This window comes from Neltuma alba, unplaced genomic scaffold, assembly GCF_004799145.2.
Source record: "Neltuma alba isolate B1F8T4 unplaced genomic scaffold, ASM479914v2 tig00013105_pilon, whole genome shotgun sequence".
In the NCBI taxonomy this organism is placed as follows: domain Eukaryota; kingdom Viridiplantae; phylum Streptophyta; class Magnoliopsida; order Fabales; family Fabaceae; genus Neltuma; species Neltuma alba.
In genome coordinates this window covers 105,809-177,897 of record NW_021637429.1, presented here as the reverse complement: position 1 = coordinate 177,897, position 72,089 = coordinate 105,809, and the positions used below count along the sequence as shown (strand labels likewise).

Genomic DNA, 72,089 nt, shown 5'->3' with positions numbered 1-72,089 from the left:
CATAACTGCAAATAACGAACATCCAGCCATTGGTACACTTAGCCCTAGCACAGCCAAGATGATGAGAATCTCTCCAAATGATCTGAGTATAATGAAGGCACTCATCATTGACGCAAGTGTTGGAGTAGTAGTCGTAGTCGGGCCTCTCGGTGAGCCAGAACTTGACAGCGTCGGAGCCCTTCATGTCGCCGTAGCCCTCGGCGATGTTCTCCCCGAATGGCCCGCCGGAGTGCTCCAAGTTGCAGTCGTAGCTTCTCTCGTTGGCATAGTTCTGAGCATACGACTCCAAGGTCTCGTTCCAATACAGAGGACCCACACCAACTTCTTCACGAGCTTCATTGTGCACTTGAAGGAAGTCTTGTGGAGTGTTCTGGGCAAGGCAAGTGAAGAAGGACAAGGTTGAGAAGATGATGAAGAAAATGGCCAAGAGATTGAGATTTGAGGACCTCATTTTGTCCTGTTTGATAAGACGCATGGGAATTAATGAAGGATATGTGATCTGAGTGCGTGTCTATAAATAGAGGAAGAGGATAGAGAAAGCCTGGACGAAAAAATTAAATATATAGAGCAGAAAACTATAGAAGGATGGGAAATAATGAAGGATATATCATTGGAGTATATATCTATAGATCAGAGGAAGAGGATAGAGAAATAAGCTTGGACAAAAAATATAGAAGCAGAAAAATACAGAAATTTTTTGAGGGGACAGCTTGTGTCAGTTAGAGAAAGCCTTTTGTTCTGCTTCTAAGTAAATCATAAGATTCTATGACGACGAAAAAAACAAAATTCAGCAGAAAAATGGTTAATAATGTCAAATGTGGAGAGGTGCGTCTGTCGTTTGTGAAATCAACAATGAGTTAATGTAAGAATTAAATAAGGTTAAATACGCATTTTGGTCATTTGAATTTATATAAGGTTTAAAAAATATATATTTTTAGTTTTTTAACCCTAGAATTATTATTATTAAACGATTTTTTTATGATATTTTTTCTGTGACAATCATAATTATTTTGAAAATTGAACTTAAATGACTAAAAATATACTTTAGTTATTAAATAAAGTTAAGGTTGATCCTAAATATAATATCTTAACTTATTTTGTATTTGTTGGCAAATAAATTGATTTTTTTTTATCTTATATCATTTTCCGCTAAAACTAATTTAATCAACTTATATGTTGATATATAATTCAATGGAAGAGCTTTACACTCATCTAGTCTAACTTAACTCAATTTAAATTAGTCTAAGCAAGCTACCAACAGGGATTAGATCTAGTACAAAAGGCTAGTCCTCCATGACTTAGTGAACCAATGTTTGAATTTTTCTGGGAGAGATACCCATATTTAATGTCTGACAGTGTCTTGAATAGGATTGTCTCTAATAAAAGAATACCTGGTCCTAGCCAAAAAAAAAAACAAAGAAGTCTAAGCTAAATGTGATTTCTGAAAACTAATTGGTGTTTTAAAAAAAAATATGGTTCTTAATTACTTAGCCTCATATTGTGAATCAATCATTAAGGGGCTTCAAATGTCATTTTCAAGTATTGTCATACATTTCATTGAGAACATGTGGATAATATATAATCGAATATTGGCAAAACAAACTGAGGGGCCCAGTCCTTCACATGCACCTTTATGACACTAGAAATCAAATTTCACGAGTGACCAGCCCACAGATTTTGCAAGCTAATATATATATATACATATACATATACACACACATATTTGGTTCAACTCAAAGTATTCACAACCAGTGACAGTGATTAGTCCTCTAATACTATAGACTTTTTGAGAGGGTTTTAGTAATAGCCACCAGACTCTCTTCATAGACTCTCTTCATACACATCGTTAGGAATCAAGCCCAACTACATGTTTAAGGGACTCAACCAAGTACTAACTATGCTAGGTCTTATGATTTATGTATATTAATTTGAAAAAATGTGAAGCCTAAGAGACCTAGCTAAGTGCTAACTATGCTAGGCCTTATGGTTTTATATATATATATATATATATATATTAATTTTAAAAAATGTGAAGCCTAATTTTCTTCCGTTAATTTTGCTTTCGATACAGAAAATGATGGCTTATTATTGGAAGATTAGGCGTGCAAGTTCCTCAATTGGAGCTTATTTATTTAACCAACTTTGTTTTTCATGTTCACGGATCATTCCACTTACGTACAAATTAAATTTGCTTACGTTTTTCTTAGCATCCCAACAAAGATTTTATTATCACTTAAACTGGATTAATGCAACTGCAATGTCCTACTTCTCAAATATAATTAATTTATTGTTTGATTGATATTATTCTCACCAGTTAATTAAATAAATAGTGCCAAAATAATTGTGATTCTGTACAAAGGATAACAAACAGTAATGTTGACAAGTTTGGTAAGTATTCTATTCACCTTGGAGATGTGCCAAGTGTCGATATCTCCAATGATAAATCATTATTCTAATTTAATTTGAATAATTCAGATTTTATTATTATTTTCACTTTTTTATAAAATATTTTTTACTTATTTTTAAAAAGACCTGCCTTGATTATTGTGGATTTGTTAATAAAATCATTTTCATAACATATGAATTACCAATAAATTAGCCCCTGATGTTCCACATATGATTAATTAATTGAATGAATTAAGAATATATCTATCTAATTTATATTTGTATATATCATAAAAATTTTATTTTTATTAAATAAATACAAAAGATTAACAATTGAAAATTAATAATATGGATAGCTTAAGATGTTTTCATATTACGGATACTATATGATGATTTGATCATTTATCTTTCCCTTCCTTTTTTTTTTGGCCAAAAATTTGTCCGTGCTTTCTGATATTGTTCTTTTTCAAACCAAATAAAGAAAGGGAATCAGAAATTGAATGCTCCTTCCTTTAATTTTCATCCTATACCCAAAAAACGATAATTTTTACTCTGGTCACCAACCTGAGTCTTCTTTATTTCAAGAAATAAGCTCCTAGCTAGCTAGTAGAGGGATCTGATCTGATTGAAATATAAGATCTCAAATAGTTTTGTGTGCCTATGTCTTTTGAAAAATACACTTTTAATAGTAAAATTGCACCAAAAAAATTACTTTAGAATAGTATTACTAGGAACCAAGCTATTATTTTCTTCTCTGAAACTTGTCATTACTAATTGTTCTGTTGTCATTAAGATTTTTCTATAATTATGTTTCTTTCTTAAAACTTCATAGCAATTCTCCTAGGAAAAGACTGAAGCATGGGAAATTACATCCATCACCCAATCAAACTTTGCCCAAACAGTAGCAACGCAAGGTGACTTGATAATCCAGTCCAAAGGAAAATGCAAAAGCCTTTGCCCAAAAAAAAAAAACGGTTACGTAATTTTTTTTGGCCAAAAAACGGTTACGTTGTTCAAACAAGCTCAACTACTTAATATAAAAGATGAAATTTCTCTCACATATTTAATATAAAAATTTAACTGACGTAAAGAGATTAAAAAAATCAAATAAATAAATTATTATTATTAATGTAACATGATTTTTCTAAATACCTACGTATAAAATTATATCACATGTCAATTTATAAGTTAGTTAAATTAGTTCAAGTGAAATTGATAAATAGGTTAGGCAAAAAGATTAAGATCCTATATTGAGGATCAAACTCAACCTTTCAGCGTAACTAACTTTTATATTAAAAATCAAATGGAGTATCTTTTTCATATGGGTATGGTTAATTATAAAATTAATTATTTTTCTCTTATTCATTTAAATATATGGAGAGAGAATATTTTTCCCCTTCACTTTTGTCTCCGCATAATTTTCTCTCCCTTTGTCATGGCTCTATTTTCACTTCGCATCCAAATAAATCAGAAGAGAACTAAATAATCTAATGGCGAAAGTGTATCTTTGTCCTCTAACTTGTATAATAGTACCCCTAGATTCCAGTTCTAAATATAAAATTTAGCTTGTATTTAGAACCAAAGGTAATATATCAATTTGATCCCTTAATTTTATAAAGTATTTTTTCCAACTCTCTAAAATGATAATTTTTTTTGTCTTAGTCATCTTTATTTTTTAAAATTGAACGTAACACATCAACATCTAAAAAATGTTAAGGATTTTAATGTTAGAAAATTGGAAGGACATCTTGTAAATTAAAATTAGAAGACTAAAACAAAACTTTGTGTAAAGTTAAAGTGGGACGAACTGGTCAATATGGAGAAGCACATGGAAGTTAAAGAACAAAGAATTAGGCGTCGATTATGATTAAATGAGTGGGCAGAAAGTAGAGGGAGGAGGGTTACAATATTCAAACGGATGAACAAACCTCAAGAAAGTTTTTTGTCCATTACTGAGTTTTTTCCTTGGACTGAATGTCCATTACTGAGTTGAAAAGAGAAAAAAGGTTGTCGTATAGTTGAAGCTGTGAACTAACGATATTAACGGATGATTTTAAGCCGCAAAGTTTGACCACAAAGCTATTATTGGACATTGGGTAATAATTATTGAATTTTAAAGATAAAAAAGAAAATTAGAAAAACACCTGTGATTAAGGGCCGTGTCCCATGGGAATGTAGGATGTCTGGCATCAAAGCAGATCAAAATACTACCTTCTTTGATGAAAAAATTAAGATAATCAAATAAATTAATTATAACAAATATGACATGATGGTAAGTGGTCTTACCACCATAGAAGAAGAACAAAAGTTCAAATTTCAAGAAGCGCACTTATTAAGAGAATTTTAACTTTAATGCTTTGACCTAATAGAGATTAATCTCAAGTCCAAAGTAATTTGAAGACAATCTGGGTTAAGCAAAAGAAAAAAAAAAGTTAGATGTCAATGTATAAGTTAGGTAAATTAGTTTGAAGAAAAATAATAAATATGAAAGATAAAATGATTTGAAGTCTTATGTTCAGAACTAAATTAAACTCTCAAATAGTTTTCATATTAGGGACAGGAGGTGGCATGACAAAGTACAAATTTAAGTTTAAATACATGGAACTCTAAGATCAAAACGCAAAAGAAAGTTATATATGGTTATCTGATAATAAAACGTAGCTAATAAATAAGTATTTTTCATTTAGAAATAAAAAATTTTGAACAATGGTGAGACTCCAAATCGAAAGGAAAAAAAAAAGACTAGTAGGTATAAACATATATACTAAAGTACGTCTATATATTTCAAGAGATTATAATGTATTTCATAAAACAAAATAACTAATCATTTTTATAGAATATTTAATATATATTACGTTTATAATTATAAATATTCAACTGGATAAAACATAATGATAATTTCTTCCCAAAAAACGGAGGGGCCAGAGATGCGGGACGCTATAAACCCCTTGTCTGCGCATTTGTTCCTAGCTCTAACTAGCTTGAGATTAGGAAATGATTAAAATATAAAATATTATGAGGAATTATAATTTATTTTGAAAAAAGTTATATTCATCTGTGTTAATCTTTGCATAAAAAAATTAATAAAACTATTAGTTTTATAAAATGAGTAATTGCAGCCTTGTGTCCCTCTGTTCTTAGAATTAACTTCACTTGTAATTAAATCTAATTACGCAACATTGACTCTATACATTGAATTAAAGATATCAAACTAACTGAACACCACCAATATCTTTCAAATTAGAGCTATAAATAGTATGAGTTATCTTAGAACTTCATGAACAAACTGCAAATTTATATTTCATATTCCACATTGTGCATCAATTAATATTTGTCAGTAGACAAGCGAAACGAAACTTGAGATTTTTTTTTAAAAAAACTAATAGGAATTAACATTTATAAGTACACCTCATCATTGAATCACACCTAATGGCATGATTTAATATAATTAATTCTCCAGCAATAAAGCTGAGAATGAGGTATGTAATAAACTATAAATATATAGAAGTTGTCCACATTACAAACAATGAGCATGCTCATTCAACTTCTCAGTCTATATATTATATGTGAATCAATATGGTCGTTGGCCTTCAACGTTGCCCGGTGGATCATAACTGCAAATAACGAACATCCAGCCATTGGTACACTTAGCCCTAGCACAGCCAAGATGGTGAGAATCTCTCCAAATGATCTGAGTATAATGAAGGCACTCATCATTGACGCAAGTGTTGGAGTGGTAGTCGTAGTTGGTCCTCTCGGTGAGCCAGAACTTGACGGCGTCGGAGCCCTTCATGTCGCCGTAACCCTCAGCGATGTTCTCACCAAACGGCCCGCCGGAGTGCTCAAGGTTGCAGTCATGGCTCCTCTCATTGGCGTAGTTCTGAGCGTAGGAAGCGAGGGTGTGGTTCCAGTAGAGAGGACCCACACCGACATGCGCTCGAGCCTCATTGTGCACTTCAAGGAAATCTTGAGGAGTGTTCTGGCCAAGGCAAATGAAGAAGGACAAAGTTGAGAAGATGAGGAAAATGGCTAAGAGATTGAGACTCGAAGAACTCATTTTGTTTTGTTTGAGAAGAGGCCAAGAGGGAGATGGGAATGAAGGGTTTAGTGTTAAGGTATTTATAGAAGGAGGATGAACTAATCTGTTGAGATCTCTCATATTAAAATAGATTAATCTGTTGAGACAAACTGCCTGTGGATCAATGATATAATTTATATAAATAAATAAATAAATCAAAAGGGGATGCATATATTAACGTAAATTATTAAGCACAAAATTCTTGAGAGAATAGTAGAATTATAATATTTTACTACAACTGGCTGGCTGATGGTCCAGTGTATTTGTATGTAATATTTTGGGGTTAATATAATCTTTGCTTTCCAAGTTTGCTCTCATTTTGATTTTGATCTCCCAAGTTTCAACAACAAGTTTTGGTCCTTCAAATAACAAAATAGTTCAACTTTTTATTAGATTATAAGGACCAATATTTTAAATGAAAAAAAACTTAAAAGACCAAATCCTATGGTTTGAAACCTAAGAACTAAAATCAAAATAAGGACAAATTTAAAGGATCTAACTTTGTATTAACCCAATATTTTATTTACCCCAGAGAATCTCAACTAGAAAATTGATAGGTTCTATGTATAAGAAATAAAAAATATTCAATTAAATAAAAAGTGAATAAGGTAGTGGGTTAACTGAGTGGTAAAGTCATTGGGTTAAATTACACAAATGCCCTACATCAATTCATATTATGTCATATAATATGCGCAAATAACTTTTTTAATTTTTGAAATTTTACAATAAACTTTCCTGAACTTTTACATATATTTAGATAACTTTCATACGGTTGGTTTTGTCTTATTATTTTGCAAATGGTTTAAAGTTTAAAGGATTTGTCTGCATAAAATTCAAAGTTTGATGGGTTATATATATCAATATCCATATGAAAATAAAGTTTAAGGGGGTATAAAATTTATAATTTAGGGGTACCTAGATAAACTCGAAAATTTGGAGAGTTTTCTCATTAAGTTTTGAAAGTTAAGGAGATTAAGTGTACATGGTTCTAGATCAAGGAAAGTTTTATATAGTTTAGCCAAGTAATTATTATTAGCATCAAGTTGTTAAAAGTAACTAAAGGATCATCTCTTAAGATTGAAATTTTAAATTCGAGAATTGAATTAGTATTTATCTTTCAAAATGTGTGGATGAAATATAATATAAGCCAAACAAAGGCAAACAATAATTTAACGCCAAGTATGTTAATAGATTATTTAACTAATAAGGCGCGTGATGGTCGGAACAAATTAAAGAAGCAATTGATTAAATATAGAGAGAGTACAATCAAAGCGTGAAAATGATTCTGTATGGGCAAATGCAAGTGGAAGAATAATTAACTATTAAACTGCTAATTTTAATATTTACCGTTATCCCACTTAACTTTCTTGTCTGGATCCCTCTATTCAAATACTTCCCCCAATACTTAATACTACTATAAAAGCTAGTTTGACTTTTAATTTGGTCTTAAATATAAGATCCTGATTCACTTTATTTCTAATATTTGTTCATTTTTTTCAATTTAGTCCTTGTAGTAGTTGCACATATTAAATGTTTCATCAATAGTTCTAGCTAACACAGGTGATTAGTAAGGGTATTTTAGAAAAATAATACATATTTATTACAAGTAATTAACTCAACAAACTTTTTTTAATTTACTCAAATTAGTCAATTAGCTCTTATAGTAAAGACAGGAGATAGCATAAGATTTTGTTTGTTTTCTTTTGCATAATATTTTAGAATTAAGATGGCTAATTATATCCCAGTTAATTTTATCTCGATTGAGCTTGCTAATTAGATCCCAGTTAATTTTGTCTCGATTGAGCTTGATTAGCCGCTTTTCATTCTCTAAGTTTGTTTATTTTTCATTTTGATCCATAATTTTTCTCGAGTCTCCGCTTTCGTGATCCACAATCTGTTTTGGCTTTTATTATCTTAATCTATTAAGTTAATATTTGAAAGATAAGTATTAAAAACATAGAAGATCATTACTAAACAAAACGAAAAAAAGATAAATATTGAAAATGCTAAAAATAACTCCTAAACTTAAAAAATATTTATAATTCCAATACAAAAACAATGGTTTTTCTTTTGAATTTTTGAAATTTCAAAATAATTAATGGTCTTAGATTATCAAGTAAAAGAAGCACATCATTTTTTCAATGTCAAAAATTATATATATCTATATAACTTATGAAAAACCACATTATTCTTTTTTCTTTTGCCAGCAAATCACATTATTCATAATTAGTAATTACACCAAATAATGTGAATATTGTATAGAAAAACTATATCCAATTTTCTTAAGTCAAATACAAGATGATATACCAGTAAAATTATTTAGATGGAACACTGGCCACAAAAGAAAAATCATTTTGATATCCCTTTATAAATTTTTTATGAAAGTAGGTATAGTGCAAGACATTGGCAAATTTTATGGTGATTATTTCTCCATTTCAGAATTTGAGCAATTTCTTAAGGACTTAGGGGCATCACTATATCTCACCTTTCATAAACACATAAAAGATTATTTAATTTAGCACATATATTTGCCAACGATTTAATCTGGCATATATAATCTGTAGTTGACATTGAATATAATTGTGATGGACCCAATATTTCACATGCATCCTCATGGCCTCTGGGTTCAAATTTCACGAGCCTAATAATGTTGCATCATTAAGGTAGTTTCTAAATATAAAATAATGTGAATCTAAATGTCACAAGATGTATTTAACGTTGATTATATTTCTTTAATTTGTCCCCTTAAATTAAGCTTACGAAAAATGAGGATTCATACGAAGATGAGACGTATAAGTTTCTCGTGATTCGAGTTTATTAATTAATTAATTTATTTTAAGCGATCACATACAGATGATCAGTCCACTTAGAAATTTGCTTACGTTGTTCTGACATCACAAAAATGATCATACATAACTAAAACTAGAATAATAGTATTATGTAATGTTTTAGTTCAAAAAGAATTTAATTCTTTTGGCTTGATCCCTTATTTTCAACTCTCTAAACAGGGGTTTTAATTTATTTTTATTATTAATTAATCTAGTCATTTTATTTAAGCGAACCATATGTTTTGAGCTGATTATCAAAAAGTACAATATTTAAATAATATAAAAAAATTTTAACATGTGATTAGACACAAATATGGCTTTACGTTTTTTCTTTTGACATATTTATAGTTTTATAGCCTAAAAATTAATCACGAATAATGAATATATGTATTTTAACGTATAAAGAGAAATTGTTAGCAAAAAAAAAACTATAAAATCTATGATCTAATTATTAGTGTGAAATAATCCAAACCAAAAAAGGTAAAGGGACAAACGCACATGGAAGGAACAGGGAATTTGGTCTCCAACATATTTAAAAAGTTACATATAATAATATCATTATATTCAAAGGAATGATGTGGGAAGGTAGACAAAAGATTAACGATATTAACGGATGATTTTGTGCCGCAAAGACTGACCCCCAATCCACGGAAACAGATAAACCTGAAAAAGAGCTACGCATGTTGTGAATCACATTCACTACAGTATTTCATGTCTTGCATACAATTATATAATTATATTATTCCATACGGTGGTAAAGTTGTATACAGCCGTGTAGGTATAACTACATATGCTTGTTTATTAATAGAGATTAGGTCTAGTGAAAAAGTTAGTCCCTCATAATATAAAAAAACTAATGTTCAGATCCTCATTAGGAGAACTACCTACATTTAGTGCCCAACGGTGTTTCGAACAAAATTGCATCCAATAGTTTACACACATGCCTAAAACAAAAAAGTACAGTGATTTGTTTTGATCCTAAATATGCAAATGATTACAATGTGTATTTTAGGAAAACCAATACATATTTTTTTACAAATAGATATTTTGACTAGTTTTCTTAATTTCTATAAAATTAGTTATCTAACTCCTATTTTTCTTAATTTCTATAAAATTAGTTATCTAACTCCTATTTTTCTTAATTTCTATAAAATTAGTTATCTAACTCCTATGTTTAGGAGTAGAGAGATTTGTTTTTGAAATGAAATCTTTTGTGCCACAATATAAGACCTTTTTTTTTTAAATTTCATAAACCTAAATTCAAACTAAACTAAATGAGAAACATGATAAATGAAGCAAAATCTACCAAAGCAATTTCCCACAAAGAAGAATTGAATTAGATGAATTATATCAATATCCAAACCTTATTAAAAAAAAGAAGTTCTTTTCTTGATTTGTTCTATAGAAATCTATCTCCCTCAATTTAAATTCATTTGGAAGTTCCTAGGGCAGGGAACTATTGGATAAAGAAAGGGGGAAAAACTTTTTCAATATTTTTATTTCACAAATTATCCAGTCAAATTTAAGCTTATTGTCAAGCATATTTTAAGTAACTCTTCTGATATGATCCAATTTATCTATAAAGTTTGAATCATTTTGCTTTGTTTAAAGGGAAGGAAGTCTTTTTCATTGGACCCAATTACTATTCACCTTTTTATCATGGCGTCGCATCATTTAATCTAAACTTCATCACACCGTCAGATGTAAACTTTTAACATTTTTATTTCACTTAAAGCAATAGATGAAATCGTTTTCGTTGCAAGCAACAACTAAAAACAGATAGTTGAGATGTTTTTTATTAGATAAGATTGAAAATTTAAGCAATAGATGAGAATATGGATCATTTGGTGCTCATCTGTAGATTTCAATTATTCATAATAAAATTTATAAAAAAATTGTACTATTTATAAGTTGTGGATAATAGGGACCTTCTTTAGGCTCCAAAGCACATATAGGCCTGATGAGCATCATGGGAGCCCAATGTTTGGTTTTCTTACAAGGTTGAAATTTGAAATGGGAAATACTCCATTTTATAAGCTCTAATTTGAGTTTATCTTAACATTTAATGTATTTTTTCAATTTTGCTCATAATTTTTTATTTTCTCTCATTTGGCATACTGTCACATCACATTTTGACATATATTTTCTTTCATCCTTTTTCTCTTTCATTATTAGGGCATATTTGAAAACAAAACTAAAATTTTAACCTATTTATTGTTTTTAACTAATTTTAACTGATTGTTTATTATCCGCAAATTAGTTATTTGAAACTTATAATAAGGACAAGATGGAGTATATCCCCGACATATTTGTACGGGAAAAATCTTTGAGGTATTTCATTAAAATACAATTAATATGTCTTTTTTTCTTCCAATTGAATATTATGCTAATATAGAAACGAAATACACTTTTTAATATTTTCTCAAACTATATTAGGAAAGTAGGTTGATTAATTCATCAATTTCCTTAACTTGTTTTACCATTCTTTATGAAATGACCAAGGAAAATGGGCTAAAATCATGAATTTCTTGGAGTTAACAATTGCAAAGCCTAACAGAAGCTAGTTTGTAACGGGTGGTCGTAATTAGACAATGCTTGTATCAGTTCTGCACTATATCAAGACAAAAAGTCAGCTAGAACAAGACTAAAAAGTCAGCTAGAACAAGACTAAGATATTCTTTTCTCTAGGAATGTTAATCATAACAAAGCAGTGCAAACAAGTGAGAAACTTGATTCTGCCTAAACGAGTAAGCTTGGAAAATATCTAGGAGTGTCTTCGCACCAAAAGCAATTCACTACAAAGACCTGTTAGCTCGTTATTGATAAAGTCAAAAGTCGTCTTAGCAACAAAAATAAATAATCTCTCTTCGGCTAATGCTATGCCTGTTTATACTATGGAATCAGATAATACTTGTGACTCTATTGAAAAGAAAGCTCAAGACTTTCTCTAGGGCTCATCAGAAAACCATTGCAGGATGCACCTCCTCTCTTGAGACAAAGTTTGCCTAACAAAGCAGAGAGGGGGACTTAGCTTATGACGAAGCTTGGATGGAGTCTGGTAAAAGAGTGCAACTCTCTCTAGCTAGCACTACTACAAAAGGGTCTATTTTTTTCCCAAATTTTATCTGTTTTGAAAACCAGAGGAAAAGGGCCTTGATACTCCTCTATTACCTTGTAACAGATGAGTATGAGTTGTCTATTATGAGAGCTTATACTCGTCTTTCATGCTGTAACAAATAAGTATTACAAGTAATAGACGAAAAGCTTCTTTTCTTTAAATTTAATCAGCAATTAATTAGAATGTTATTGTTGTCATTTGTTTTGACCCTTAAAGTTGTGGATTGTAGATCGTTTGTGTATGTAAAGTGTGACATGACTTGGTTCAACTGAATTGCTTTTATTGTTGCTGCAATCTATTTTGGTTCTGCTTAAATTGCAGGTTCTAAGAAAGTTGCCATGCAAATAATTCCACCCAAGTTTCTTTAAAAAAAAATTATTTTCATCTGTTCTGCAGAATATATGAATATGATGACCTTTTTTGTCTGTTTAGAATATAAAACAGATGAATACATAAATACTATCTATATCTCATTTATCAACGTGTCTCTGCCTAAACAGACCAAAAATGCCTCCACAATAGACGAAAATAGCATTGTTTGTAATAGTGAGGTTGAAGATAATCAAGAGGAAAATATGGATGTGGTGATGATCTTCTCCCAACTATTAACCCTAGAAAGGCAAGGTCAAATGCATGGAGAAAAATTGAAGACACAATTGGAACCATGTAAAGTGTAGGAATCCAAGAAGTCAGGGATAGAGAAGGGAATATTAATATATTTGATGGAAGTGGGATAAGAGTGGCTCTTTCACTACAAAATCAGCCTACATGGCACTTCACTCGCTCAAAGGGGAGAGTTGTGGCTTGTGAGTGCCAAAAAGGAACTCACATCTTTCAAACATTTAAATTTGAGTCTTGCGAGTGCCATAAAGAAATTATATATGCTTTGAGAGATTTGTGCCTTCAATCAAAACTCTACTCAACTTGAATCTAGATTAATAGGGCAGTGTTGGATATCATATCATATCATATCCGGTTGCCAAAAAAAAAACAGAGAAATGTTGAAATTTGACAATAAACTGAACTTTTGACTGAGAAAAATGTATTGAAAATCTAAATAACTCAGAGTTTCAGTAGAAAAAGTAGTTGAAGTTGATGAGGTTTTTCGCACTGGAACTGCCGTTGGAATCTCCCGTCAAGAGTATAACCTATACATACCAACACAAAAGGTGGATAACGTTCATTTCTTATTTAACAGATATATATAAAATAAAATTCTAACAAGCAACCATGCAAGTTTTTTAAAGCCATATTAATAAAATGACTTTATAAATGATCTTTTTATTTTGTTTTGTAATCTACTTTTGATTTTCATTTTTTTTTCAACTAGTCTACACATCCACTATGATGAAATTGAAAAAGCAAGATTGAGGCTTTATTTATTTGGAACTACGTCCTAATAAATAGTGGTTCCTACAAAAGAGAATGTGTGGAAACCCAAACAGGCGCTAATATAATTGAATTGAAATGATAGTAATAAAGTTTAGTTAAAAGAATGATAATTTATAATGTAATTACACGCAGGATTGAATTTAAATTTATGATATGATAATATATGCATGTTTTCTGATGATGGCAAAAAAATATATATATATTTTTTATGATGTGTATATCATATCATATGTAAGAACCCAGGCTAAAAAGAATTATCATGTGTAAAAGTTGAGAAGTTTTTGGTTGTAAACTGAGTATAAGAAATGACTGTGACCTTGTAGTCTTAGATTGTTAGTGTTTGCCTCTCCAATTAAAAAGAAGAAGAAGAAAATCCAATATATCTATGTTGTTAATAATTATTGTAACACAGGTTTTAGTTACAATTAATAACAAATTATAGCATACTACAGTGTGTTAAAGCATATGGATTGCACAAATTATACAGTGAAGCTTAAGATTGAAAATTTTTATGAGGATTGATTTACGACCAAAGTACTTCCTCTCGTTTTCATCATAAAAATATGTTAACTAATTTATAACCTATAAGTATTAAAAAATAATTAAAAAATAATTCTTAAAGTTTTTAAAGTTTTTTAATTGCCTTTTTACAATGAAAGAAATTCAGAACACTTTTTAGAGTAAATGATAAATATGTCATTAAATTTTGTAATAAGTTTTGTACTAAAATCCAGGAAAAGAAGTCTTATAAATAGAACCTAGAGAATAGTTGCTAAACACCTTTTTCCCCCTCCAATTCGTGCAATATAAAATCTATAGTAAATCACAATATTCACAAGCTATAACTGATGGAACTCGTTGGAATTGGCTTGGTGACAGAATTTTAAGGCAAAGCCAAGCCTTAATAGACGAAATTGCAATCCTCCTATCTGTCAGATTGTTTTGTAAACATAAAATCGAATATAAAAATCTATGATAAAACTCATCACATGGTTCTTAAACCTCCTAGAACACCTTGTTTGTTTTTTAATTCAGGTATCCCCAAGTCACTGTGGACCTGAGGCCGAGAGTATTTAAGCTAGTTAAAAGTTTAAAACTTTCCCAATATAAAAGTTAAAAGTTTAAAACGCTCTTTCCAGAATTCAAACTTATATTTTCTTCCTTATGAGGTAAAGCCACTTATTACCTCAACTAATAATTTGTTGTTAATACATTTTGGTCTTCTTTTATAAATAGCTAGCTTCAATTGCGGAAATATCTTAAAATTTTTTTCCTTCCTTGTTAACCATAGAATAATACGTCTGTTAATAAAGTTAATTATAACAGAATTTGTTATGTATTAGCATAAGTTTGTTGTGTAAATACTATGTCTTTCTCTTGTATAAATACTCAGCTATTTCATTAATGAGAATCAAGAAACTCATTTCCCATAATTTTTGTCATTCTTTTCCTTCTCCTGCCTTTACTTTTCTTTCTTTCCCTGAGCTTCCATAGCCGCGGATTCTCCCTTTTTCCCAGCTATACCAAGAACTGATTTTGTGCATTCTTTTAACCAAGATTTGTTGGGGCCTCGGGACTTGACTATAATGAGGTAAAATCCACCCAATGACTCTTACAAACTTTCTCCCTTTTGTTCTCATGAAACGAATTAATGTTTTCAAAGCCGGGATGGATTAGGCCAGTTTTAATTACATTAATATATTTATAACTTTATATTAATTATTTTAAATAAAAAAATTGAAGAAATGTAAAATTTAAAAATCTTTTTCGCCATGAAAACTATAATAAAATAATTATAAAAATAAATATATTTTTTATTTGGCAATTAATTATAGGGATTGGAGGCAATAATATCTGATGATAGACTTTTTGAGAAACACAGAAACTTTAGTCAAAGTGAATGTTTTTTTTTTCCCTTTTTATTGAAAATTGTGTAAGTTAATTAACAATAGGTTTCCTAAGCTTCCTATGATATATACCATCCACATCTACTAATTTCTAATCTGTGAAGCTTTAGAAGCGTTCATAGTTCCTCCCAGTCTTCACTTTCCTCTTTGGTGTGATGTGAGTATGCACAAAAACTCTCATATGAAATGCTTCCTTTGAAAAGCTATCTTACTCTTTCAAATCAGTACTTTCTGTATCGTCTTCTCAACTTTTTCTTCGCATCTGTATGTTCTTGCTCTGCAATCCGTGTGCATGTTGATCTGTTTTTTTTATTATTATTATTAAGCCTCTGATCTGAACCGTTTTGGCACTAAGATAAGGCTGGTTTAACAGAATTTGTACCGGCCGATTTGGTTTTTTGCCGGTTAAGCCATTGCACCGGATCAGACCATTTGGTCCAATCTGATTCTAATAATATGACCTAAAATATCGAGGTCTCATCTAGTGTTTGTTAATATTGGAATTTTCATTGTTTTCCTCCAGAACTTTTTTAACAATTTGATTCTTTGTATACTAGTTCAATTCAATCAGAATAAGGATTCATTTGGTATGCAAGTAGTAAAATATAATGAAAGTATATGCAATCAATCATGCTATGCTTTTAATTGTACTCGTAATTCATATGAACTATATAACTGTAATTAGATATAGGCCCGTGTAGAATATATATGAAGTAGAAAAATAAGTTGCATATATATTGCTTGTCATTATATATGAATAATATAATTTATTGCAGGTCTTATATTACCCTTTTTATTGATTTTGATTTTGAACTTCTTCTTTTTTATGAATAATAGGGATAGGGAAGAGACATGCATGAACATGGATTGGGACAAAATTCAATATGAAGTGATTTCAACTGATCAAATTTATATAATGAAAAGCTCTTCAGATGGTATGTTCACTGAAGGGAAATTGATCCCTTTTGGGACTATTGAGATCAATCCCAATTCTTCTGTCTTAAATTATGGACAAGTAAGTTGTTAATTACTTTGTAATAGTATATTGATTTCTAGTTTAATCCAGACGAATAAATTAGTTAGAAATTATAATAAGAGGTTTTTTTTTTAAAAAAAAAAAGCATTGCTTTGGTGTTTTCTTGCATCATTTTTCCGTTATTGCATGCCCCCCCCCAGTTTATACCATCTTCATTACTCATGCAATACTTACTAATTATAGAACAATTACTAAATAACTTCTTTAGATATTAATTAGTTACCCATTTCTTAATCCAAATTCAGTAAAAATCTCAAAGATGAAGAAATCATATATTTATTTGTTCTACATATGAGGCTTTATTCTTGTTATAATCTATAGTAATTAATTTCAACAAACTAAATATGATCAGATCAACCTAATTAAACACAACCAATTGGGAAATCACAAATCAAAACCTGGGAGTGATTCTTTAAATTCAGTTACCCGATAATTCATAACCCATGTCCAATGCAACTTTTCCACAGGCTTTTATTTTACAAGGGTCTTAACTTCTTTTATTTATTTATTTTCTGGACTGATAAAGGAAAATATGATTTATGATAATATAAATGTTAAATAGGGATTATTTGAAGGGCTAAAAGCACACAGAAGAAAAGATGGTGGGATTCAAACATTTCGACCCCAAGAAAATGCATTGCGAATGCAAAAGGGAGCTGAGAGATTGTTGTTGGTTGCACCTTCTGTTGAACAATTTATTCATGCGGTCAAACAAGTCGTTCTTGCAAATCAACGTTGGGTAATATAAGATACTATAATATTAATGCTTAATTAACTCTACTTTCTTTTACTTTCCTCATATACATAACTTCTTAAAAGTTTGATGATTTTTTTTTCCAAAAAAAGTCACACACACACACACACACACAGTTTCACTTCATCTTTCATTTAGTCTCTACTTTTAGAATGCTGCTACATTTTGTTCAAATTTATTGATGTAACTATTCATATCTTGTTTTGGACTTTTGGTATTCTAATTATCGTTTTCTAATCTCTACTTGTTTTTCCTTTTTTCAGTAACACAATAGCTTTTGTTTTTATTTTTCTTTTTAAATGTTTATATGTTAAAAGGAACACGAATATACAATCACATTGGTAGTACTGCCATCTTAAACGCAACAATACTCGAATTTGACCGGATCAGTAGCATCATATATCAAATAATTATGTCAACATATGTTTCTTATATGTAGATTTATGTCTTACATTAATTTCAGCTACCTCCTTATGGAAAAGGATCATTGTACATTAGGCCTCTGTTATTTGGAAGTGGACCAGTTATGGGTATTTCACCTGCACCAGAAGCCACCTTCTTAATATACACTAATCCAATTGGCAATAAATATAAGGTGAGATTTATTATCTCCAATAATGATTCGATAAGCTTTAATTTGATTTAATTAATTATGAACATTGGTTTCATTTGTTAAGATGATGAAGCTCTAATAAGAACATTGTTACTTATATTTTTTTTCTTTTCATTTGGCATATGAACTAATATTTATAATTGAGTAAACTGCATTAAAAACTGCAGAGAAATGGTTAAAAATTAGGTAAAATTATAAAGACTGACAAATTAATTTTCTTTTAAATTTTTTTAGTGTGGATTACTTCCTTTATGTTAATGTATTTTCGTATATGGAACAGGGACTCGCTGGTGATATGCATTTGTTAATTGAAGATAAATTTTCTCGTGCTATTCCTGGGGGAACTGGTGGAATCAAAAATATAAGCAACTATTCACCTGTAAGCATATAATTATTTCTTAAAACCACATAATATCATCACAGAACTATAAGTAGCTGAGATTAGATCTAGAATTAAATTAATCTAATTTAAATTAAAAAAATAAAGTTATTTTTTGTTAAGCACAAGTAAAAACACACATATCCCACATGTTTGTACTTGCGACCTCAACTAGACGTTGCTACTCCTTTATGTCTTGTCATCTAGTCAAATTTTTTGTTATGAGTTCACATCCGGAAATCTCATAACAAAATTGGGCTTTCTAAGTTTAGGGAGTTTTATTACCTAACAAGTTAATCTTTTAAGACTGAGTTCTTTATTTAGACTTGTGCTTGTAACACTAGTTTCTTTGAGGTTTGGCTATCTGTCTTTCACTCTTAGAGGAGCACTTAACTGTGGAAACTAAAACTTGATGTTTTATGATCAGCATGATTTTTCAACAGATTTAATATATTATATTAAATATTGGTGTTGATAATAAATGAATTAAAGTGTAAATTTTTTCTAAAAGTTTTCACTTAGAAACATTGGGCATCTAATTTTTTTTTTGTAAAGATGCCTGGTAAGTTTAAAATTGTAACAATAATACTTTATACCATTAAAAATATTAATGGTCAATATCACTATTTAAATGGTCAATATTAGTTTTTTAATGATAGGCATAATATTACTATGATATTAAACTTTTAGAGCAAATTTGCATCTAAAAAAATTTTCAAATGTCCAGCACTCTTAAGTAAAAACTTTCAGGACAAATTTATACCCTAGCCCATGATAACTTGGTATTAATGGATGTTTCCAACTCAATGCAGGTTTTTCAGGTGACAAAAGAAGCAAAAGCTAAAGGATTTTCTGATGTCCTCTTTCTAGACTCACAGGAACACAAGTACATCGAGGAGGTATCATCGTGTAATGTTTTCATTGTAAAGGTAAATATTAATGAATCAATTAATTATTTGTGCTTTATGTGTTATGTGGAAAAAAATCCATTGTCACTAGTTTATATACTAATAATAAATAATTAATTATTTCATTCATTCGATGTTTAAGGGTAACGTAATTTCAACCCCACCAGCAACTGGAACTATTTTACCAGGAATTACAAGAAAAAGCATCATTTCCATAGCTTTTGACTTGGGTTACCAGGTAATTGTTATTTCTGTATATGAAATAATGAGAAATTATTTAATAATGGTGACCCTATTTTTTATCTTTTAAAAAAATAGAACACTATATATATTATGAACGATTGAAATTAGGAAGGGCCAATAAAAATAAACAAACAATTACCGGCGATGTCTGGGTCAAGAAAAAAGAACTTGCCATGTTTTAAAATTTTGGAACTTAAATCTTGTGACTAAAAAAATAATTAGAAGAATTCCTTTAATTGAGACTCTGCTTAAATTGAATTGAAATTAAAAGGGTAATATTGGATTAAAAAATGTTGAAATTTGACAGTGAACTGAACTTTTGACTTAGAAAAATTTATTGAAAATCTGATTAGGCTAAAGAAGACAGAGTTTCAGTAGAAGAAATTTTTGAAGCTGATGAGGTTTTCTGCACTGGAACTGCTGTTAGCATCTCCCCTGTTAAGAGTATAACCTACCAAGACAAAAGGTACATGAACATTCATTTCTTGCTTTATATATATATATATATATATATATATATTATAGGATTGAGATGACTTGTGCCTCATGGTTTGATTTGTACCTGCTTGCGGTTCTTGCTGTGCTATGATGTTGAGTTTCTGATTAAATTTGCCATTGGAGAAACTAAGGATGATGTGCAATGAGTTCCTCCTTTGGTACGAGGAAAAAGGAGGGAATGGCAAGGAAGGAAAAATTTTAATATGTTAGATTTAAAAAAATTTAAAAAGTGGGATTGTAAAATTTTAATAAAATTAGGATGTAAGATAAAAGAGTAAGAAAAATTAATTAAAACTTTTTAATCCCAATTTTTTAATTTTTCAAATCAAACTCATTAAAATTTTTCCTCCCCTCCCCCTGTGTTTCCCCTGGACCAAACAAATTAGAGTAAGTAGTTTACTGCTAGTTGTATGAGAGAAAAAATTGGATTTAGTGGCATTTTGACGTACAAAGCTAAAAAAATTTGATAACTTCAACATACCAAGAGAGTATAGGTCATGCTTGTTTAGCGACTGTCTGATCTGATATGCCCTATTTTCGACCCTAATATAGATTAGAGTTGAAATACTTAATATTAAGAAAAAGAACATTAGCCAAAAAATATAGTGCTTATTGTTATTGTTAATTACTTACGTGCAGGGTTGAATTTAAAACTGGAGATGGAACAACATCAATGAAGCTGTTTGATATGATTAGAGGCATCCAATTAGGTGATGTGGAGGACAAGAATGGCTGGACTGTTCAAATTGATTGAGCTTCAATCTTATTGTATTTTAATATTTTATGGTTCGGGGAAATATCATAACTTTGTGCTATGCCTACTTAATTGTACGAAGGTACTAGGCAGTTGTGGGGGCCAAAAAAAAAAAAGAGTACAAAGAAGGAAAGATAGAAAGACAATATAGTCATAGATATTATTTATATATATCATATCAATATATAAAAATAAATTTTAAAACTCAGCCAATAATATATGTATAGCTACATATTCGGGGTAATATGCCTCCGCTGTTAATACTGTAATACATTTTGGTTACAATAAATAGCAAATTAATAATTATATATACTGTGATTGAATATACATGTACATTGCCTTTGGTGGAAGTGATTGGTTTATAAATATTAATTACTTTCATTGATGTTGTATGGGGTGTTTAGCTGAAGGGGACCCAATAAGAGTTGAGATTCTAATCAATGATGATGAATAGATTACCATGTAAAACAACCCCCATTTAATTATCATTCCATAATACCAAATCTTTACTCTAGTTTATAGTGCAAATTGCACTACAAACAAGATTCTATATTTAGAACCAGAAGTAGTAATTGCTAAATACCTTTTTCATCCAGACTTCATGCAAGAAAAACTCCTCGAATCACAGAAAAGCAGAGATCTTGAACAGATCACAGCAATTTGAAGTAGAAAGTTTTATTTGCTTCTATATGTCATGTCTACTGTGTTTACTTGAAGTCAACAACTCAATATCAATTTCATATACGAAATTATAACAAATCATGATATTCACATACCATATTCACACACCATAAATAGTGTGAATTCATTTCCCAAATTTCATACAATGTATAGGGAACCCACAAAGTGTGATTTTTATTAGTTATCTATCTCTTATATTAAATCTTAAGAACCGAAAACAGAAAGAAGTAACATATAGCAATAGTCATAGGTTATAACCAGTGTGATTCATTCATCAGATTTGATGCAAAGCAGAGAGCCCACAAAGTGTTTTTTTGAAACAACCTCCATTGGAATTAATTGGCTTGGTGACAGCAAAGGCTCGGGGGACAAAATTGCAATCCTCCAGTGTGTCAGGTTGTGCATCGAGGTTGATATATTTGTAAACACAACATCAAACGCAAAATCTATAACAAATCACAACATTCACAAGCAATACACAATGTGATTCATATATCAAATTTTGTACAATACAAAAAAAAAAAAAAAAGCCCAGCAATTTTTAATGAAAAAACCTCCATTGGAGTCGGCTTGGTGAAAGATTGAGCAAAGCCTCAAGACACAAAATTTCTTTCGTCCGGTGTCTGGTTGTGCATAAAGCTTGACATTTTTAAACATTAACATCAAAACATATAGCTACATATAATCAATAGGGTTTCATAATTACTTCTTCTAAACACTATCCAAATCAATAATGATACAAAGGTATTAACCATTAACCAATGAACTTGAAACCCACATCACAATGAAATACATCTATTGTCTCAATATAATCCAAATTTGGAATGTAAAATCTATAACTTCCATATAATGTATTGAACTTACCCTTCGGGCCCTTAATTGAGTGAAAAATGTAACACTAAAATTCTCAGGGGTATGCTTTGAGATGAAATACTTGGCAAGATGGCTTGTATGATTTCTTAGCTGCAGCTTGCTCAAACTTCTTTCCTGCAGCCTCATTCTCTTCTAAACTACTCTGAACGAAAAACCTTATCCACCAAGACGAGCTTCGTAATTTGGCCTTCACAGATGGAAAATCCATTAACACATTATTCTTCAATGATCAAATCTACATAATTTATTCTTTAGGCATCTGCTAAGTTAAAAAAGACCGACAGGAGATAAAGTCTAAAAAGGAGAAAAATGATGAATAACAAAAAGGAAAGATTTATGGGCATGAGATTTTACCAGCAAATACACAATGAGGGAAATTTTAGTGACAGAGAAAATCGAATCCAACAATGCTGCTCATTGCCTTTAGAGACTTCCAATTGTCAATGGTAACTACAGTATGTGGCTTACTTCAACATTGTGAATATTTGCTAAATATTTAGTAGTAACAGGTTATTTTACAATCTTAACCAACATAAAGTCACTTTTTAACAACAAATTGTTTGCTTCCAAATCATTAACAAAGGTAATAAAACATCTGTCAACAAGAAGGAAATGCCAAGGAAATTCTATTCTTCCAAAACGAGTTTGATCCACAATAAATCCATCCAGATTCTGGTATGCTAAAATAAATTATACTGTCCTTGCAATCCCTCTATCCACAATCGACTCTAGTCTCTTTTTTCAGTGCCTACTTTGTCTAATTTTTAACTACTAACATCAAAGCCGAATGCAACCACAGTTAATGCGTACTCTGTTAAACATAAATTGGCATCCAATAAAGAAGAGTCACTTACTGGACGGCCAAATTTTGCCACTTCTCCGTCTTTAGCTCTTTGCTGACCTGGATAACCTATGCATAAAGATGATAAATCAGGCAAAGAAAAGCAGATGTACTTCTGAATATCATTTGCTATCACACCCAACATGAACTGTTAAACATGCATCCAAAAAGGATGGAGATCAAATGAAGTTTTTTCTTTAAAAAAAGAAATGTAAGGAAATTTATAGACAACCCATGATTATCATGAATTAAAATTCAAACCAATTACTTGAAAATGGATTGTTCCAGTACAGAAAGTTAATTCAGGATAGAACAAGAACCACAACGCACTGAAATATTGCACCATGCTATGGCAAAATGCATTACAGCTAATATTTAATGACTAAATTTCTTCTAGGTATTCACTCCGGTAAAAACATAAAATGTCATGTCATGTCATTTAGGTGGATGAAACACTCAATTGTCAAATAAATATAGCTTACATAAACCCAATTCTAGACTAGGTCCTATAAGATTTCAATAAGAAAAATGCTTAGTCTGAAATAATCTTGAATAATGGAAATTCATGAGGATGTACCAGAAAAGATGACAACACCATCAGCAGCAACTCTTGCCAACTCTGGCAAAGTTTTATTCAGATATTTTGGAGATAAGTAATCCAGTGCATCTGAGACAATGACAAGAGAAAATGATTTTGCACGATATGGTAAAGGAAACTTTATGTCAGCTGTACGCACAATGCCCTTGCGTACAAGATTCTTGCAGTTTGCACTAACATCATCTAACTCATACGGCTCAACTCCCCAGGCCTCGGTTTCCTCTTCTTTCAGTAAACCAGATACCACATAACAAGTGTCAGGGCCAACATGCAAAACCTTACGCGAGCTGTCTCCATATGCTTTCTTCAATACAGGCAATGCTTGTAGAACCTCTGATGTGCATGAAGCACCACCTACATGTACACACCGGAGATTATTGAACTGAATCCTTAAGTAGGGTAATCAACAGTTTTACATTAGAAGCTGACAAAATAGTTCACACTTATAGTAACAAGACACATCATTATTATTGTTTCTTGTACAGACTAAGATAAGAGAGCTGCTAATTATAGTAAGAAGACGGCGTTATTAAAGTCTATCACACACATTAAGACGCACGCTTGCCAGGTTTCATATACAATAACCACAGTTCAGGACATGTAACTCATATTATTCAGCAAAATGAGGTTTCATGCTCACTCCAAATATCAGAACCATCAGAGAATACATTTATGCATTCCTTTCATTTTTGTTGAAAATAAAAACTGAGTTTGGGCATGAGTATAGAGATTGAAACAAGGTGAAGAAACTACAAGACAATTCTTTTTCCTGTTTCAAAATTATTTGTACGATCTAAATTGAAATTCCATTCAGAATCCTTTCCATTCTGAGTGCATGTGGTACTTAAAATCTGAACACCAAGCAATCAGTTCAAAATATAAGCTGTAGGGCTGGAATGGAATATCGTATGTAGTGCAGAATCGGATCTGAAGCTCTTTATTAGGATCGGAACAAGCAAGGAACGAGTTACTTAAGCCCTCGACATGCAGTTAGCTTAAAACATGTTCATCATGGCCAGAATAGCATTTGATCTAAATAAGCTTCAGGCATTTCAACACAGAACAATATCAAAGAAAGCATAGAAATACCAGTTACCACTCTCACTCCTGAAGAAAAGGTAAATAAGGCTTAAATAAGATATATCCGAATTAAAAAATTTACATAATGCTATCTATATGAAAAAAACGAATCAAGCTAACCGCTTTCATGTTATTCAATACAGCATTCACATTTTGAGACAAGAAACCAGGTGATATCACATTTTCTAGAAGCTAACTCGGTCCATATGAGCGGATGGTTACCAAATTAACAATAAATTATGCATCAAGATAACCCATGTGCGAGATAAATTTAGAGAAAACAGGAAATCTAATTAATTTAGCATTTCCCTACTTCTGCTACAATGACAATCAAGTGCTTGACTGTTCGCCTATATAAAATTGCTATGGAAGCTTGAATTTCAATAACACAACAAAAGAACAAAAATGGTACAAGTATTACCTTCAAGTCTACTTAAACCCTTAATATCAACACTTGCTCCACCTGCCAAGTGAGCAAATAAAGTTAGCAAAATCAGCTTCGTTATGGAGTTTACAAACAAACTAATAATTTTTAGGCCTTCTTCATTAATGACGCAAGTGGTATTTTTTTCTGCATGTTTTTTCTTTTATCTATTAAATATTTTGTTAAAAATAAGGATTTAACAAGATATGTGATTTTCATGGCAGAATGTGACAAGATTCATTTTCTTCCGTATATTAATTTATTATTCTCTGCTTCTGGCTTGTATAACGTCACAATTCGAAGTTAAATTACTCAATTACTTATTAAATTTAGGAAGGTTTAAAAGGAATTGGAAGGTTCATTGATAAAGGAGTGGCATTAATTTGGTATGATTCCAAGACACAGACAGGAGGGCGCTAAAAGAGAAGGAAAGAAAGAAACTTAACTGATCTTGGAAAGGTTCAAATTGGACTGCTGCTAATCTTCCTCGTAGGGAAAAGTGTTACTCAATGAATTATTCCATGTTTATGGCTTAAGCTGAGGTTGCTATCTATGTTATTTATAGCCTCTTATTTTACTTTAACCCACTGAGGGTATGAAAATTTGAATACTTCTCTGTGCGCTTCTTGTGGCCTTATGAGATTGTGAGAGCATCTTATTGACAAAACAAATCCATCCCTAAAGAGAGTTCAGAAAATTCAAGCTCAAAAAGACTAGATCCCGGAAGTGAGTCACTGTGTCAATTAGTATTTGAAGCGTGATGTTGAATAGTTGGGGACATATTCAAGATGCTTCCCTTTTGCATTAAAAATGATATGTTCTTAATTTAAGGTGATTCTAGTCAACAGATTATTTACAAACCTGAATTGCTATAAACGTAACCAACGATGAGGATCGCACCCTGAAAGTCGCAAAACTCAAATTCAGTATACAGCCAACTCAATATGCGATGAATGCAATGGAATATACAAGTTGAAATAACCATAATGGGAAGGGGCAGGGAAAGGGCCACTGTAGGAGTAATTTGATGCATCGATGTTGCAACAAACATGTGCATAAAAGTATTGCACACTAAACTTTAAGGATGCTAAATTTTCTTTCACTAATATAAAATCAACAGAAATGCATAGGGAAGCACCACAACAACGAGACCAATGGACAGTAAAGGGGAGCTGTTAGATTTAGACTGAATTGAGCCCACAAATGGAATGCTCCCACCATCAGCTAAGCGCCGGGAAACATTTACTGGCCTCCTTGACATGATCGTAGCAATGAGCCTCTCAAACCTAGCACAATGCACAAGTGTTAGACATTAGCTTGATTATAGTAATTCCAGAAAAGGAAGTTACTTCCTTTTATGTTATCATGCTTTTTACACTTACTTCTTTCAATTCAGAAGTGCATAGTATCTCTGCTTCCTAAACTACTAAAATGTCTCAAATACCATATAAGCATACTACTTATCTTTAAATCTTAGAGCATTATATTTATCTACAAGTAAATTGAAATAGCAAAATGAATGCCAAACATCTGCATGTAGAACAACATAGTACGCTATCAAATGACTCAAGGTATCACAGGAAACTCACAGATGATATACATGCCAGAGCACTTACAGTGACAATCTCATATCAATGTACAGCCACATGTTCCAAAAATGTACATTATTGGGATGATATACATTGGAATGGTTTTGAGTATAAATTTCAAAAGAACCAAGTGTTTAGAAGACAGGGAACATTAAATACCCACAGTTGTCTAAGTCCTAGGCTATATTCTAAAGGAAACTAATGACATCCCGAAACATTTGATAAGATTATGTTCAATACACGGTATGGAGTACATGCTATTGAAGTACAATCTGAACTGAACTAAATTTTTCATAGGCCATTAAAAGCTATTAACCTTAGTTTTTTTATGTTTCTATTTCTAACATCTCATGTTTTTTTGCTTTGCATGATCTATTACATTTAAGCCATTTATGAGTTCTAGCTAGCATATTTGAAGTTTGGAGCGCGATTTCACTATACCTCTACAAAAGGATGAAAAAACTGCTCTCCCCACAGCTCCCAATCGAACCTCAAAGGTTTACCGTTTAACATTTGAGTGAAAAGCAGGAAAGCATAGCATCAATCAAATCTCGGCAGCACCAAGCTAATGACGCACAGCGAATATAAGTATCTCCAGCTAATTTAGTCAGACCCCATAAATTGTAATTCTTTCCATATCTCTTTCTATAGCTTGGTGAGTCCGTTCTAATTGCAGTTAGTTTACACGACAATATGACAACCATACCACAATTAACAAAGAAGTTCCGACAAATTAAGCTTATCTTATCCGCTAGCTCCTCCAGATATTAGCAAATAATCAAATGTCAATTGAAATGGCAAATCGTTACCAAAGCAAACAAAAAACAAGCTGCAACCCGCTACAACGAAGTAAAGAAAACAGATCAACATAAACGAAACTCAAGCAACAAAGATAGCATTAGACGGAGCAGACAGACCTGAAAGATAAAACTTGAGATGAAAGAAACAGAAAGAGATAGCTTGAATTATTTGGGCAAGTAGAAAAGGACCGCCTGAAATGAAATCAAAGAAAGTAGATCTCTGCCGTCGCGATCCAGATCTGTCGTGCTCTTACTCTGAGCAGAAACTAGAGCGTAAAATACAGTGGGAATTAAAAGCTCGAAGGCATTTCATTTTTTATATATATAAGATTTTCTCTTTTTCTTGCAAATGGGATTTCCTGTTGGATCCAGAGCACCGCTTTGATTTGGAAGATTCCCCTTTTATAATGAGGAGCCCAAAGACACTCACCAGAAACAGCGGAGCCGGGGGAGCGTGTTGGTAAAGCAGCGGCGCACCCACGTACATGATAACAAACGGGCGGTACTCTTGCTATCCTGTGCAGAATTAATGAGAAAATTAGTAAAAAAAAAATCCCTGATTGAAATTTAATTGGCTGAAGGAACATAAATTTGAACGAGTGTAATTATGATATGTAAGTACAACATATCTTCTATTGTGTGTAACATGTTATCAATGATATGCAATAATTATCAATACGAAAGTCATTTGCACATAACAAAAGATATATTGTATTCAGGGATCATACTTGCACCTGCTCAAATTCAAGTCCTCTTAGCTAATTAAATTTTCAAACAGAAAATCATTATCAATTTTTCCCAGAATTAATGTAATATGCCCTAAAATTTCTTTTATTATTTATGGTATACTCTTTTAATTTTTTTATATAATTATCTGATATTGAGTAAACATTGTTGGATTTCGTTGAAGGTGATTCTTCCAAAACTCCTTTTATTTATTAGAGTAATTATTATAAAAAATTTAATTAAACTACAAATTTTGCAAGTGTATTTGTAGAAGGACATCTAAATTTGTTTTTTTTATAAAAAAAAATCTTGACTTGTATAAGAATATGCATGATAAAAAGGTGACGTTTGTGTCAATGAATAATAAAAAATTATATGAGATATTTTTAATCATTTTTAATGAAAATGTTGGATGTTATTTTGATTCTCTTAATTATGAAGTAATTATTGTTTAATCTTACATGCATAAATTAAAAAGCAGTAAAAACTTATATGCTTAGCTTTATATCGTAAAATAACTGTTTCTAATCAAATCATATTCTTAAGTACTTTATAATTCACTTAACTTGATTGGACAAAAATATATTAGATATTTAAGATTAAGTATTGAAGTCTTTTTCTTAAAAAATTGTCAAATAATCTAGTTTATAACGAAATTTAACTTAATACTATTTGACTAAAATACCTTAATATAAAAAAAATTATAGGACTTGGGCTTCATCTATTAATACTTTCATTATTTTGATTTCTGCAATCCTTCTATACCTATTTCAACAATGTTTCCATAATTTTTAAATTATTAAAAAATTAAAAACTATGTAAATTGTGAGTGAAAATGACAGGAAGAAGTACAATTTGGTTCCAAGCAAGGGATTTAATTATTATAAAATTTGTATCTGAAATAGTACAAATAGAAAGAAACATTTTTCGATATAAGAATCAGTATCTAAAAAATTCAACAGTTCCGGCATAATTCTCATAATTTAAATGAAAAGTAAAAACATCCTAATGAGATTCTAATATCAAAGAAAAAAAGATTGACAAGTGAAAAAAAAATAACAAGTTTTAAAGTAAGGAATGGCAACGCGTTCAAGTTGAGCACTTGATATTAGGACTTTTTTATAATTAAATTTTAAAAAAAATTGATAATTGCCCCAAAAGGATATATGTGTGTATTACAAGAGGGGAAAAATCTAAATAAGTTGCCATCTAACCTTTGGCAGGAGAATTGGAGAACAATTATAATGTATTACATGAAAAACATATTACATTCTAAAATTATAAATTATTTTTATGTTCATTTTCAATTTTCATTTTATTTTACGCGTCAGTTGAATCCAGTTGCGCATAAGAGGGACGGGCCACAGGCTTGTCAACGTCGAAGAAGTTAGATGAAATTCCATCGGGAAACCACAAGGATATCACTTTAATAATGATGAGGCATGTCGTTTGAGAATCTTAGTTTGCTCATTAATTAAAGACTAAAAAATACATTTAATCTTTTAATTTTATATAAAATTTTAATTTGGTCTCTTAACTTTAAAAATTATACTTTTAATCCTTTAACTCTAAATTTTTTTTAAAAAATAATAACATTAAAATCTTAAATATTGATAAAACATTTCCAAATGCTAACATATTATGTTTAATTCTCAAAAAATTTATGATTGTTACAAAAAGTATTATTAAAACCTAATGATTTTAGGGTGAAAGAACTAAATATATGTTTTTTAAAGTTAAAGGATCAAATTGAAACATTATACGAAGTTAAAAAACTAAATATATACTTTAACCTTAATTAAATTATATACCACCGTGCTCTCTGGTACTTTTTAATTATCATTTATAATAGTTTTCCACATATTAAGAAAATTATTAAATACATAAAATCTTTTATTTTTATGTTTATTAAATAATTAGTATATTTTTCTTACTCATTGTCTTTCTTTTCATCTTTACTTTTGGCTCCCTTAATTGATAGGGATTGAATTGAAAATGAAGCATTAAATAGGATAAAAGTAACAAATAAAAAGGACCAAAATTTCCTCCTTCAAGTGATAATTAAAAAAGACTAGACTGGTATAAATTAGTCATTTTAAATATTTTTAATCATCTTGTATAAAAAAGTTATTTTTAAGCATCAATTTATTTAACTTTAGGACACTTAGCTACAATAGTGGACTAGTGGCTTCTTTCTTACATTTTTAGTATTAAATTATGGAAGGTAATTCTAAATTACGGATTAAGACTCAAAAAGACAAAAACTATAATTTTACAATTTATTAATCCTAAAATGAAATTAAATTCATTTATATTGATCCCAATAGCTAGGCATGTTTGGTAAGCTGAAAATGTTGTGATCGGAATGGAAAAAAAAAAATTAGAGGCTTGTTTGTTCCTTATTTTGAAAATAATTTTTAGTTTTTAAAAACAGAAAAACACAAAAAGTTGTTTGATAATTTGTTTTTAGTTGATTGTTTTTAAAAACAAAAAACAGTAATATGTTTTTAAAAACTAAAAAACCAAAACAATTTTTATATGTTTTCTTTTTTTTTGTTTTTTATTTTCTATTCTGAAAAATTCTAAGAAATCTTCTTATTTTCTTACTTACTATCCACTACCTATCACTACTAACAACAACTATTACCTACCAAGTATGATTTTTTATTAATTTTTTTCAAAAGTGATTTTTTTAAAAATTATTATCCAGACATTTTTTTTATTTTTTCTTTTTAAAACTTGTTCTGAAAAATAATTTTATAAAATTGTTTTGAAAACAAGAAAACAAAAAACAAAACAAACAAGCCCCTAGATTTTCTAGGAAATAAAATTCATATAGAAAGAAATTTTTTTTCTTACACATGGAAAGGCGGCTTCCCACCTTTTTGGGGGAACCAATTTTTCAGCATGATAAAAAAAATTTAAAAAACAAATAACAGAGTCTTATAATTAAGATAAAAAATAATTATATTTCTAAAAATGTAGAAGAGTGTACTGCTCGCGTCCCCACTACTATAGCATCATTATTGTTGTCCTCTCCATCACCCGGCGGTGAGAAGTTCGGGTTGAACTTGGCAGCGAAGCATTGTCCCCACTGTATGTTATGGTATTCTCGTTTATGCTTGTCGTTGCCCGATGGTTTTTCTTCTCCTCTCTATAATTGTAGTCGGCAGTCGTGTGCAAAAAAATGAAGACGACAAAAAAGTAGGAAGAAAGGAAGAAATCTAGAGCTTGTTTGTTTTCTTATTTTGAAAATAATTTTTTATTTTTAAAAATAGAAAAGTAAAAAAAAACTTTGTTTGATAATTTGTTTTTAGTAATATGTTTTTAAGAACTAAAAAACCAAAATAACTTTTACATGTTTTTTTTTTTTTTTTGTATTTTTCATTTTTTTGAAATATTTTGAGAAATTTTTTTTCTCTTCTTACCTATTATCCACTACTTGTCACTATCGGCAACAACTATTGCTTTTCAAGTGTGATTTTCTTTAATTTTTTTTTTCAAACGTGTTTTTTTATAATTATTATCCAAACAAAGTTTTTTGTTTTTTGTAATCTGAACTTGTTGCAAAAAATAACTTTATAAAATTATTTTGAAAACAAAAAAATAACCAACTTTCTTGAAAGTTTTTTCTTTTCTTTTTATATCCATACTCATGAAGAACAAAACTCACAATCTAAGCCAGAAACTCAAAAGAGTGAAAATCAAATTGAGTCAAAATTAGCATGGGAGCATGCCACATCAGTAGCACACTAATAATAATGTGCTCCAACGGTATGCATAGATATTTGATTAAAAGTTTTACAAAAATTATGAGGATTAACTTAGATAATAAAAGTTAAAATTATTTACGAACTTTGGGGATCAACTACTTTATTGGTGTGAACTTTGGGACCGAATTCTTAATTTTCACTTGTTTATTTTTGGCAAACAAGAACAGGGCGAGGAAGAGCAAAAATGAAAATGCCAATAAAAAAACAGAGAGAGAGAGGGACAGGCACCTAAATTGGAGACTCCTCTCTTTAATTGAGGGCGGATTGTAAATTTCTTTTCTTAATTGCACAAATTAATAGAAACAGAGACAAGTCTATCCAAATGTACAAGTGGTCCCAGAAACTAGTCGATCGGTTGTATATGCCATTTCCTTTTCATGAACTCTTGCCAATTTGATACTCATGCTATTTATCTAATTTTCTATCTAATTTTCTTTATCAATAGTTCTGTTCATTATTTATCTGCTCATATATTAAAGTTTAGGAGCTCATAAGCATATAATTCAAGCCATCATATACATACAAAAATATATTACCTCTATTTCTTAATATAAAAGCTAGTTAACTAATTTGAGTAGATTAAAAAAATTAGTTTAGTTATTTGTAATAAATATGCATTATTTTTCCTAAAATATCCTTACTAATCAAATGTATTAATTAAGACTATCATTATTATAAGGATTGTCTTGAAAAAAATCGATAAATATGAGAGACAAATTAGACTAGAATTTTATATTTAGGATCAAAATAAAAATTAAATAAAGTCTTGTATTAAAAACCTGGGGGTAATAATTTAAAGGGAATATAAAATTGATTGTTGGAGTTTATCTATAAAGCGTTCAAAAGTGTAGCTGTGTTCGTACTAAGTTTTTTTTTTTATCTGAGTTCGTACTAAGTTTTAAAGTTTAATAATTTTTTTTTTTTTACATGATTCAAAGTTAAAGAAAGTTTTGTATAATTTAGCTTAAAGAGTATTTCAAGTGTTATGCTCATGCCTAAGAAGTTGAATGTAGTTCTAATAAATATAATACTCCAATATATTTTTCCATAACTAAATGTTGTTACAAATATAGAAGCTAATTAGGAGGTAAATGTAGTTCTAAATTAATATACCTAACTTATAAGTTGATACATAATCTAATGTTATATATGAGTATATTAGAAAGACTAAGTTACATTTGTTATAATTAACTTATGTGACATTTGTCATAATTAACTGATTTATTTGACTCTTTTAATTTATCCAAATTAATTAAATAGTTTTTATATTTAAAAGCGGAAGAGGTGATATTTTATCATATCAATTACTCCCATTGCTTTTAAATGTAAAAACTAGTAGATGGGCTGGTTTTAATTTTAAATATAAAATTTAAATTCGTTTTGTATGTTGCTTTTATAATTTTTTTCTCTGTTCTTCCTATGCTATTAATTGCACATATAAAAAGTTTTCCATGAAAAGGTAATTTTCAATACAAATGATTAAAATAGATGATGAGGAAGCTGACACATATTTTATAAATAATTAACTTACTAATAATTTTAATATTTACAAATTAATTATTGAACTTATATAAATATATAATGGGATAAAATTATAGAATGCATTCAAGGAAAATGAAAATTTAATAAAATAAAGAAAATAAGCAGTTTTACAAAGCATAAAATTGCAAGAAATAATTTAATAGGAAAATGCCCAAACACTAGACGCGTCCAACGATAAGGGCTCAGCTTATAATATCTCTTGAGTTGATTTTGTGTAATTATAATGATAGTTACTTACAAGGCATTTTGAACTCCTCCCTCTTTATTAGTTCTTATTTTTCTTTGATAAAAAGCCAATTTGTTTAACTAATAAAAAGATAAAACAATACATATAAAACAACCAATTACTTCTGAATCAGGACTAAATCAGGGGTTTAAAGTCTAAAAACAGAAGTATATTATAACAGCATAACAGAGACTACCAACCCAACAACAATTAGTTCTTACTTACAGTTATTGTTGAATTTATTTATGTACTGGATTTACAATCCAATAATATCAAATGTATTTTTTTAAAGTTTTTTTGGATGTGAAGTTGTAGGTTCAAGCTCTTTGCAAATAATTTAATGAACGTGTGAGTTTTTTTTTTTAACATGAAGTTGTAAGTTTAAACATTTCTATTATAAAAAGTATATGGACATGTGGGTTATGAAAATAAATAAAAAATATTGAATTTACTCAAAATTTGGCCCGATAATAGTGGAATTTGGAAAAACTCAAAGCATTGAAATTTATTTGTTATCTGGTTAGTGATCCAATAGTTGCATAGAAATTAAATATATACACTATAATTATACAATCCTGGGAATAAAGAACAATGAAATTTGTTTCTTGATCTTGTCAACGTCAATAATATTAAAAAAACATGAGATACTTAACGTTTCATGAGTTTGAAATAATTAAACTTGCTGGTAAAAGAAAAAGAAATAATTAAACCACAGAAACAAAAAATAAATATTATGCTGATCTCATATAAAAATATTCAGAACAAATATTATATAACAAAAAACTGAATTCCGTAGTTTAATAGTAATTAGAATTTGAAATGATTTCTTTAAAATTTAATATTAATTGATTTAATTTTATTTAAAACACCAAAATCTAATGACAATAATAATTAATTCACAATTGATAATAGATAGATTGATAGAATATAAATATAATTAATCGATTTATTTAAAAAAATTTCAATTGCAATACGTGATTTTTTCAATTAACAAATAACTATAATTTCCTTGCACCTTTTCGCTGCCGCCAAGGTTTTGTGCCGGCTTGGGAGCACCGTAAAGAGCCAACTATCTATCAATCATATTTATCTCTATAAATTTTAAGTACATTTAGATTATTGTTCAATAAAACAAAGTTTAGTCAGCGTCTTATATTAGTCATCAAGATTAAATAATCATGATTTTTGGTTAATAATTGATACATATTACTCGTATATATATAATATTACTTCCAGTATATAAGATCTAGTTAATTAATTTGAAGAGATTAAAGAAGTTACTAAATTATTTTAAAATATTTATATTTATCATTTTTCTCCTAGCTAATTTGTCCAATTTATAAATTGATATATTACCTCAAGTCCTTAATATAAGAACTAGTTGACTAATTTGAGTAAATTAAGGAAAATAATTAAATTAGTTATTAATAATAAATAAGTATTGTCTTCTCTAAAATACCTTTGATAATCATGTGTATTAGCTAGGACTACTATTTTACGTAACTTTTAACATTTGCAACTACTGAAAGGATTATTTTGAAAAAAATAGATAAATATGAGGGACAAAATAGATTGAGGTCTTATATTTCTAACCAAATTAAAAATCAAACTAACTTTTATATTAAGGAATAGAGGTAATATAATCTAATGATACACTCATACACAAAAATATTTTAAACAAATCATGTAACATACTACCGGTTCTTAATATAAGAGCTAGTTTAACTTTTAATTTGATCGTAAATATAAAACCCCAATCTACTTTGTTTTTTATATTTATCCATTTTTTCCAAAGTAGTCCTTTGTAGTAGTTACACATGTTAAAGGTTCCATCAAATGGTAATTCTAATTAATACACATAGTTATCAAGAGTATTCTAGAGAAAACAATACCTATCAATTATCAACTATATTCTTGAAAACTTGCAATACTCAATTCGTTTAAAAAAGTGGGTGGGGTATAATAATATGCGATGTGAACATATTTAATTAATGAGATTTGAATAATACTTTGATTAGAATTTAGGTATATTGAATTAAATGAGAAAAATCATTATCAAATAGAATTTCATTGGAGGTTCAAATGAAGAAACTAATAATTAATTTTGAATTCAAATAATATCTTAATTGAAATTTGAATATATTGAATTAAATAGAAAGTATCATAATTAAATAGTACTCCTATGTTAATTGGGGGCCTAAATGGATGAATAAATAAATAATTTTAAATTTCCACATGTTTTCCCAAAATTTCTCATATCTACTTCAAATCTCATTTGAATGAATAAAAAAACATACTCCTATAAGAAGTGAACATTGAATAGAATTTAAAATCTAATCAAATATTCTAATCCCTGTATGGCAGGGGAGAAATTTTTAGTTTACTACTAATAACTAACTTAGCAGATTTTTTTAATCTATTTAAATCAGTGAACTAGTTTTTATATCAAATGGAGACAGTATACTATCACTATGATCAAGTAAAACTTTTTTAATCTCCTTAATTTAAATTAGTTAATTGTATGTTATGTTCATGGATTATTGCGGCTGGCGCTCAGAGACAATAAACACCAGTTACTCCTAGAGTAACAGGTCACTTGAACACTGACCAATCAAAAGGCTCCATGGCAGATCCATTTAATCCTACCTGGCACATGCTCTCTCTCCAACTTGCAACATGTTTGGGAGACGGAAAATGGTTACGGCAGCCAGAAGTGATTTGCAAAAGCCCCATACCTTGCCGATGGAGGATGAGCGAGGAGACGCTAGGTCAGTACTCCGAGTCGACTGCAAGTCCTCGCTTCACCCCCTCAAGGACCCCTCGTTGCACTCCGTCTTCAACCTTGAGATGTGCTTCGATTCCTTTGTTGAGTTGGCTCGCGGTGGACCGTGAGTTCAAGATGAAGATCAATTCCATGCTTCGATCATTCAACGGCTGGACTTCTCCTTGGAAATTGCACTGATCGGTCGCCTGCTCTGGTCGCTGGAAGGTAAAATCCTGATTGCAAATTTCAACGGCCGTTCGTTTCATTTGGGTTGTGAAAGTTAAAATCGAAGAAGCAAAATTTGTTTCACTGAAAAAGAAAACAAGAAGCAAAATCGGTTAAATCACAAAATCTAAATTGGTTTTCTTTTGCCTACTTGAATTTGGTTTCTATTTTTTTTGCGTTCAATTGTTCTGCGTACTTGAAATTGGCTTCTAATTTTTCTGAGGCTGCAGCTGTTGCAAATTCTGTGCCACGTCTGGAGTGCCTTGAGATTAGGTTTTCCAAATTATTAGCTAAAGGCTTTGATGCGTTGTGTCAGGAGTGTAAGAAGCTCAGGTTTTTGGAGTTGACCGGGTGTACTAAATTAACTGGCCGTGACACTGCAAGTGCAACTTCCAATTTGGAGTGTCTGGAAAAGATTAATCAGGGATACATTTATGACCTTCATCTACAATTTATTCTGTACTTCATAGCGTGTGTGCGTATCCTTTTTCTTTGGCTTGCATATTCTCTTGATGAAGTTCCTGGAATTATATCACGTCTAACTTCCAACAGATGCATACCCTACTTTGCATTATATGTTGAAGATCTTTACTAGGTTTAAAGATTCATATATTCATTAGATAGAAGGAGGTTGACTCCGAGATATTTTACATGAGTACTTTTATTTCCAACTAGTATTCAGTATTTAGATTAGAACATATATCTCTGGAAATGAATAATGGGTATTATATGTTGTAGTTTGAATGCTTAATCTTGTGAAATCTGCGCATGCATGCCCAGCAGATGAGAAAGTCCCTCGGCCATAGATGCTAAAGCAAATAGGGGGCATGGTTGGCTCATAGAATTTGAAGCAGTAGATGGGTTCTTCTAAAGACATGAATGTTTGGTGGTACTAATAGGCAGGTTTAAGGTGATTATGAGCTTAGGTATGTCGCTGACTGCAACTATACATGGCGATGCCTAAGAGCAAGGCACGTCATTGGACAGGCAAATGCAGCTACATTTTGGCCAAAACAAGTGCAATTACGTTGGCCGTGGATTTATTGGATATATTGTCTACCATTTTGCAGAGGGGTATCTTGAATGGGCAGAGGAGTTTATTGCAATTTTACCTTGGTAGCTTTTCCCTTTGTAACATTAAAATTATTTTCCCTTTCCTTTGTAGTCTGTACACTTGAGATACGATAGAGATGTCCCAGTCAAAGCAAATACTGTTGCTATATATATATTGAGACGATTAACATTAAGAATATGCTATAAATTGCTTCTCCCAGTGGTGAGATAGTAAAACTAGCTTATGCGGCCAATGTATGACATTCTTTTTGGTCAATGTAAATAATAAGCCAAATACATGCCCTCTGTCTTATTCATCACTTGAGATGGGTAATATATTTCATGGCTGATAAATAGTATTTTCATAGAAATTTTATAAAAATACATAGAATATAAATGTTATATAAAAGATATATAGATAACTTAAGCCTTTCTCATATGTGCTGATTCAAATAAAATGCAACTTGTTGTCAGGACTAGGGCCATGAGAAGTTAGCTAAATGAAAAGGCTATTGTGGTAGTGAAGAATGGCTTTGCGATAATTGATTACCATGCCAATCTGGATTTTTTTTCCTAGAATGTATACAAAGGATAGTCCAAAAAAAATGGAAAAAGGAATTTATACAAGGATCTACTACGAAAAACAATAAATAATAAAGAACTCACCAATTGATTCCCATTTTGAATGATAAAGCACACATGTAGAATCAACTATGTCATTTCTCTAAGAACCGGCTTAAAACAATTTTTCTCAAATTAATTTCCTTTTCCTCATTATCCTCCTTGTCGTCAGATTTGGCAGTTGCATTCATACAGAGAAGCATCAACAATCAGTTTATCCTCCTCCTCAACAAGGAAGTTAATGCTACACTCTTGAAACCTCTGTTGAAAAATTCTCGAGTCACGCAGCAACTTTGCATTGGCTTCATATGAAAGTCTCAATCTTTGGTTTTCTTTATGGAGAGTCCTCAAAATTAGAAGTAAACAACAGTATGAATTAGCTGGATTTTTTTTTTTTGAGTACAAGGACAAGCTACGCTTGATAAGGGGAGTTATATATTTATATTTCCTTCCCTATTATCTATGTCTATCAAAACTAATCTCCTGCAGCAGTTAGTAACATCAGGATAAACTTCCATCTGATCCACAATTGAGTGAGCATGCTTTGCTAACGCATCAGCACATTGTAGTGATTCTCGGGCAGCATATGCAAGCTTCATATTCCACTCTTCATAGATGAGTTTCCTTGTCTCTTCAATCTCTTGTCTGAATGGATGGTTTATGCCACTATCTCTCATCAGGGTGGAAATGGCTTCCAGTGAGTCTGAGTGTATCTGAAAGTCTCTTATATTGAGGCTCTTGCACACCTCCATCCCAGTTTTGATAGCTAAAATTTCAGCAGCCACAACTGGGTAGTTTCCAAGCTTCCTTGCGAAACCTATGATCCACTTTCCTCGATGGTCACGGACTACACCACCACAGGTTGCTTGTTGATTCTCTCGGACTGATGCATCTACATCCACTCTGAGTTCACCCATCGGTGGTCCAATCCAGTGTCTAGGTAGGCTTTGATGATCCTTGAGGATTTGATGGCGTAGTTGTGTTCCAGATATATCCTCCATGATGTGAAACAAAGTTTGGTGGTAGATTTTGGAATCTGTGCTGTTGTCTCTTCCAAATAATTGGTTGCACCGTGCTTTCCAGATGAGCTAGCATACATGGCCAAAGATCTTCGTCCATGTCCATCGTTGGAATCTTTCTCTTGCTGGATTGTTCTTCATATTCCACGTGAGCTAGTCCTGCAAATTTTGAGAAAAAAAGACAGCAGAATAGTTAGGTTGAATAAATTTCTTCCACACTTGTGTCGCTCTATTACAGTCCCTCAATATGTGTATGATACTCTCCTCACATAGACAGCCTAAGGGGCATAGGCTAGAATCCGTTATCCCTCTTTTAGATCTAAGTGAGTTGGTCATTAATCTCTCATGAGCTGTTTGCTAAAGGAAGTACTTTATTTTTTCAGGCACTTGCCAACGCCATATGTTCTTCCACATCGATCCTTCAGCATTGGTAGTCGACTCAGATAAGAACTTATATGCTGCTTTAACTGTAAACTGGCCATCCGGGGCATTATGCCAGCATACCCCATCTTCCTCATCAGCACTTGGTGGTCTAATTTGTTGGAGGATTCTTGTTATATTTTCTGGAAAAAACTCATTCCATTGCCCGACATCCCATTGACCACTTGGCAAGACAAAATTTACAACCAGGCTATGAGGATCAATTCTATCTAAGTTTTTTGAAGCATATTGAATCAGAGGTCCTTCAAGCGGTGTCCATAAGTCCAGCCAGAATTTGGTCTGTCTTCCACTATTTAGCTTCCTACCTAGTCCTTGGGTGAATTTCTCCCATACCACAGAAATGGCTTTCCAAGTCAATGAGCATTGCTTATGTTTGACAACTGCAGGAATGGTCTCTTTTCCACAATCATACCGGGCTCTCAGGCATTGCACCCATAGGGCTTCAGGTTTCGTTACCAGACCCCAACACAACTTCATTACAAAAGCTTGATTTTGTTTCTCAAGATTTTTAATGCCAAGCCCACCCATGCCTTTGTTCTGCATAATTCTTTCCCACGAGATAAGGTGCATTTTCTGTGCATGCTCATCTTGACTCCAAAGAAAGTTTCGGCTAATCTTCTCAATTTCTTTCAAAACTCCTTTAGGTATAAGAGTAGATTGCATCTGGTAAGATGGAAGAGCTGCTATGACTGCTTTGATAAGTACAGTGCGTCCTGCCATATTAAGAAACTTTCCTTTCCAGCATGAAAGCTTGGCTCTGACTTTTCTTGTGATATGCCCAAATGTCTCCTTGGTCACCTTCTTGTGAATGAGAGGTACTCCGAGATATTTACCAAGATCAGGTGTTATTCCGATGCCAAGCTTTTGGCATAAACTAGCAGCTCGATGGAAATTGACATTCCTAGAGAAAAAAGCTTTGGATTTGCTTAGATTAATCCTATGTCCTGAGTCTATGCAAAATTTTTCCATGACCTGTTTAATGACTCTGATTTGGTTCTGTGAGGCTTCAGCAAACAAGATAAGATCATCCGCAAAAAGAGATGGGATAAGTAGGGTCCCTCACTGTAGAATCGGAGAGGTTTCCATCTTTGGTTAGCACATTTAGCCTTTATAAGTTGCCCCAGTCTTTCCATGCACAGAACAAACAGATATGGACTTAGAGGATCTCCCTGGCGTACTCCTCTTGAGGGGGTGAAGGTAGGCCCTTCTTCACCATTCCATAGGACTCTCATTTTAGCTGATCTTGTGCATTCTATAATTACCCTTACGATGTTCTCATTAATGCTAATACTTCTGAGTGTATCCTCAAGAAATGACCATTCTAGTCTATCATAGGCCTTCTCCATATCCACCTTGATTGCAACATATGCTTTCCTTCCAGGCTTAGTTCTCATTAGGTGGATGGCTTCTTGTGCAACCACAATGTTATCACAACTGGATCTACCCCTGATAAAACTGCATTGTTCTGCTCCTATTAGGTAATCCATCACTGGCTGCAGCCTTGTCGCAATGATCTTGGTCACAATCTTAAAGCTCACATTGCACAATGAGATTGGTTTCATGTCTTTTAAGGTCGTTGGGTGTTCCACCTTGGGTATGAGGACTATATTTGTTGAATTAATTTCCTTGATTTTCGATGGGTCCCTGAAAATTTCTTTCACCAGCCTGCAAATTCGGTCCCCAATTCTGTCCCACTGTGTTTGGAAGAAGTGTGCCGGAAGTCCATCTGGTCCTGGGGCTTTAAAAGCTCCCATCGCAAAAGCTGCATTTTTTATTTCAATGTTGCTCACTTCCTTATGTATCAGGTCTAAGTGCTATGGTTGGATTGCTGGAAAGGCATTGGGCCAGCTTATCACTCTATTTGGATCTGCTTCACTCGTATACAGGGTTTTGAAGTAATCGCTTGCCATTTGCTTCAACTATTCATTGTCTCTGATCCATTCCCCTGCATCATTTTGCAGCTCTGCGATCACACTCCTCTTTTTCTTTATCATAGCAGTAGCATGGAAATATTTTGTGTTTTTATCCCCCCACTGAAGCCATTGACATCTAGCTCTTTGGAACCACATTAGTTCTTCTTGCATGATCAGCTTATTATAGTCATTCCATAATCTTTCTTCCAGACGGCTAAGCCCAGTATGCCATTGTGTAAGTTTTCTCTTTTCAATCCCACTGAGTCGTTGAAGAACTTTCCTTTTTCGGCCTGGGATGCTGCCAATCTTTTCCATATTCCATTTAGCAGCTTCAGTCTGGAATTTTTTTGCTCCATGAACCCAATCCTCATCTTGCCAAACTTGACTTACTAGCTCCTAAAATCCTTCTTCTAATAACCAAGCAGCTTGGTAATGGAAGCGTGGCTTAGACCTTCTATGAGGGCTGTGTTTAGACCAATTGACCTCTCCTTCCAAGCCAGGTTGCACAGGGACCAATCTATTTTTTCCCGCAAGTCTCCTCTTTCCCAAGTGAAATCAGATTGATTATTGTCTACCACCATGAGTCCTGCTTGAGTTATGCAATCATTAAAGTCCACCATTGCTTGCATATTCGGCCTTGCCCCTCCCATTTTGTTGGATGGGAACCTGTAAGCGTTGAAGTCACCAATTAATAGCCAGGGCTCCTCTATGATGTCTGCAATTGCTTGTATAGCCTGCCAGAGGGGAGCTCTCTTTCGATAGTCAGGTTCTCCATAGACAAAAGAAGCATAAAAGCTATCGGCTAAGTGAGCTTTCTTAATGAGGCAGTGAAGGATCTGTTCATTTGAGTAAATATAATGTACATTCACATCTTTCTGGTTCCAGAGTACCCAGATTCCTCCTGCAAAACCAGATGCTTCAACTCGGATCCAATTTGTGAAATTAAGCTTTCTAATTACTCTTTCAGCTCTTTCCCCGCTTACTCGTGGTTCAATTAGGCACAAAACATCAATTTTATTTTTGTGAACAATATCACGAATCAAGATAGGAAAAGCACGCCCTCCGGCACCCCTACAGTTCCAACTAGCAATAATCATAACAAAAATTAAAGATGAGATGAGTGAGATACAAGGGTACTTAACTACTGCCATATGTACTTGGCACGACTTCTGCTTCCTCTGTTTCTTCTTCTATTGACCCAGTTGTTGACTTTATCATCTCTACTGATTCCCCACCACTGTCTTCCCTCTTCAGATCCGGGGGCTTTGGGTTGTCCAGCAAATGTGGTTCTGTCATTTTACACAGTGTGAGTCCTGGTTCAATTCGTTGTTCCCTCGACATGAGTTCCCCACTGTTCGTTTGCTTTCCACGTTCTTGGTCTGTATGAGAGGTTTGCCCAGCCCCTTTTGTCTCCACTAGCCGGTCCATTTGGCCTTGAACTACTCTATGCACTCTCTTGTTGGCCATTTTGGACTTCTCTTTCGGTAAGGGCTCTATTTGGGCCTCCCCTTTTTTTCCTTTCCCAGCTTCTTGACCTCCATTTTTTGTTTTTTCATTGCCCTCTGACTTTGATGTTTCATTCTCTTTTCCTTGGTTTTGATTATTTCCTTTCCCTCTGTTTCTGGCCTTAACCGGCCCACCTTTTTGCTCTGCTAGTAAAGGACCTTGAGTTAAGGTCAGGACTTGTTTCCTTTGCCCTGTCATGTTTCTGATTCCTTCGATGTCAGCACTATCTTTCTCCTTACCCCCGCACGCCACCCAGATTTGATTATCTGTTTCTTCTTCTTCGAGGTTACTGAGCGCCGCGTACCTCGATTGGGAGGTCTGTAGCTCTCTTTGTCTGACCGGTTTAGGTGAGGTGCCTGACCCGTTATGTCCTTCCTTTTGATATACTCGACTTGATATTCGAGCTTTCCTTGGGCCTGCTGCAAACATCCATGGACCAAAAGTTTCGGTCATCTCTTTTGATTCCGTCGCTGGTGCTTTCTCCGGTAGGCCTCGTTGTTCCTGTTCCGAGCCTCCATATCCTTGTTGTTGTTGGGTGTTCTGCAAGTTGGTGCTTCGTTTCCATGGACAGCCTTCACGACGGTGACCGTATCTCCCGCATTCAAAACAAATAAGGTTTAATCCTTCATACTCAACATTGAATTTGTCCCCTGCTGCAATGATCCTAGGAACCAGTTGACGCTGGAGATCTAACTCCACGCATATGCGGGCGTATCTCCCTCTTTCCACCTTCGATCTGTTGAGTGCCAGCGTATTCAGATCAACCTTAAGAGGGCGTCCAATCCGTTCCCCCACACGAGCCATGCAGTGGTGGTTGTAGCAATGTATGGGTATATGAGGGACACGAACCCAAGTTATGCAGCGTCGGAGTGGATTCCTGAAAGGATTGAAGTATGGTGTCCACCTCTGCACTAAGACACAGTGTTGCGCTATTACCCACGGACCGTCATATAATATTTTCCGGTAGTGCACTTTCCAGTTATCCGGGCTTGTAAACTTAACTACAAAGTAGTTGTTTGGTAGGTCCACTAATTCAAATTCTGATATCCCCTAGATTCTGACAAGATGGCTTTTAAGCACATACAGATTGAATCTGCGCCCCAACACAGTAATGATCAATGAATAATTCCATGGTTTACACCACTCATTGTATTCTTTCGGCGAAATAGGGACTACCGGATATATCTGCATAAGCCTTTTAATTTCCTCAGTTGGTTCTGGCATTTTCCAGTTAATTTCTTCTTCATCAAACAGAAGATCCTCTGATTCCATACATCCTCCTCCGTTAGCTATTCCATTATAGCCAAGTAGAGATTGTTTGTATGACGAAGCTGGTGTCTTCTTTGCACTTGTTTCCGTAATATCCAGTGTATTTCCTTCCAACTGTCTTTCCTCATCTTCTGTTCTAGTCTCTAGGTTCTTGTCTTCCATGGGATCATCCATTATTTCGGTGACTAGTTCGCCCAGTTTCTTCTTCTTTTTCCGATCTTCGCCGGCCACCTCCACTAGCTGATCGGGTGGTGTTTTGCGTTGACCTGTGTCTTCCATTCACGCAAGTCATTGGCACGAACCCCAAGAGAGAGAAAAACACAACTCACTTAACCCAATTCCCCAAATTAGCTAGATTTCAGAACACAAGAATAGAAGAGAGTCCCAAATATTAAACTCATTTCATTTTTAGATAAATATTCAAGAGAAAGTAGAAATTTGATATCTTTAGCAACCAGAATTGCAGCAGCAACTAGCGAATTGGTGAGGGAAATTTTAGAGGCAGTCAAAAAGCAATTTAGATATTACCATTTAACCAATTTCATGACCCAGATGAAAGAACAGAAGTTGAAATTTGCAATCAGGATTTTACCTTCCAATGACCAGAGCAGGCAACCGATCAGTGCAATTTCCAAGGAGAAGTCCAGCCGTTGAATGATTGAAGCATGGAATCGATCTTCGTCTTGAACTCATGGTCCACAGCAAGCCAACTCAACAGAGGAATCGAAGCGCATCTCGAGGTTGAAGACGGAGTGCAAGGAAGGGTCCTTGAAGGGGCGAAGCTAGGGCTCGCAGTCGACTCGGAGTCCTGACCCGGCGTCTCCTCGCTCATCCTCCATCGGCAAAGCGTGGGGCTTCTGCAAATCGCTTCTGGCTGCCGTAACCATTTTCCGTCTCCCAAACACGATGCAAGTTGGAGAGAGAACATATGCAGGTAGGACTAAATAGATCTGAAATGGAGCCTTTTGATTGGTCAGTGTTCAAGTGGCCTGGTACTCGGGGAGTACCTAAGAATTTCTCCCGATTTTGATGGCCAAAAACGGTTTATGCGTTCAAGTTCACTATTTTTGCAAGTGCGCTGCTGGACGAGCAGCCGCTTCTGAGGCCTGCACTGACAAGTGACTTCCCCCATCTCCACTTCTGGCCGAAGATGTCCTCCATGGTTTCTCACAATCCGGCGATCTCAATCTCTTCCTCGTCCTCCACTTTTTTAGCTCCCTCAAACTTCAATACAAGGTATTTTTTTCACTTCAAATCCTTTCTGTTTTTCGCTTTTTGTTTGCTTTCCTAGACAAATGAGACCCCACCCAGCAAAGCTCACCTGCAATGATTTCCGTTTCTGCTTCATTTGGATGTTGTAGGAGTCAAAATGTATCCTTGAATGCAAAAAATGTGGCCATATGTAAATGCGTTGCGGCACCCGAAGAAGTGCTCACTGGTATCCTTAAATTTTCTCCTCCATAGCTTTTTCCTTCCTTGTAGTGAAAGTTGTGATTTTTGTTGTTAGGCGATACTGGGGTATAGGTAGGCGGTGTGAAGATTTCTTTTCCCCTTCTCGTTGACCTGATAGATTGCTCACTGAATTTGAAAGCGGATTGAGTCATGTTGTGTTTTGCTCTTTTTTCCTTGCAGCAAAACGAAGATTCCTTTTTAACAAATGGCTTAGTTGTCTGTAAATTACCGAGTAACCGTTACCGAACCGTTCTATATACTAGTGGTTATGAACACATTGTTAGTTGCTGCTGAATGAGTGTTCTGACTTGTCTGGAGGAGCGAAATTTATTAATCCTAGCTTATGTAGTTAAGGCACAATCCAGCTCGAATCATAGGGAGCTTAAGGTTCTCTGGTTTTCAGTCAGTAGAACATACTCACAGTTTACCAAAAATTTGTAACGACGACTATGTATATCTAGTTCAATTCAGACATTCTAGCTACAGTTTGTTTTGTTTTGTTTTGTATTTTTAAGAACATGAAAAATTAGAAAAGTGTGGATATGAAATGCAATGGATATACTCTTCCTGAGAAATTTGAAGCAATGGAGCGACCAGAAGAAAGCTTCAAGTTCAAAGATTTCCAATAATGACCTTTTTGATTCAATAATCTTGAAATTGCTCTTTCTACATTGTACAAATCAACAAAGATGCTGGCCCAAACTATCCGAAGTTGAAGGTGGTTTCTGTAGTCAAATAGGCTTTTTCTGGCAGCTAGTAGGATATGTATTGGAAGAGTTGTTGTAGACTATATGATCTTTGAAGAGTAGTTTACAGAAGCAAGAAGCTCATGCAAGGTCCGCTTCTGCATTTTGGGGGAGTGAAAGGGTATACTTTGAGCACAAATTTGTCTTTTGGTGTTAATTGAAAGAAGACTTGAGAATGATTATCTTCACTCTATTTAATAAACTGTAATTATGAAGTTTGAAACCCATTGAATAACACCAACCAATTGATGAACTCCATCCAGTTAATTTTGAACCCTCGTTCCTGGAATTTTAAACATGATTCTATATAGTATTTCCTTCTATACTTGATTTGTGTACTTAAAAATTCTATATAAACTTTGAAATGTGAATATTTGCTGATTTTTGGACTTTATATAGCAATGCATATGCAAAAGAACATGCCAAAACTAGAAAAGCTGAGAATTCCTTGAATTCTTCCTTCTTTGTTATTTAAAGTCACGTGTGACGATATGCTTCTTTTCTTTTCATTTTGAAGCTTACAAGACAAAAGTTTCCCGCAATGCAAACATGGGAAAACTTCAAGCTGGTTATCTCTTTCCAGAGGTCTGTAATGCCATTTGACATTTTCTGCTGATAGTCTTGTTCTTCTTCATTGATCCATTGCTCCAGTGCCTTAGATTTGGTTGATTATTATCACAGTGCAACCGATGGAGTTTGGACTATCAATAGTCTTTCTTTAGCATTAATTTCCTCCCATTTTATGTTCCCTTTGGAAATGGCTCCTCGTTCTTGTACACAAAATGGCATCGATGTCTTAGTTTACATGTTTCACATCAGCAGTTCATATGTTGAAGCCTGCGGGCGGTTCAGTCCTAGTTTTTGTAGATAAAAGGGAGGGAGATTGAGTATGTAAACATTTGCATTGATTGATGTTCTATTTTAATCTTGAGTGATAAAGAGTCCACTTTCATTTACTTTATGAAAGTTAAAGTTGTCATTCAAGTGATATTCAAAAGAATGCCTTTTCTCACCTTATTCCTCAACTAGAAAAATTGTTATATTTGAATAAAGTTGTTGTAGTTGATTGTTGTAGAGCAGAAAATAATGGAAAAGAGATTTATGCTATGATGTATGCTTAAAAATGAAACATTTGAATCTGGAAGTTTTTATATCTTGTCTGCCTTGAGAAAGACCTATAAAGGAGGGGAACAGAGGTATCAAGCACCATCTTTTTTTTTTTTTTTTTTGGGTTTAATCCAAGTAAGCTGACAAAATGGACAATTTTTCTTTGTTCCCCCTCCTTAAATTTTTGAGGATGTTTTTATTACATTGTTTGATATTGCATTACTTTATACTTTCCTTTGCGCTGACATTCTTTGTTTTCCCATTTTATCGTGGATAACAGATTGCTAGAAGAAGGGCTGCACACTTGCAGAAGTACCCTGATGCAAAAGTGATAAGTTTGGGAATTGGTGATACTACTGAGCCCATTCCTGAAGTCATAACTTCTGCAATGGCAAAGGTCAAGCTTTCACTTAAATGAACGTAATGCATCTTTTATATTCTGAATTGTGATTCTATTCTTATGAAATTACTGCTCGCATGGGAGCTTCATGACTCATAGTATCCAGGATTGTATTGATGACCAATGAAATGAGTCAAGTGATAGTGGCTGAAACTGAAAATTAATCATGTGTTGCTTTACTCTTAATGAGCTGAACCATGTTAACTGTTTGACTAACTGTGCCCCTCTGAGGTAGAATGGCCATCTTAAAGACGATGTCCTATAGTCAAGTTTTCAAAGGATATTTATATGGACCACATGATTTATAGAACAAGTTTCACTTTTATGTCTTCAGTTTTTGTGGCGGTCATCTGTATGCCCCTTCTATACTTGGTTGCATTTGCTTAATTTTACCTCATATAAATCATATAATATGTAAGAAAATGATATCTTATGAATGCACACTCCTATTATTTTGGTGACTGGAAAGTGGCATGATAAATGATGCTATATTTCTACTCAGTTAAACAAAACTAGTGTTTTGCCTGCTGTAAGTGCGAAATTGCTTACTTTTTGTATCAGAGATCACTTGCACTGTCTACTGTAGAGGGGTATAGTGGTTATGGAGTCGAACAAGGTGACAAGGTATGTGGCATTGACAGTTTCAAGAGTTTTTGTTTGTTCATTATTATACTTATAAATATAAATTATAAATCCTGTCATCATGAGATCCTCTCATATCATGTTCTAGTCAGTGTGCGAATAATGATTCACCCTTGCTGATAGTTTGCTTAGACTTATCTTTCTTTTGTTTCCTGGCAGAATGCGTCCCATGAATCAATATTTGGCATGCATTGTAAAATCACTTGAGCAAGACACGTAGTGAAAAATTAGAAGATTATGATATGTAATTTGTAAATAAGCCGTTAGGATAGTTAAGTCATTTTATTTAGAATATTTCATCAAGATTTGGATAGATTATCTTGTTAGGATTTGGATATTTAGTTATTTGAATAACAATTGCTAAAAATAAGGATAATTAAGGCATTTTATTTAGAATATTTTATTAAGATTTGGATAGATTATCTTGTTAGGATTTGGATACTAGATATTTGAATAACAATTGCTAAAAATAAGGAAATCATGCACTTTCAGCTGCTTCTCCCGTGTTTTTGCGTTAGCTTTCTGTTTGATCAACATCAACCATATCTCCACCAACTCTTCCTGCAAGTACTCCCACTCTGGTCCCATGGTTCTGCCTTCTAGAGTATGTGTGGAGTGGATGTCTTTCTATTTCTATATGCATATAGAATTAGCCAAGTTTTGCCGAGTGGATTTGCGTGCCATCTTGTGCCTTTGGTGGCTGTTGTTTTTAGCATAAGTTAAAGCCCGAAATTTCATTTTATCATTCTATATTCTCGTCATCTGGACATGTTTCGTTTCCTTTTTTAGTTTAAACTTCTATTATAAAAAAATTGATTTGACTAGGGAATAGTCTCTTTGTATGGAGTCATAAATAAAAATCTGGAGTCCATGTAATAAGTCTTAATGTTTATTCTGAGGAAGATTAAGTAAAGGACAGGATTTGACCACGGAAGCAATATGTTCCTTCTATTTTATTTATAGTAGTATTGAAGATTATTTCTTATCTGATTTTCCATGAAATTTAAGATGCTGGAAGAATGACAGGAATTGCTAATATATGCAGCCACTAAGAAATGCAATTGCTTCAACGTTTTACAACGATCTTGGCATTGAGGAAGGTGATATATTTGTTTCTGATGGAGCAAAATGTGACATATCTCGCCTCCAGGTTGACAATATTCTTTAACGTGATGTCTGACTCTGTCTCTACCATCTTACTTTCATTGTGGGAGGGGAAAAGAGAAGGGGGAAATTTGTATTGGGAGTTTTCCATGATCAACATGTTATTTCCAGATCTTAATGGCATTCTCATATTCATTTTGTGGCAGATGATGTTTGGTTCAAATGTAACAATAGCAGTACAAGACCCATCATACCCGGTAATTTTTATGTGCAGTTGTTCATTATGATCCATCAATTTCTTTGGGAGTTATTAATGATGAGTAGAGGACAATGAAAACATTTTATGGGTGTTCGGATACCACTTTTGGTATCCCAAAAAGTCCTTTTGGCAAACTAGCTTCCACTCAACCTATTTTTGGATAGAAAAATTTATATTTTGAAAGTCCATCCACAAATCTTAGAAGTCATGGAAAAGTCAGTTTGGAATACGTATGTGGGAGTTGCTTTTACTGTCTTGCAAGTCAGTTTGGTAAATGTACTTTTGGTAAGCTGTAAACCAAACGCACACTTAATCGACCTTCCAAAATCTTTCAAAGCTCCATGCTTCTATTATAAGTTAATTGAATTTGGAGGATATTGGAGGAGTGAAGCTTCTCTGAAGTCGGGGGAGTGAAACTGTCATTTAACTACCACTTTCACTTCCTTTATCCTTCTTTCATTTTCTTTGGATTCATTTCCTTGCCTTCCTTTTTACTCTCAATTCCTAAACACACTGTCTTTGGTAGTGTTTAACATTTTACTGCTCTTGCAGATTGATTTCTTGCCAAGAATACACGTTTTATACTATTCCAATAATTGTCAGCAGTGAAACTTGTATGAATGCTGTCTTAATATACTGCACACTGCTCTTCCCTCATGGTTTCTGAGGAATATGTGCTATTTCTCCATGGTTGAACATATGATTGTCCGTCAATAAAGGCACTCTTAGTGTACATTGTCAGATTTTTCTTCCTGTGTGACAAACTATCTACATTCATTCTAATTGGTTGAGTGGTTGATCATCTTCATTGTGAATTTTCTTTTTGGAAAACTTTCAAGATTATATTTGTGCATACCTGAACCATGGTTCTCTATTTTATTCCGTTGGCCAAAAGAGTGCAAATACGGGCAGATTTGCACATTTAACTAGCTTAACTCCAAGCATCAAGGGAGACTGAAGTGAAAAAAGAAACAAGAAATGTGAAAATAATAACAGATAAATACTTGTATAAAAAAACAGATAAATAATGAAAGAAGGGAAAATAGGCTGATTTGGGCTATATATCTGCCCATAATATTCTTACGAGAGATGGTGAGCTAAATAAAACATTGAAAAAAGAATATGCGAAGATGGAGTGAACATATATTTATTCTGCTCAGGTTCCCTGGTTTGTATCTGTATAAATGTCATGGTAATTTTTTATGCAGGCTTATGTGGACTCCAGTGTTATTATGGGTCAGACTGGCCAATATCTGAAGGATGCTGAAAAATATGGAAACATTGAATACATGAGATGTACGCCAGAAATGGTTTCTTTCCTGATTTATCATTAGCTTCGCGGGCAGACATAATATTTTTCTGTTCACCCAACAATCCTACTGGTGCCGCAGCAACAAGGGAGCAACTAACTCAACTAGTTCAGTTTGCCAAGGACAATGGGTCTATAGTTGTCTATGATTCTGCTTATGCAATGTACATTTCAGATGACAAACCACGCTCCATCTTTGAAATTCCTGGAGCCAAAGAAGTATGCCAGAAGTCTCTTCTCACCCACCCTCTATCAGAACTGATTTTTAACGATTAGCATTTTGTCAACTCTTGGCTCCTTTGACTATGAATCTTAATGACTTGCATTTAGTTAACCATTAATATGATCATAATATGTGGGCGATTTGAATGATGGTAAATTATAATTTGTTTTCCATTGAATGATGCATCTGGTAGATTCTTCTCTTGTTCAATGTTATATGCCACTTCATATGTTCTACGTGTTACTGTTCTGCTGTAGGCCGTACCATTAAATTTTTTGGGCAAAAATATAATTTTGTTTTGTGACATAATTTTTCTTTTATTTATTTATTCAGCTATAAGCGCCTTGTCATGTCTTCTGATTGCGCTTAGCTGATTAGTTCCTGCCTGCATTATGGCACAATAGAGCAGAATTCAAATATTCATTCCCATGAATGTTTGGCATGTCCAATATCTGTATGCCTCAGATTTTTCATGTCACTGCTTCATAGGGCTACACTAAAGTTGTACACGTTTAATAAGCAGCAGCCAATTGAATTCATTTAGGAAACTGATTCTGACCATCAAGTAATACCTTTTGCATTTCTGTTTGATAACATGTTTGTATCCTCACAACAATCTTAGGTCGCAATTGAGACAGCATCATTTAGCAAGTATGCTGGTTTCACTGGAGTTCGGTTGGGATGGACAGTGATTCCAAAGCAGTTATTGTTTTCAGATGGCTTTCCAGTTGCCAGGGATTTCAACCGTATTGTGTGTACTAGCTTTAATGGTGCATCTAATATCTCTCAAACAGGTGGTCTGGCTTGCCTCTCACCAGAAGGCCTTAAGGTTAGTTACTGTTTTATTGCCGAAGTCTTTGAATTCATTTCACCAGCAAGCTAGGTTCATACCATATGCTACCTTTATTTGACCAAGTTCAATGGACTATGCGCTGGGAAAAAAAAAGTTCAATTATTGCATGTCACTGTCTTTTTATCCACTTGATGCCTTTTCCACTTCTCTGATTTTGGTATCATCCCATATTGCACGCATTCACCCCACCTTTTCAACCTCTCTGATTGTAGTTAATGATGAATTGTTATGACTTGCTTAGTTGCTTTTATTACAGTGGGTTGCAAAGTTGAGCCTTGAGTTTCCCACTTCTTTGCCTTCGATAATACTCTCTTTAGTCCTAAACGTAGGAATTAGTTGAAATGTTTGCTTTTGTCCTAAGTATAAGACCTTGATCAACTTTGTCTCCAAGTTTATAATTTTTTCCACAAACTATCCATATTAATTGCGCATATTAAAGGGAGTTTCCATTCATGGGAGTAATGATTAAAGGGGATATTTTAGGGAAACCAAGCAAACATTTGTTACAAATAATTAGCTTAACTAATCTCTTCAATATTTGTGAAATAGTTATCTCTCCTACATTTAGTACTGAAGGGAGTATGTTATTTGGGGCAGAACGATATGTGATTTGACAAAATTTTGTGAAAATTCAAAACATATGAGATGAGCAGCGTGATAGACTTGCTGAAATGGAATGCAGGCTATGCAAGATGTTATTGGATTCTACAAAGAAAACACAAACATAATAACAGAGACATTTGAAACCCTCGGATTTAAAGCATATGGAGGTAAAAATGCTCCATATGTGTGGGTTCATTTCCCTGGGCGAAGTTCATGGGATGTATTTGCTGAGATTCTTGAGAAGACTCATGTGGTTACAACACCTGGCAGTGGTTTCGGACCTGGTGGGGAAGGTTTCGTCAGGGTTAGTGCCTTTGGTCACAGGGAAAATATATTAGAGGCTTGCAGAAGGTTCAAGCAACTTTACAATTGAATTTAGAGCATGCTACATAGTAAATTTTATGCTGTATTGAACTGAAACTGATCTATTTTGCCTTAGCCCTAGGAGGGTTGTTGTAACATTTTGAATATTGCTTAATAATTTATCTCTGTTTTTTCATCTTAGCTAGTGAACATGGAGCCTCTTTAGTAGGACATATTTATATTGATGTCATTGAACTTTTAGATCTGTTTCTATTGAGGATGTCCTAATCCTGCAATTAGACTTTGGCTGATGATTTTATGTAGAGACTAAGTAGGTTTTGTTGGCCTGGCCACAGAGGTAAGCAATCTGAGTCCAAAATTTTGAGGTGGCATTTATCAAGAGAGTATTTTCCTATCAAGTTCTTTGGAATTTCCTGGCCGAAACGGCAAGTTCTTTAAAATATCTTGAGATTTTCGAGTGTAAAATGAATGTAACGCGAAGAATACAAATTGAAACAATATAGTTCCTCATCCATGAAGAATGATTGTTTCATGCATGAGCAATGATGATGAAAACAAAGCAGGACTTAAGTGTGTATTTGCTTTAAAGCTTGCGAAGCTATTGCATAAACTGAACATTTGAGTGAAGGTTAGTTACTGCAATGTGCAAGCTTCTGGTGGAATTTACTTCCAACCTGGGCCATAACATGATCTTTTGTTTAAGGTTATGTCATATGAACATAAGGTCTGTTTGGATTAGCGATTAGAAAAATAGTTTATTGTTAATTTGACTTTTGAAAAACTGAAGTTGGGTAAAAATTAAATTGAATGAGTTGAATTGTGTTTGGATTGGAGTTTGTAAAAGTGAGATTGGTAAAAGCTTGTTTGGAATATGATTGAGTAAAAATAAGTTTGGTTGTAAAATGACCAAATAGGTATGAGTTTTAATAAATAATGAAACATGATTAAAAAAATAATTTTACATAATACAATAAATTAAAATTAATTTAATATAAAGAAGTGAAATTTAATGAGTGAATTAAATTTTAAAACGTTAGAGAAATTAAAAAAAAATCATATAATTGATTTGTAATTAAAAAAAAAAGAAAAAACAAGTAACTGATGGATGAGGGTTGGAAAATGTGGGGGAAGAATGCGGTGATGCTACGCGTGAGAGAGAGAGAGAGAATTCTCTTGACACTTCCGTCGGTCGAAAAGCAGATAAGCTCTTCAATAAGCTAGATTTGTTGGCTTCTATTGGAACGCTAGTTTCAGGAGCTTATTCCAAATAGGATAGAAATTTTCAATCGGGTTTCAACCCAAAATAAGCTACTTTTCACCCTTGAAAAGCCCAACCAATTAGGCACATAATGTCCAACAATTTTTGTGTTCGAGCTTAACAAGCTCTTGTTTAACCTATTTTAATCCTTTCTTCTGGTTCATGATACTGCAACAACAATGTATCAAGTTGCTAAAGGAAGGGATATGTTGATAGAAACGAGATTGTTGGATGTACTAAATTGATGCTTGGAAGAGTATGGTTTATTGTAGAACTTGAATTAAATGCTTGTTTGGGGCCATGTTTGGGTGGCTTTTAAGTAACTTTTAAGTAGCTTTTAGCTTTTAATATGTTTAAGTGTATTTCGCAGAGCTTAAAAAATTAAAAACTTGTGCCAAAATCACATACGTAAACCAAAAACTAAAAACTGCAGCTTATAGAGTTGGAAAAGTGATGAGAGAGAGACAAAATGTGGGTCCCATTTGTTTTACTTAAACAAACTTACTTTTACTTAATTATAACCCAAACAATCTTTTACCAATATCATTTTTACAAACTAACTTTTTAAAACTCCAATCCAAACACAATTCATTTTATCTAATTTAACTTTTACCCAATTTTATTTTTCTAAAAGTCAGATTAGAAATAAGCTGGTTTTTTCACTGTCAATCCAAATAGACCCTAAGTCACATCAAAGATAATTTTACTAATGAGGTAGAGATGTACGCGTCAATCTTACATAACAACGTAGAATTTGCAATGAAAATTGGGGTTTGCTTAATTAATGATTAAGAAATTAATTAAATTAAATATTTATTTTGAGACTTGAAAGAACACGTACAGGTAATTTGGTAAAAGAAAATTTTTGGAGCAAAATTTGAATTTAACTCATTAATTAAACTCTTCCTTTCATTTATTCATTTTGATGGAAGGAGATTGTTAACCTCCATGCATATTTGTTTATATCTGAGTATTCAAAATATATATGTGTACGCGCGCGCGTATCAAAAAAGCGCGCACAGCTAAAAGAAAACCTATTGAAATAACGGGAAATCCTTGAAGTTGACATTCTCCTTCTATCTTGCTTTGTAAAATCATCAATTGATGATTGGTCATCTACGATTAGCAAATAATTTGTCGTCAAAGGTATAGCAAGGTTCTTGTTCTCCTCAGAGTTGCATCTCAGTCAGAGTCAACCTCATGTCTTTGAGCTCAGTTTGGGTACCAAAGGCGGAGGCTTGCCTTTGGTACTGACGAAGTCATCAAGGCCAAGCCCATAAATCTAGTGTCTTATTCATCTACCGAGCCCACTTGAACCAATTTAAACAATTGGACTCTAAATTTATGAAGGCCCAAAATTTAACTCCGTTGCTCTCATAGGACAATCCAATCAAGGTTCAAAAAATCAGATCGGACACTAAACTGATAAAGTTATTAGTTTAAGTGTTAGTGGGTTAGATTAGGATCAACTCAGGATAAGATCGGTCATATTAAAATAATATAATTTAATTAACAAAATACAACTACATTAATTATCACTAATATAAAAATATAAAATAAATACAAACAAATCAACAGTGGTTTAATTATAACAATAACAATATACAATGTTGGGAATATCCATCCTTATACAGCTGAAATATTTTTTTTTAACAAAAATAATTTTTAAAAATAATAATATGAGTCCTTTTCTCCTCTTCTAGTATATTTACATATAATATAAGCAACTTATAGATAGAGTGCTGCGCTACTCAGAGAATATAATAATATAAATAATTTTTTATTTCCATAAGTCATCGCACTAAGCAAGCTTTGAATAACCAGGGGGAAAAAATGAAGTACCGAAACACGTTATGTCAGAGCAAGGAAACACGTTAACTCCATCTTTTCATGCTCTTCTTAGCTTCAATTTGAAGTTCTTGCCGGTGCTGTCTCTATTTTTTTCCGGTCTCTTTTTCTCACAACTTCAACAGCAAATCTTGAGCCTTCACTCTCCCAAAATAATCTTTATTCTTAAACACTTCTCCACTTCATCTTTTATCACGATTTTTCAGTTCTCTTTCACAATAAGGTTTAGGGTGTGTTTGGGTTACACCCCAAACCATGGTTTGGGGATCCAAACCATGGTTTGGGAAATAATCTACCCAAACACCCCCTCCAAAAACCAAAACCATGGTTTTGGGTCAAAACCATGGTTTTGACTCCAAAACCATGGTTTTGGAAAAAGCAAAATTTTTTTGCTTTTGGAGAAAAAAGGGAGAGTGTGAGGACCTATATGATATGTATCTTGTTATTTTTTTTATAAACATATTTTTTTATAAATATATTTAATCTTATATTTTATAAATATATATACACATTAATTATTTATTAATTATATTATCTTATGTATTATTAATTATGTTGGTAAAAAACATATTATTAACAATTTTATTCATTCAAATTAAAATATATCATAAAATCTATTTTTTCTGTAATTATCATATTAACTTATGTCTTTTTTTAGTAATTTGTATATATAAAAAGTGCTTCTGATAACAACTATCCAAACACTCTCACTTCTCAGAATCACTTTTTTACAAAATCTATTCTCCACAGAATCTATTTTCCCCAAAATCTATTCTCCAGAATCACTTTTCCAAACCACGGTTTGGTTTCATCCAAACACACCCTTAATCCTTAACTGGTTTAGGACTCAAACTAGACTGAAGCATAGGCCGTATGACCGGTTTCTAATTGAACTGACTGGTCCAGTCCAGTTTGATTTTTCTTTTCTTTGCCCGATAAGTAGTCTGGCCCATCACCAATAAACTGTTGACACCAACCATTGCTATCTTTTCTACTCAGAGCACAATAGACAAAGCAACCAACTACGCTCTTTCAATTCTCCCATTTCATTTAGAGTCAATATAATTTTTTATCCTTAAATTTAGGTCTATTTTGATTCTAGTCTCTCAAATTTCAAACTCATGGTTTTTAGTTTCAGAAATTTAGTTTGTCTTAAAATGTTAGTCTCTGAAAATGTAACAATGTTAAATTCTACTGAAGTATCATAAATAATGTCAAAATGGTGATGTAGACTCACCAGATGGTATCTAGTCATATCTTGTTTTGATAATAGAAGGGGAAAAAAAAGAACAGATTCTCAAAACTTAGATCTTTAGCCTCTTATTTTTTCTTCCTCACTATTCAATTTTAGGAGCTTTTGACTGAGTTGCACTTTGTTATTGATATAAGATCCAGCATATAAGATCCACTTAAGTGTTATCTGGTGAGTTCATATCACTACTTTTAACATCATTAATTATCACATTTCAACAGATTTTAACACCATTGCATCGTTTTAAGACAGACTAAATTCTAGGGACTAAAACCACGGCTTTTGAAACTTGAGGAACCAAAACCAAAATGGGCTAAAATTTTAAGAATAAAAAATTATATTAACTCTTCATTTTATTGCTTGGGAAATTACAATTAGACCCCAAAGAAAAAAATAATTATTAGTAAGTCCTAATAAGAATAAGTTGTCATTCCTTATTCCAAGCAATGCAGACTACTCTGTTGTTATTGGGATTTTTTGGTAATTATATGCAACTTCATTGTAAACAACCGAATAAACATGACTTGTGTAGGTCCTCGCATTATTTAGAATCTAAAAGATGTGTTGTATTATACTCATGAATAATATGACTAGTTAGAACTTTTTACAAGCACAACAACCAGTGTCGATGATTGAGAAAACTATAAGGACCAATAAAAAGTAGAAGAAAAGAAAACTTCAAAAACTTAATTAAAAATAAGGTAAAAGTAATAAATTGTGGGGATTTGCACATTAATCTTTTCTATATTATATCTAGATATATATAGATACCTGGATATTCTTCCCCTGGATTAAGTGCTAGCCCTTACTGTTGTAAACATAATTAATAAGCTTGTTAATCCAAAAAGAAAAATTAATTAGGCCCACACTTTAGCAAATATTGGACTTACAGATATTATTTGGCTATTATGCGCAACTTGTTATAAATTAAACTCATTATTCATCCTGTTCTGCTTAAGTGAGTGGTCTAATGCTTGTTTGGTATTACGTGTTTGGTAAAGGTGTTGACTTGTTCAAGTATTCATTATTCTTCCCCAAAATTTGAGCCAGTCCTGTATTTATTTTCACTTCCAATATGAAAAGAAATTAAAAAAACCAGAAATTTGCAATCGAAAAACAAAATGAGTCACAAATTTTAAAGCATTTCTCATGGCGGTCCCAAATTTGCAAATCTAAAAAAATGGTTAAAATAGAAAAAGAAACCTCAGTAATTTAATGTTGGTTCAAATACATAAATAAAATACTCTACATTTTGAATGCCGAATTACCTTCTCGGTGGGTTCCAATATAAATAAGAAATCAAAATTTCCATCCACAAAATGCAACCTTTATGTTGCATAAGACTTGGTCCATGGCTACCCCTTTCCTAAAATTTTCTCACTAGAAGAAAAAGACTTGGTCCTTGGGTACATTGAAATCTTGTCTGTAAAGTCCCTTTTTTTTTTTTTTTTGTTTGGTTACTATTCAAAATGGACCAATCTTTCTGTCCAAGAAAGCAAAAATGCATTTTGCTGCTTCTTTCTCAAGCAATGCACATTGGCTGAGCAGGGAAATAACTTCTATAAAACCCTAACATTGGTGCAAATTGATGGATCACACAGAAAAAAAACAGAAACAAGCAATGGGAGAGAAAGATAACCAAGTTGTGCTGTTGGGAACATGGGCATGTGCCTACTGTAGAAGGGTTGAACTGGCCCTCAAACTTAAAGGCATACCCTACAAATATATGGAGGAAGACTTATCGAACAAAAGTGATCTACTGCTGACGAACAATCCTGTGAAAAAAGTGCCTGTGCTGTTACACAATGAGAAGGCAATAGCTGAGTCGCTTGTGATTCTGGAGTACATCGACGAAACTTGGGGTCACACTTCTAGACTCTTGCCTCATGATCCTCATCAAAGGGCCAAAATCCGCTTTTGGGTCAACTACCATGATCAAAAAGTGAGTGTCACTTCCACAACCTATGCTAAAATCTTCTTCTATACGTAATATTCTTTTGACAGAGTTTGATGAATGGGACAAGGTTTTAAATACCCTGAAAATATCCATGAAGGAGCATTCAGCACCTGTAGGATTTTTTTGGCTCTTATATGTCCCGTAAGTTTATTTTTATAGCAAAAATATACTAGTTGTTATCCGCTAAGTTTGACTATTGAATTATGTGGTTTGACATGTGTCTTTAACGGTCATACTTAATGGTAGATAACGAGTTAGGACAGAAATGTTACAAAATAAAAATTTCAGGATATATAAGAGTAAAAAAAAAAATTTAGGTACTGGGTGCTTCTTCGTGTATACGTCCGAGATATTTAAAAACCTTATCCCTTTGATGAATTGATGCTCCAAAACATCAAAAGCTTGTGTGTTTAAAGATTCTAATAAAATGATTTTTGTTTTCAGATCATTCCAGCTATCTACACCATCCTACGATCAAAAGGGAAAGAAAGAGAGAAAGCAATTGAGAAGGTGAATGAGTTAGTTGCCATTTTTATTGAAGGGATCGAGAAAGATTTTGCTGAGGAATTCCTTTACTCCAAGGGCATTAAGACTTTGGGGCTGCTGGACATTGTGGTGGGAGCAAACTCTACTAACTACAAGGCCATCAAGGAGGCCACAAAAATGGAGATGATTTGTCCCCAAAAGAACTTCGAGTTCCTCTCATGGGAGAATGCCCTGAACGGACATCCTTTGATAAAGGAGTTACAGCCTCCTCTTGACAAGCTGGTGGCCAAGTTGATTGAGAAATTCGGCACTCTCAATTGAATCTTCCTGTTTTGATCACAAAATTGCTATAATAAATTAATAATCTAAAGAAAAGGGTACTCTACTTGCGTTTCAATCGAATAAATTAGCGGCTATTGTTGTGTATTATATACAGTATAGGTTAATATAGCAAAAGTAGTATTAGTAGCTGCTATTTGTAATATTATGAGGATTGCTCCTTATAATAAAATAAAAAGTTGGTTTGCTCGTCAGATAAGATATCTGCCCTTTTTTTCTATTTAAAAAAACGCATTCAGTTTGATTCTATTGCCTCCAGCGATCCTAACTAGAAAGATAGATTTTTAACCACTTTAAATTTTAAAATTACAATTTCTACTATTTCACTCTTTAATAATTTTAAGACTATGTGAGTATGGTCTCGTGGTGATTTATTCATCTATTAGCTTTTTCCCCGGGTAAATCTATTTCCTATTAATATAATAAAACACTTGAACCATATTGGCGGGTATTGAGAATTCTTTAGACTCAAATAATTAAATTATTCTATTCTTTTAGCAGCTGGATTAATGAGTAATTTATACGTTTGTTTTAGTTTTACTAAATTACTCTTTTTCTTTTCCAAAAGATATACATATCTTTCTGAAACAAAAGATAACTTTATATGTTAGTTGAATTTTGAATATTTTGACTTAAATAGTCTTTATCAACCACTCATATTTTTAGTTTAAGGGCCTGTTTGGTTTGAGGGGAGGGAGGGGAGGGAAGGGAGGGAGGGGTAGGGGAGGGGAGGGGAGGTTTCATCCTCACCTTGTTTGGTTTGATTAAAAAGGAGGGGAGGGGAGGATATTTAATGATCCCTTATTTGGTTCAAGGAGGGGAGGGGAGGGGAGGGATAGTAATAATCAATTTACCATTTTACCCTTACATATTAGTTTATGTTTTTAATTGATATATTATATAAATTAATTTACATCTTAATTTAAATCATATAATTTAATAAAAATTCAGTCTTATCATATTAATATGTGTATTAAAAATTGGTACAGTAATTTTTTATTCTAATTAATATAATAATATATTTAGAATAATCAAATTAACAAATTTTATATGCTCTAAGAAAAATGAAATTTTATTCTCTTTATGCTATTTTTTTCCAGCTTTAAAATATATTTAATAAATAATATATTTATAAAAAAAATTAAGTTTATAATATTATAATTTTTTATTTAAATAATTTTTTATTTTTAAATAATTTTTATAATATATTTTTAATTATAATAATGTATATATTTTTTATTTTTTACTTAGGATAATATATTTTTTATTTGAAATAAATATTATAATAATATATTTTATGGGTAGAAGTGGAATATTAAAAAAACTATAAGGACATAATGGTCCAAAAATTTGGCTCCCCTCCAAAAACCCCTAATTTGGAGGGGAGCCAAAATGGGGGGAGGGGAGGGGAGGGAGGGGACATTTTAGCTCCCCTCCCCTCCAAAATTTTTAACCAAATGAGGGGAGGGGCTCATTTTCCCTCCCCTCCCCTCCAACCAAACAAACCCTTAAATAAATACTCTGTGCTGCATGCTCAGCTCTTCAAGGCTTGACTTTCCTTTGCCTTCTAGATCCTCAAGACCATTTCCACATTCTTTTGTTTCAACCAAGAGGCTCCAAAGATCCTACAAAACCCACAAACATATATACAGACACTTCTTTGGCCAAAAAATATATATACAGACCCTTCAATACATACTAATAAAAAGCTCAAGCAACCATAGAAAGTTACTTATTTAATTTTTCAAAAGTCTAAATCACATAAACAACATAGTAGTTTGAATTTTGGTTCAAGTTGAAAGCAATTATCACTGTTTTAACTCGTTCTCTGCTGTCCTAGTTCAATTAAAAGTCCCTTTCAATTTCTTCGTCACTTACTTAATTTTTGAAAAGTCTCTTTCAGTGACGACATGACTCGTCACAAAGAAAATTAGATCTAATGTTAAAAGCTGACTCGTCCTAGAGTCAGTCGTTCTCACTACAGCCAAGAGATTTAGTTTTTAATTCTATTCTTATCTGAATTAGATTAAACATATTATTTATACATTCACGTTAAATATGACCTCCAAGAAAGATCAAGTTTAATCTGCGTTAAGGGTTATTATATTCCATAGATTAATCGTTAATTTGTGTCATTTTTCTGGGGAATATTTAAATTTTCTTTCATTTGTACGGAAACGACAATCAGATATATTGTTCATTAGTTTTTTTTCATATACATCGCAACTCACAGATGTCTTTACCACATGACTATATTCTGTCCGATTCGATGAAGACCACAAAGAGTTGTCCTTCAATTTCTCTACGTCTCTATCATTTTGTGTTGCATGCATGAAGAATTTATCAATATTTGAAGAATTTTAAACATACCATAATAATTCCCAATTTGTCTTCATATAAATTATGATCGAACATGTGTAATTAAACACGTCTCTTTTAACAACCTCTTAATTAATTTGTGCGTGATGCGCGTTGAGGATGCGTGTCAACTGTCAAAGCTAAATTATATGTTGTCTATTTTTAACCATATATGATAGTGGAGTATTATATTCGTTCTATTTGAACATGTTAAACATTTACCCAAAAAAAAAAGGTAATAATGTTTAATCTAAGTGAAGGATCTATTTTCGATAGATTAATTTTCGTTTTGTGTCATTTTCGATCCGGTGATTATTTAAATTTTCTGTCATTTGGCTCTTCAATTATTGTAATGTTAAAGGCTCTGAATCCCGATTAAGTTATTTTTTAAATTAATGATAAAATTACTCAAAGTTTATAGTTTTTTTTACCATGACTTAAAGTTTATAGTTAGTAAAATAATACTCAAAGTGACCAAATAATATTTATGTTAAAAAATGTGTTTTGGTGGCTCTAAAATCTTTTTGATTATTTATATTGGATACGCAGTTTTTATTGATTTCATACATTAATTAATATGTGTAATAAATAGGAGTAGTTTTGGGTGAAAAATACTACCTCTGATCCTTAATATAAGACCTCATTTGACTTTTATTTTAATCTTAAATATAAGACCCCAATCCACTTTGTCTCTCTTATTTATACATTCTTTTCCAAGTTAGTCCTTCTAATAATGACAGTTCTAGCCAATACACTTGATTAGCAAGAATATTTTAGAAAAGACAACATATATTCATGAGAAAATTTCAATTAAGGATCACAGTAGACAATTTATTTCAAACATCCCCCAAAACATTCTAAAATGTCATTGCAGGACGAAAGTAGCAAACTGAAATTAATTTAGGAAAAGAAAAGACATTTTTACCCTAAAAACTCTGTGACCTTGAAGCTCTTTCCCTTCTCTCTGGAAACATTCGATAGCTCAAGCTCCTCTCCCTCTCACTCTCTGAAAAATCTGTTGTTACGTTGAGAGAGATCATTCGCCACCGTTTTCATTCTGGTAAAGAGAGCCTTTGCTGTCACCACTATTCTAGTACGGAGTGCCTTCACCATCGTGCTGTTTTAGTAACAAGAGCTTTTGTTGTCATCATAGTCTCTCTCTCTCTATATGTGACCTCTTTTACTACCTTTCCATTCAAAAATTTCTATATATAATACTGCAAATCCTTCTCCATTTTTTCTATTGTAGATTTTATGGGTTTGGTTTGGGCTGTCGTGAAGTTCTAAATCAATGAGAAATTTTTTTACTACTCATATTTGAGATAAAATTATACAGTAGGTTGATTTTAGATTCACACTGTTGAGTGTTGAGAGTAAGCCTTTCAGTTCTGATCATGAATTGTATTATGAATTTGCAAATTCCACTTCTCCAGAAAAATGGTGATTTAGTGTTGTGAAAACTCGTATTTTTGTTGTGAATTCATAAATTTCTGTTGTAAACATATACTGTATTTAATTATTGAAAATTGATTGAAATTAAAGCTTGAATGATGTGCAGCAACATATTATATATGGCTAGCGGTAGTGGAATTAAATGTTTATGAGTTTATTGATTATTTTGAGTTTTTATTATTGCACCTGTGTGAATGTATTGATGGTTCTTATCCTTGTGCCATAAGAACAACACATCATACTAAAGTCTAAGTTGTTGTGGTGGCTCACTACTTATAGAACAAATACGAAGTCAGGTGGTGTTTCGAAACTGTTTCAATGGATAAAGACACAACAAAAAAAGGTGATGATATAGCTATTGTTATATTTCTATCCAAGATGTAATTTAAGCTACTTTAGAATGTGTTCAAATTTGTGTATAGATAATTTTTACAATTTCAGTTTCAGGGAATATATATTATGAGTATTTTTCATATCAATTAATTCTAATCTTCTGCTTATCCATACTAGTTTATAAGTATATGATATACTATTGACAAATGAAATTAGAGAATTAGCAACAAGGATATATTGCTTAACAACTTCATGTTTTGCAAATGTGGCTGTCATATTGACAACTGAAATTAGAAAATTTGCAAAGAAGATACGTATATTAACGACAAGAACGCGTCCATTTACAAGTGAACTAGTTGAATTGAAGAAAATGAACATGATAATTCACAAGTCTATGAGGGACTATTTACAAGAGGAATTAGGCAATTTGCAACACAGATATGTCCATTAACAATAGAATACGTCTATTTATAAGTGGATTTATTTAATTCATGAACACAACAATTCACAAGTCTAGGAGCGATAGTTCACAAGTAGAATTGGAAAATTTATGGCACGATTACACCCATTAACAACATAAATACGTCTATTTGCAAGTGGATTTATTTTATTCATAAAGTTAAACAGAACAATTCACAAGTTTGAGAGCAATGGTTCACAAGTAGGATTAGGACATTTGCAACACAGATATGCTCATTAACAACATAAATACGTCCATTTACAAATGGATTTATTTTATTCATAAAGTTAAACAGAACAATTTGTAAAGTAGATTTATTTCATTCATAAAGTTGAACAAAACAGTTCATAACTCTGGGAGTGACTGCTCTAAAGTAGAATTAGGATATTTACAACTCAGATACACCCATTAACAACATAAATACATCCATTTGCAAGTAGATTAATTTGTTCTGCATTTACATAGTTGCCAGCCAATTTCAGTGCGGTACTTCATTTATCATTTTGCTTTCCAAGATTTTCACATATTCACCTCCCACATGGAAGATGCAAAATAATTGCTTCCACTGCTACTAGCTATATATGATATGTTGTTGCACATCATTCAAGCATTAATTTCAATCAATTTTCAATAATTAAACACTGTATATGTTTAAAACAAGAATTTGTGAATTCACAACAAAAATACGAGTTTTCACAACACTAAATTGTCATTTTTCTAAAGTGGTGGAATTTACAAATTCATAATATAATTCATGATAGGAACTGAAAGGCTTACTTTCAACACTCAACAATGTGAATTTAAAATCAACCCATTGTATGATTTTATCTCAAATCTGAGTAATAAAAAAATTTCTCGTTGATTTAGAACTTCACGACAGCCCAAACCAAATCCATAAAATCTACAATAGAAGAAATGGAGAAGGATTTGCAGTATTATATGCAAAAAATTTTGAATGGAAAGACAGTGAAAGAGGTCGCTTATAGAGAGTGAGAGAGACTATGACAACAGCGAAGGCTCTTGTTACCAAAACAGCATCGACGGCAAAGACACTCCATTGTAGAATAGTAGTAACAGTGAAGGCTCTTCTTACTGGAATGACAGTGATTGCGAATGATCTCTCTCAACGCAACATTAGATTTTTCAGCGAGTGAGAGAGAGAGAGAGGAGCTGGAGCTATCGAATGTTTCTAGAGAGAGGCGGAAGTGCTTCAGGGTCACAGAGTTTTTAGAAGTAAAAATGTCTTTTCTTTTCCTGAATTAATTTCAGTTTGTTCCTTTGGTCCTACAGTGACATTTCAGAATGTTTTGGGGGCTGTTTGAAATAAATTGTCTACTGTGGTCCTTAATTGAAAATTTTCCCATATTTATTAAGAATAATCAGCTTAACTTATTTCTTTAATCTACTCAAGTTAGTCAACTAGTTCTTATATTCATGACCAGAGGTAGCATAATAAATATATGTCCGATAAAGGGAGATTAAGGTTTTACATATAAAATCAAGAGAAAATTAATTTGGTAGTCTTTATAGTTTTCTCAGGTTTTAAATTAAATCCTTATAGTTTTTTTTTTGTTTTTTTAAATTTCATCTTTATTGTTTGCTCCGTTAATGGTACAGGTCCTTTTCTCTAAAATCAAAATAAATCCTCTAATTAACTTCTATATTTAGAACTTGATGGATCAGGACTTTCGAGGTAAAGCTAACTTCTCACGGAACTCAAATAATTTAAGAAAATTATATAGAATCAAAATTAACCTGTACTTCTCAAGTGTTTTGTTTTTTTTTTTTTGGCTTTAAGTGTCTTGTATCAATCTAAGAAAGCACATTTCATAATTAAACCTAAAGTAAAGATGTTTATCTCGTAAAGATTAAAAATTAGTACATTATTCTGAAAAGTTAAATTTCAAGAAGTATTAAAAAGCAAAGTACTACTATTTTTTTTTTGTGCCAACTAAAAAGCAAAGTAGCTAAACTAGGCAACTCTGTAGATTGCAAGATTATGACAATTAACATCATGCATGTATGAATTAAATTCAATAAAAATAAAAAAATACAGAAAACTAAATTAAAATTATTCAACAACTACCGGTATCTAGGATTATTATTATTGTTATTATCAATTCCTTAAGTACATCTTATTAATTATTTTTTCCCTTGCTCTGAATATTTCGATCTATAGTTTCTCTAGTCCCTTTTATAAGATCTAAATTCTTGAATTAGTCTAGTCCTTGTTACAAAATCATTCACTAGTACATATTTTAAATATTGGCGAACTTTTTAGATTGGTTCTTTAGACATAAGGTGTAAAATATACTTTTTTAGATCGGATACTTATACAATTAGTCTAAAAAATAGTATAACTAATTTTAAAAATAATATTTAATAAATTTTTAGACTGAGCGTTTGATAGCCTAAACGCCATATGATATTTCAGTTCGAAGTATGGCTTAATCTTTAAATTTCTCTGGCTTATATATAACTCGATCTTTGCGTTTGTTTGTTGTCGATCCAACCTGAGAAAAATACATTTTATGATATTTGTTATTGCTATTCCTTATTGTTGGACTTTTTGTTGCGATTTTCAAGTCTGCATTATTTGTTAGTGCTATTTTTTTGGGTTGGATTGTTTGTTACAATTTTATAAAATTCGTATTTTTTAAAAAAAGAATTCACACATCGTTATTATTCTGAAAATATTTTTTATTTTGTTTTCCAGATTAGTTATTAAGAAACCGGTCCCTTTTTTTTTTTTTTTTAAAGATCAGTTGTACAACCGGTCTTTACTTTTAGCCCATTTAAAAACCCTCCTTTATCCTAGTCATTTACTCAGAACTTGCTAATTTCCCTTGTAACTTAGCAAATTGCTGTGGTGGTGGCCTATAAGCAGTGAGATGGCAACCAGTTTGGGTGCTAATTAGATTTGGATCATTCAGATCTGATTTGAACAGTCCAAAGTTAAAATTTTTAATCAATTATTTTTAAATAAAAAATTATTTTTAAAAATAGTGATAGTTAAAAGATTGTCTTTATTTTAGATTCTATATCTATTAAAATAATTATTTTTAAATAAATTAAATCTGGATGGTTCAACTCAGATTTGGACGGTTTATATCTGATGAATTTAGAGTGCTCGTCAAAGTGACGAGCAACCAAACTAGTCCCTCACCTTTGCCTTCTAAACTCTATAAATAGAAGCCATGCAAGCTACCATTTCCACAACACACCCTCTCACTTTTCTATCATATTTCACTCTCTTCCATAACACACCCTCTCATCACTTTCCTATCATATTGCATTCTTTATTACAACAATGGAGACTGCATTCTCTGCTCTGTTTCTTCTCCTCCTCCTCCTCCTCTTTGCCTTCTCCACTCAACACCTAACCCTAGCTGCAGAAGTTGTGGTTGACACCTACGGCAACGCTGTGGTGCCTGGTGAGCAATACCACATTCTGGATGCCAAAAACAAATCCCGTGGAATTGAAGTCGATCAAGTTGGGCATGATACCTGTGCCACCACGGTGATCATCGGCTCTGATCATAAGAGTTTGATTTTACATGCGGATGATGACACTATCAAGTTGGAAGAAAAGACAGATTTCGAATTTGCTGAGGTTTCTCACTGTGCTGAACCAGGCAACTGGAATGTTTCGATCCCCGGCGGCAAACAGTACCCGGTGGTGATTGGTCCAACCGAAGATATTGTAACCATGCCAGGTTGGTTCGAAATTGCCAAATCTGATGATTCGGCCCATGAGTATTATATTAACTTCAAATTTGGAGGAAAAGATGATTATCCTCTGATGATCAAACATTACGAACATAATAAAGACTTCTACCGTATGGTGTTTTGTCCTGATGGGGTCTATGAAAAGTTCAACGTTGTGTTCGAACCAGTAACGCCACCGCCACCAACGCCATCCCCCACGCCATCCCCTCCTCCGCCATCCGCCTTTGTGCCTCATATCCGGAAGGTAGTCCGTTGAGTGATTAATGATGCAGATGTTGGTGTTTAATATGTTAATGTAGCTGATACTGGTTAATGAGCTCTGCCTAATGTTGCTCTCTAAATAAATCAGCTTTTGTAATGTTATCTGTAATTATGTGTTCTGCATAAATGATGATGTCGTTTTCTCTGTTACATCTTGGCAGATTATCTTATTTTAAGTGATTTGGTGCTATATGAAATAATTAAGCGACTTCTTTTTAACTAATTACTTTTTTATTTCCTGAGTGTTGCCAACATACCATACTGGACTGCCTAGAAAGTAAGTTTCTCAGAAAGCTTAATATCAATTAAATAAAATATTATCACACAATTTAGTAGTAAAAAAAAAAATTGCAGCGTAATAGGCAAAATGCATGGGTGGGTGTGTGTGTGTGTGTCTGTGTGCTGACACACTAGAGTTATCCTAATGCCTATCTCTTACGACAAATAGAATCTCCTAATATTCTAAAATTTCCAAATGATTTAACCCCCAATTGGGTTTAAATAAAAATTTATGAAACCTTCATATTGGAAAAAACGAAACACGATACTTAGAAACCAGTACTAGCTAGGAAATCCTAGACAAAGAATGGCTAAATACGGGGGGTGGGCACAGAAATAAAAGATAACACTACCTCTGGTCCTTAACATAAGAGTTAAATAACTAATTTGTAAATATTAAAAACATTAGTTTAGTTAGTTATTTATAATAAATGAGTGTTGTTTTTTTGTCAAAATACCCTTATTAATCTGTATGTTATAATAAAAATCATTTAATATGTGCAATCACAATGAGGACTATTTGGCAAAAAAAAGAAGTAAATATAAAAAACAATGTGAATTGAGGTCTTATATTTAAAATACAAATTAAATATCTTACTAACTCTTATATTTAAGACTAGAAGTAGTGTAGTTCATCACAATAATCTTCACTTATACGGCGGAATAAGGTTTGGCAGAGGATAGGAAAGCAATCATTTGACGGTTTTTACCCATTAAATAATTGTTTTTAATAAGCTTGAGATCTAATCATAAAACCGTCAAATTATATTAAATATTTCTTATTTTAAAATAAATCTGTATGTACTTGATGGTTGTCTCTTTTAACCATTATTGACGCTTTCGCTTGAAAACTATTGGCAGGAATGGTTCTTTGAAGAGTACAAGAAGAAGATATGAAGAAAGTGGTGCACTATATCTTCAAGGCGTGGATAGCACTTTCCTTTAGACTTAATTTGCCCCCACCTATTCCTATCTTTTAGGGTGCAAGTTGGGTTGACCGGTGAATTTCCTTTAGGATACAATGAAGACCCTTGAATATGGATTGCACTTCCAAAATTCAAGCAAAGACAACAATGGTTTTTACAAAGTGATAATTTGACTCTATCTCTGTGTGCACTCAAAGACAAAGGCAATGAGTTTGATCTTAGTGATTGTGTTGTATATCACCAAATGAAGTGATGGTGAAGGGTTTATATAGAGCATGAAATGATGCCTTGAAGAGATACCTTTTAGAATAAAAACTTACTAAATAAAAAGTCACAACCATATGTTGGTTCATGAACCAACATAATTTAAATAAATACAATGAATTTAGTATGTAGGTTCATTTAATGTTTTAACTTCCTACATGACCTTTTGTTAAATACAATGTATTTAGTATGTAGGTTCATTTAATATTTTAACTTCCTACATAACCCTTCATATAAATATATTAATTTATATAAAGACACAACCCTTCAAATAAATTTATTAATTTATATGAAGACATAACCCCTCATATAAATTTATTAATCTAATAAATTTATATAAGGACATGACTTTTCTAAAAAACACATCTCTTCATTTTAAAAATATTCCAACAAAAACCGCCAAGTTAAAAGTAATTGCTTGAACCATAGCTCTGTGATTGCCTCCTCCTCCTTCTATTCACCATCTTCTAATGGTTTCTCTTTTTCTTTGGCCATCTTCTTAAGCTTGTGAAGGTAGTGAGTTTTAACCTTTCCTCCATGTTCTTTTCAGCGTATGTGGGTGTTTTTGTTTTGTCCTCTGGTTTTTGGGAGGTTGTTGCAATTTTTTTGGTTTCCCAATTGTTCAGATTCTGGCGAATGTTCTAAACTTAGCTTCTGTCATATCCGACATCTAAAATACCGATTAAACATGAAAAGTTAGGGCATTTTTATATGGGCTAAATGAGATGCTAGAGTTCAAAGTGAGTGAAAGTATGAGAGAAAAGTCAAGTTGGGATGAAAGCATAATTTAAAAAATTTTCAGCCTAAAAGGGATAATTATGAAATATATGCCTGAAAATTCAGAAAAAAGTTTCACAAATTCAAGAAAAATAGGGGAAAAGGTTTTTAAGGTATTTTTAGGCTATAAAAGAGGTATTAAAGGTAAAAACACCCCAAAAAGAATTTATTGGAATAAAAAGCCTATTTTGACTAATTAAGTTATATTTAGTCAAAATTGCATATTTTAAA

General features: G+C 32.5%; 7 protein-coding genes and 2 long non-coding RNA genes across 11 annotated transcripts in view; 5 read left to right on the top strand and 4 right to left on the bottom strand.

Moving 5' to 3' along the window:
• LOC114734461 (pathogenesis-related leaf protein 4-like) overlaps nt 1-563 on the bottom strand; it is a 778-nt gene extending 215 nt beyond the window's left edge. Inside the window, exon 1 of the mRNA XM_028922091.1 lies at nt 1-563. This exon is cut by the window's left edge and continues 215 nt beyond it. Within this exon, the coding sequence (XP_028777924.1) occupies nt 1-475 (475 nt within the window). The 5' untranslated portion in view covers nt 476-563.
• A 5,169-nt stretch (nt 564-5,732) lies between these two features.
• Nucleotides 5,733-6,478, bottom strand: LOC114734462 (pathogenesis-related leaf protein 6-like). Its single transcript, XM_028922092.1, has one exon. It carries the CDS (start codon nt 6,440-6,442, stop codon nt 5,957-5,959), a length of 486 nt encoding a protein of 161 aa, XP_028777925.1. The 5' UTR covers nt 6,443-6,478; the 3' UTR covers nt 5,733-5,956.
• Nucleotides 6,479-16,570: 10,092 nt separating this feature from the next.
• Nucleotides 16,571-20,893, top strand: LOC114734460 (branched-chain-amino-acid aminotransferase 2, chloroplastic-like). The gene is made up of 8 exons (XM_028922090.1): nt 16,571-16,723; nt 17,307-17,483; nt 17,962-18,093; nt 18,392-18,490; nt 19,303-19,419; nt 19,541-19,636; nt 19,995-20,107; nt 20,779-20,893. Exons 1-8 carry the CDS (start codon nt 16,571-16,573, stop codon nt 20,891-20,893), a joined length of 1,002 nt encoding a protein of 333 aa, XP_028777923.1.
• A 1,305-nt stretch (nt 20,894-22,198) lies between these two features.
• On the bottom strand, nt 22,199-28,205 carry LOC114734458 (probable pectin methylesterase CGR3). 3 transcript variants are annotated; one of them, XR_003739168.1, is made up of 8 exons: nt 27,897-28,205; nt 26,529-26,676; nt 26,252-26,291; nt 25,388-25,429; nt 23,866-24,240; nt 23,302-23,357; nt 22,802-22,897; nt 22,551-22,634 (listed from the first exon to the last, which is right to left on the bottom strand). XR_003739168.1 is itself a non-coding variant. In XM_028922086.1 (7 exons), the coding sequence occupies exons 2-7, from the start codon at nt 26,649-26,651 to the stop codon at nt 22,482-22,484; spliced, it is 789 nt and encodes a 262-aa protein (XP_028777919.1). In that variant the 5' UTR covers nt 26,652-26,676; nt 27,897-28,200; the 3' UTR covers nt 22,199-22,481. The 3 variants fall into 3 exon arrangements, 2 of the variants coding, with proteins under 2 accessions (XP_028777919.1, XP_028777920.1); XM_028922086.1 differs by lacking the exon at nt 22,802-22,897 and having other exon boundaries at nt 22,199-22,634; nt 27,897-28,200; XM_028922087.1 differs by lacking the exon at nt 22,802-22,897 and having other exon boundaries at nt 22,199-22,634; nt 27,972-28,200.
• An 8,743-nt stretch (nt 28,206-36,948) lies between these two features.
• On the top strand, nt 36,949-38,383 carry LOC114734489 (uncharacterized). The gene is made up of 2 exons (XR_003739172.1): nt 36,949-37,035; nt 37,819-38,383. It is a non-coding gene; the product is annotated as an uncharacterized LOC114734489 (long non-coding RNA).
• A 384-nt stretch (nt 38,384-38,767) lies between these two features.
• On the bottom strand, nt 38,768-45,527 carry LOC114734486 (uncharacterized). Its single transcript, XR_003739171.1, has 2 exons — nt 45,450-45,527; nt 38,768-39,089 (listed from the first exon to the last, which is right to left on the bottom strand). It is a non-coding gene; the product is annotated as an uncharacterized LOC114734486 (long non-coding RNA).
• Nucleotides 45,528-45,890: 363 nt separating this feature from the next.
• LOC114734485 (LL-diaminopimelate aminotransferase, chloroplastic-like) lies at nt 45,891-54,131 on the top strand. Its single transcript, XM_028922106.1, is given in 11 exon segments — nt 45,891-46,093; nt 46,219-46,295; nt 47,573-47,640; nt 48,443-48,559; nt 49,124-49,186; nt 50,250-50,354; nt 50,515-50,565; nt 51,776-51,869; nt 51,872-52,095; nt 52,722-52,928; nt 53,635-54,131. Coding segments are annotated over 11 exon segments (1,386 nt in total). The 5' UTR covers nt 45,891-46,007; the 3' UTR covers nt 53,929-54,131.
• Nucleotides 54,132-59,858: 5,727 nt separating this feature from the next.
• LOC114734468 (glutathione S-transferase U10-like) lies at nt 59,859-61,001 on the top strand. The gene is made up of 2 exons (XM_028922095.1): nt 59,859-60,179; nt 60,639-61,001. The coding sequence occupies exons 1-2, from the start codon at nt 59,859-59,861 to the stop codon at nt 60,999-61,001; spliced, it is 684 nt and encodes a 227-aa protein (XP_028777928.1).
• A 7,931-nt stretch (nt 61,002-68,932) lies between these two features.
• Nucleotides 68,933-69,607, top strand: LOC114734467 (uncharacterized). The gene has a single exon (XM_028922094.1). The coding sequence runs from the start codon at nt 68,933-68,935 to the stop codon at nt 69,605-69,607; it is 675 nt and encodes a 224-aa protein (XP_028777927.1).
• Nucleotides 69,608-72,089: the final 2,482 nt, after the last annotated feature.

Bases quoted from the DNA above. Each gene is read 5' to 3' on its own strand.
- LOC114734462 (XM_028922092.1), bottom strand. From the start codon at position 6,442: ATGAGTTCTTCGAGTCTCAATCTCTTAGCCATTTTCCTCATCTTCTCA.
- LOC114734460 (XM_028922090.1), top strand. From the start codon at position 16,571: ATGGATTGGGACAAAATTCAATATGAAGTGATTTCAACTGATCAAATT. The intron at 16,724-17,306 runs GTAAGTTGTTAA...AATGTTAAATAG, and splicing joins CTGTCTTAAATTATGGACAA to GGATTATTTGAAGGGCTAAA. The intron at 19,637-19,994 runs GTAATTGTTATT...AAATCTGATTAG, and splicing joins CTTTTGACTTGGGTTACCAG to GCTAAAGAAGACAGAGTTTC.
- LOC114734458 (XM_028922086.1), bottom strand. From the start codon at position 26,651: ATGTCAAGGAGGCCAGTAAATGTTTCCCGGCGCTTAGCTGATGGTGGG. The intron at 26,292-26,528 runs GTGCTTCCCTAT...TGCGACTTTCAG, and splicing joins CCATTGGTCTCGTTGTTGTG to GGTGCGATCCTCATCGTTGG. The intron at 25,430-26,251 runs GTTTGTAAATAA...CTCACTTGGCAG, and splicing joins TTACGTTTATAGCAATTCAG to GTGGAGCAAGTGTTGATATT.
- LOC114734468 (XM_028922095.1), top strand. From the start codon at position 59,859: ATGGGAGAGAAAGATAACCAAGTTGTGCTGTTGGGAACATGGGCATGT. The intron at 60,180-60,638 runs GTGAGTGTCACT...TTTTGTTTTCAG, and splicing joins TCAACTACCATGATCAAAAA to ATCATTCCAGCTATCTACAC.
- LOC114734467 (XM_028922094.1), top strand. From the start codon at position 68,933: ATGGAGACTGCATTCTCTGCTCTGTTTCTTCTCCTCCTCCTCCTCCTC.